The sequence below is a fragment of the Microtus oregoni genome, unplaced genomic scaffold (assembly GCF_018167655.1).
Source record: "Microtus oregoni isolate MIOR12 unplaced genomic scaffold, Mior012 000004F_ref0000308, whole genome shotgun sequence".
In the NCBI taxonomy this organism is placed as follows: domain Eukaryota; kingdom Metazoa; phylum Chordata; class Mammalia; order Rodentia; family Cricetidae; genus Microtus; species Microtus oregoni.
This window is the reverse complement of record NW_024543063.1, coordinates 44,053,493-44,115,614: the sequence shown is the minus strand read 5'-3', so window position 1 is coordinate 44,115,614 and position 62,122 is coordinate 44,053,493. Positions and strand designations below refer to the sequence as shown.

Here is a 62,122-nt window from a genome sequence, read left to right as displayed (position 1 = left end):
ACCAACGCCAAGCAAAGAAGCAGCAGATGGAGGAGGATGGCCATGCACGTGTGGAGAAGGTCAGCACAAGCAAGCCCTCCTGGCACGGTGAGATCAGCAGGTTTGACTGGTCCCAGCTGCCACAGTCATGCACAGGCCTTGTACAGAACATCACCTTTTTGTCGCAGTTACTTTTTTATGGCTGTGATAAAACATCACAACAAAAGCAACTTGTGGAAGGAAGGGTTTGTCTGGGCTCACAGCTCCTGAGGGATACAAGTCCATCACGGCAGGGAGGCGTGACAATAAGCCGCAGGTGTGGCTGCAGGAACAGAGGAAGCTCAGAGCTCACATCCTCATCCACAAACACAAAGCAGAGAAAGCAAACTGGAAGTAGGGGGCATTTTAAGTCTCAAAGCCCACCCCCAAGTGATGTACCTTCCTCCAGCAAGGCTGTACTAACTTAATCCTCCCAGACAGTGCCACCAACTGGAGACCAGGTGTTCAAATGCCCAAGAGTCTGGGGGTTATATCTCGTTCAAATTATACTCACCACCCCATGGGGTTACACACTGCTGAGATCCCAGCCTCAGGACATAGTCAGACCAGCTTCCCTGGAACATTTTATCTAGATTTAGAGTCAAGCACTGTCAAGCAGTCTAATGTTTGTATCTGCAGAATCATTGTGGTTGGCTCTACAGCTGTAACGGATACCAAAGCCCCCTTTATCTAGTGGCAATAGCATTTCATACCGCCCACACATAGCTTTCTACACCTGAGTTGCCTCTAGATCATCACGGACCCGTCGTGGTGAGAGTACCGTGTAAATAAACGTGAGGATGCATTGTCTAGGAAACAGAAAGGCTATTTTCAGTGCAAACCCCACCTTTGCTTCTAAAGCCTTGCAACCCATGATTGGTTGAATCCCAGGTGCAAAACCCATGGTTACAGAGGGCTGGCAGCATACACACTTTCTAACATTTCAAAAAGTTCATGACTACCACCAAAATTACAAATAAAACTAAATCTGACCTAAGATTCTTTCCACTCTGTGGTGTGTGAATATGGTGTCCCCATAGGTTCCTGTGTTTGAACACTCAGATAGTAGTGCATTGGGGAGGCTGTGGAACCATTAGGAGGTACACAGGGAAGGAGGAGGCCACTGGGCTCTCGCTCTCTCTCTTCCTCCCTTCCTCATCCCTCTTCCCTGTCCTCCCTCTCTCCCTCCCCATCTGCCAGCTGGGCCCCATGATCCTGCCGCCTTGCCTTCCTTGTCATGAGAGGCTCTCTCCCTCTGGAATAATTGTAATCCAAAAGCAAACCCATTCTTCTCTTAAGTTGCTTTTTGTTAGGGTATTCCATCACAGTAATAGCAAAGTGACTTACACACCCACCCTGAATAACAGAGGGCCCCCACTTGCTAAACACAGACAGAAATGATCCATTACTATAACTTTGTTATCTGAAATACACAAAGAGGTCATTCTGGGTTTTGTTCTATTTTATTAATTACAAAGTCATATCTCATAAAGACCTGCCAAACAGTTATCAACGAGTGGGGATGTAAAAAAAAAAATACAAAAATAAAAAAAGAAAAGCCCCCAAGCCATATACTCAAAGCCTGGGAGTACAGCCAGCCAACCATAGCTGAAGTAGAGGGAGGCAGGTGTTGGAGATGTCCGGCACTGTGAGGTCACATGGTCTGATCGCTTTGGTTCTTCCCTGGCAGGGCCATAACCCACAACCTTCAATACAAGAGCTGGTATACTGTGGCACTTTCCTTGGAGCCCGTGACCAGGTACTGACTATCCGAGGATATGTCACAGCACAGGATGTCATAGCACTCCTCTGTCTAGAAAAGAAAGGTAAGGACCATGAATGGCTGGGGCTTGAGTCAGACGGGAGGACTTCACGTTTCAAGGTCTTTGTAGACTCAAGGCTTCACTGGGTCATGGACAAAACTCAAAGAGAAGACCATGGGTTCACAGGATCAGTCCTTAATCCCTGCCACTATAAAGTGTCATCTCAGCGGTATCTTCCAGTTCTCTCTGGGACCCATCAAGTAGGGATCTGGGGCCACAAGCGCTGAGTGTTTTGGTCCATACACCTCCACCCCTCACCATCTCCATACCTGGAACAACCTTCGGAGAGAAGGTGCCTCTAAACAATTGATCGTGCTATCCAGCGTGGCCACAAAATGAGTCCCTGGCAAAGGGAAGAACAGAGTGAGAAATCAGAAACTGAGCCTGTGTTCTCATTCCACTGTCTTCAAGTAGACTAGGGAGAGAGCAACTACCTACTCTGCCTCAGTTTCCCTACCTTGTAAAAATCAGGCCCATGTCATCTGCTGCCGCCAGAACCACAGCCAGGACATGGTGATCTATCCCTGAACAAGGGGCCCACGGGATGCGACTACTGCCACTTCTGTCTACCTGGACCTTCAGGCTTCATTCTATATGGAAGTCCTTGTGGTCAAGAGTAGCATAAGGAAAGTGGGGGGGGGGGGAGAAAGTAGGAACTCAGGGGGGCCACCTGGCTTCTAACTCACCACAAGAGGCAAACTTGAGGTTGTGGTGTTGTGAGTATCTCTGGACAACAGCTTTGTACTTCTCCTCCCGGTGCACGTGCAGGATGGCAATGTCACTCATCTTCAAGCCCGCCAGCACCCACTCCTCACTGGGGTCATGGGTAATGCTAAGGATCTGTGGGAAGTTTGCATCTGCGCTCAAAATCGCCAGTGCCCTCATTTAAGCCCTGGCCTCAGATTTACACTCAGCATCCCCCCTGCCCACACCCAAGCCCCCATCCTAGGGTTGAACTTGGTCCTGAAGGCAACCAAGCAGGCACCTCATGGCATAAGTTGTGTTGCTGAATCTTCTGGTAGCTCCTCATGTCCCATGAATACAGGATGGTATCTTCACCACCTGTCCAGAACTTAAAGCCTGTGATGTCCACGCAGCGGGACCCATAGGGAGGAACTTCATGCTTCCTGGTGGGAAAACAACTGAGGTCTTTAGCAAGGTTTGCTCCCCGGCCCAGAATGTAGAAGTGTTAGGAATGTACGGGGTTAGAAAGCACCTAGCATAGCCCTACTGCCAAGAAGGCAAAGTGGGGGTCTCATTCTCAAGTCCTTCCCAAGACACCTGAGTGGTTCTGGAGAGAGGTCCTACCTGATCAAGATTTGGTTCTGCACATCCCAAATCTCCACGAATCCTTTGAAAGAAGCCAAGCAGATGTGCGCATCAGAAGAGAGGGCCAAGGAATAGCATATGGGGCCTGTGGAGGCCATCTGGGCCCTGATTTGGGGTGTGGGAGCCAGGTCCCAGAGAGTAAGAGCCTGGGCTATTCCCCCTGTAATCAGGCTCTGCTCATCAGGGAACAGCTTGCAGGTGAGCACACGGTTCTGAGGGTCCTGGGGAAGAACACACGCTGTCAATACACTTGGCAGTGCTGAGGACAGAGGCCCTGGTTGCCTTCTCAAAACCTCACCTGAAAGTCCAGCTGGGCCTGAGGTGCTCTGTCCGAGGCATGCAACGCGTCTTCATCCCACACCCGGATGTAGCCGGTGCCACAAGTGTACACGTGGAGCGGAGCACGGCTAACAGCGATAGCGTTCACTCGCCTCCCATGTTGGAGAGTGCCAACCCTCCAGGAACCGTATGGGGACTTCCGTGTGACTACGGCCTCATCTGGAATCGGAGGCTGGGGAGATGACAGGACCCGTCAACCATGACAGAGGCCTGCTCTGCCCCTACTCCCCAAATTTCTAAGCTTCTTTCTCATTAGCAGCTTGATTCAGGGGTCCCCAAATCACATCTCTTGTAGAAGTGACACTGTGGTTAAAGGTCCTATTTATCAAAATGGCAGAACAAGGAGAGTAGTCTCATGAAGAAGATGCTATCCCAGGTCACCCCAGAGAAGGGAATAGGGGTGTGCCATTTCTCCATCGAGGGTTTGCAAACACACCGCTTCTCCATTGGAGGGTAGGCGGGAAAGAAAGATGATGTCTAGGTGATAAAAACGTAACCTTAAGCTACTTACAATGGCTTTGAGGAATGACCAGACTTCTTTGTTGAGCAAGGACGAAGAACAGAACTGGCCTGCAGGGAGACAGCCACACCCACCGGTCACGGACCAAGTGTCACCGCATCAGTCACAAGGTCAGAAGGAGAGCTGCTCTCTTACACCAAACCCGGTACCTCACCCACCATCTGGGCTCCAGCTTGGGCTGCCCCCCCTTCCCAACCACACTGTTAGGGCCCTGCACTTACCAGCTGTAGCTCCTGGTTGAGAGCTGTGATGGAGAAGAAAGAGGGAGAAGATGGCATGAAGGGCAGAACTTTGTGTTGAGCCCTCCCTGCCCAGGACAGTCCATCACCCTGCCCAGTTTCACTCATAACAGCCTTACCCTGAGCTGGTTCCTCCTTCTGGTTCTGCTTCTGAGAACTGCATGTGCTGAAGCCCAGATGTGTCCTGGGCCTGGGGATGCCACCGCTGCTGGGTCATACTGTGCATTTCCTGATAAACGGGGTCACGCTGCACTGAGGGACATGGGGGCAGCTGGGTCATTCCCTGTGCACTGTCCATCTGGTGGTGTTCTTGTTGCCATTGATGAGAAAAAATACCAGAGCTTCCTGGCATCTTCTTTATCGCCTCTTCATCATAAATCCTGAGTATCCTGAATGAGTCCTCTTTTTCTTCACTCATGTTCTTGAGTCAATCAAGTGAATGAACCATCTGGCTCTAGGGATGCAGCAACCAGATCCTGGGTTCCCAGTTCATCCTGATCTCCTGTACTATGAAAGAGAGCAGAAAAGGGCTGGGAAGCAGCTCCATTGCAAGTGCTTATTGCACCAGTACGAGACTCTGAGTGCAGATTCCCAGCCTCCATGTACAGAGCCAAGCACGTATTTGCAATCCTAGTGCTAGGCCAGTGGAGGCAGGGGACCCCTGGGGCTTGTTGGCCAGCCATACAACCTGAATTGGTAAACTCCAGGTTTAGTGAGAGACCCTGTCTCAAATAAAAAAATCAATTCATTAAAAATAAGGGGACAGGCCAGAGAGATGGCCCCACAAGCCTGAGAGCTCGACTTCAGTCCTCAAACCTGTGTAAAGGTCCAGATGTGATAGCACACATCTGTAATCTCAGTACTTCTTTCTACAATAAGATGGGAAGCAGAGACAGAATTATCCAGATGTCTGAAGACCAGCTGTCCTGGAGCACACAGTATAGCAACAGACACAGAGAGACCCTGCCTCAAAAAAAAGGTGGAAGCAGAGAAGCAACTCCTGAGACGCTGTCCTCTGGCCTCCACGTGTGCTCCGTGGTGTGTGCACACTTGTATTCATGTGACAGGCACACATGCCTACCCCAAAAAACAACTTCAAAAAAATGTGGAGATTGTTTGAGGAAGACAGCTGACACCAACCTTTGACCCCACATGCACGCACACATGTACACACACTTACACACACAGGAACACACACACACACACACACACACACACACACACACACAGAGGGAACAAAGGCAAAAATCAGGTATACTGTGCAGAGTCTGTTTGTAATGTTCTGGAAACACCTCTTTGGATGTAAGGCCTCAAAAGATCAGCTACCAATTAACTTTGGCGACATGGACTGTGTTTCTGTGTGGATGAAATGAAACCCATCCTTTAATCTGGACATCCCCATATCGAATGTGGCTCATCCCCAAATGTGCCCAGACCCTAAGGCAACAGGAAGTCCACAGAGACCCTGGGGTGTTTCATCCAATGACAACGTGGAGGGGCTTGGGACCATGCACTCTAATGTAAGACGCTCTGTTTGGGGAGAACAGGAGGCAGAGTGAGAAGACTTGGCCTGGCAGTGATTGACGTGTGCTCCACCCTGCGACAATGCTAACATGGGAACAGATTCACGTCTGCACGTTGTGCAGCACTGTAGGAGGCCAGTAGCAAATGATACACGGAGAACAGGGTACTCAGCTGCAGCCTGCGCAGGGGAATGGTGAATTTAAGACAGGCTGGAGCCCTCTTTGGAAAGATTCCACTCCAGTCTATCCAACAGCTAGCCCTAGAAATGTCCCTGGGTAGAAACCCCAGGTTTTTCTATTAAAAGGACCTAAGAGAAACCTCAGAGACATGGATAGCTATGGAGGGAGAATCTTCGTTTCAGAAAATGGTTTTGACAGTCAGGCTCTTTCAATGGCACCCATGAAAGTCTCCAGCAGGACTTCAGCAGAAAACCAGCAGCCTGAAAATGGTTAGTTGTATATTTGGCCCTGAACTAAATCCTTTACATGGAAGGTCTAATTTTTTCCTTGCCACCATATGCTCTATATTTACGGCTGTTGGTTGATTGCTGGTTTGCAGTACAGCAGATCAAGCCCCGGGCCTTCTTTCTACATGCTAGGCAAGTGCTCTATCACTGAGCTGAAGGCCCAGCCTTTCTGGGCGTTCTGTTTTGAGACAATATCTTATTCTGCAGCCCAGCCTAGTTTCAAACTTCTGACTATGGTCCTGCCTCAGCATCCCAAAGGCTAGGGCACATTTCATAGATTAATAAGCCAAGCCCAGAGCAAGTGAGCCCCAGGTCCCAGGTCGAGTGGCTAGAAAGAACAGAGCTGCTCCCACTGGGCTCTCCCTGGCTCACTTCTTACCGCCCACTAGAAGGAAGAAAGCAATACCCACCGTAAGAGCCAAGGCACATACTATGACCTAGCACCCCCACATTCACAAAGCTGTCCTGTAGACACACTCAGAGATAGACAAAACGACATGTGTGCAAGCTGGAGCAAAACCCAAACACCACAGGGGAAGACTGGTGATGTATATAGCACATCCTCACAGAGGAAGAGTGCACAGTAGTTAAAATCATTGACATGGACCGTTTCAGGGCATACTCTTAGAAGAGGGAGTTACAAAGCTCAGAATAATGTTCAAAATATATTAACTTTGTATAAGAAAGAATGGAAATTAGAATTTATTTTCATGTGTGTACAAGAGATTAAGAAGAATAGCTGTGTTTCCAATATAGAAACCAGAAAATGAGAACGAGGAACAGTCACAAGACCTGATACTGCTTTTCTTCTTTGGGGACACTTCAACCTATGTTAGAAACTCTTGAGCCAGGAGCCAAATTTTCATCTCCCCCAAAGCACAGCACAGCCTCCGTGATTCCTAATTAGTTCTGTCATTTGTTCACTTAACACGTTTTCTCTGAGAGGCATCAGGCTTCCTTTAACTAGGGACACCCGGGCTAGTTCAGCCCTGGTGAGAATCAGCAATGGGGCACAGGCCTCTGCACCTAGCAGAATGAGCATTCCAGATAAGTGAGGGCCCTGCTGCAAAGCCCTCCACGTTCCAGATAAGTGAGGGCCCTGCTGTAAAGCCCTCCGCATTCCAGATAAGTGAGGGCCCTGCTGTAAAGCCCTCCGCATTCCAGATAAGTGAGGGCCCTGCTGCAAAGCCCTCCGCATTCCAGATAAGTGAGGGCCCTGCTGCAAAGCCCTCCGCATTCCAGATAAGTGAGGGCCCTCCTACAATGTCCTCCTATGGAGGTCGGGTAAAGCCTAAAGACAATGAAATTACTTAACTGGGGCTTCTGACTTCAAGTTAACCAGATTTTCGCCATCAAGGTAAGACAAGGCTTTTGAAGGTGCAATTCACGGGCTTCCCTCTCTTCTCTCCAAGAGTAGGAAATTCTGCACTCACAAATAATCTCAGGCAGGAAACTCACCTCAGAAGTCAGGTTGAAGCCTAGAGATTAAAAGTGGAGGGTGAAGACCCAGCTAGGCTTGGATCCACCCTTCCACACCCAGGGAGGTGAGGAGGGGGAGAAGGGAAGGAGGAGTCGTCTGAGGTAAACACCGGGCCTAACAAATACTGAAGCCCTGGGTGAGAACCCGGTCAGGTGTTTGAATCCTGAAGGGCTGGTCAACATCAGGGTGTGGCCACACACGTGCTGAGCTCCTGTGTCTCCGAGTGGAGAATAAGGCAGGAATCTCTCCATAGAAGTTCAGCAGATAGAGTGAGAAACTTCAGGGGGATAAACCTGTGGTTTCAGCTGACCTAGAAGAGCCAGTATCTGGTCAAAAGGCATTTGCGGTTAAATTCTCACCTCCAGATGAATTCCCTTTGCACCCAGGGCAGATCTTCAGTAAGCTGAAAACGGGGAGTTAGGGAAAGGGGGTGGCATTCCCTCTCCTTCTCCCTGGTCTGGCTTTGTGCCTTTCATCTTTCTGATTTCTGAAATTAACCGCTCAAGAAGCCTTGCATTTCTGTGGTGTCTTGTCTAGGGATCCTTGAATTTGAACATCCCATGGAGTCCTCCAGAGGGCTTGATGAGAACTCCAGCACCCCCCAGACTTTCTGATTCAAGGGCTCAGATGTTGAGAATCTGTGCTTCTAAGAGGGTGCTTGGCGATGAAGACCGTGGTTAGGAGAAATGGTTGTGGCAGTGGGAATGACAGAGAAAAACTGTCAGGGTGATGTCGGGATGAGAGCAGTGATGGAGATGGTCTTGGGGATGAGGAGGGGAGGGGGATGGGGATACGGCAGAGGTGAGGTGGGTAGTGATATTATAGATGGGGATGATGTTACTGTAGTAGTGGTGGTGGTAATGGTTGTAAAACTGGTTGGTGGTAACGAGAGTGGTAATGCCATTGTAGTTTTGGCGACAACGGTGGCTATGGTGACAACCGTGGAGACAGGGTAGTGAGGGTACTGATGTTAGGTGCTGCTGCTGCTGTTGGTTGGAGCACTGTGTTTGAGAAGCTCTGTACAACTCTTCCGTCCTCTGGTTCCTTCCCATGGGAGGACAGTTGTGGGTGAGTCTGGATACTTCTCCTCTCGTTCCCGATTCTGCTGCCTGCCTGTCCTCTCTCCTCACTAAATTCACTACTCTGGTTCCTTCTTCATCCCTCGGTCTTCTTCTTTTGAAGCAAAAACTCTGAAAAGGCTGCTGCTTAGAAGTCCCTTGCTTCCTGTCCCTAAAATCTCGTCTATTCCTCTTGTCCCCCTTCTCATTGTCCCCAATACTTCTGAAGTTATCTGCCACCTTCATTACCCAGATCCCCTAGCCTGGTATTTAAGACGCATCCACATCTGCTCTCCTCCTGTTTTTCCGTTTCTGCCACACCTGACCCACGGTTTCGTGAGCAGCCTGCTCCCCCCTCGGGCTTTGTCCACGCTTGTCCTTCATCTCAGAATGATGTTTCTGCTCACTTGTGTGTCAAACAGATGCCCCCATACACTCTGAGCCAAGTGTGTGCCGTGAGCCAGAAACCAGGCCAAAGCCAAGCCCACATCCTTGAGGAACTCCTGCATAAAGGGGGGGGACAGTGCCTGTGGTCAGTGCAGCCCTTGGAGGAAAGAACTTCTAGAAAGGGCTGCTGCATTCCCCATAAAGTGGTGCCCTGTTTATCATAGCCTGTTGCGTAGCCACCCAGGTGGGAGCTTCACCCAATCCCTGTTCTGTTCTGACACAATCCACCTTGTGATGAATTATCATGCACTGATTCTCACAGGAAACACACGGTGCAGCAAACAGGGCCTGGGGTTGTCCCCAGTTTGGACCCATAAGAATTAATGGGGGGAGGGGGTCAGAATCCCACAGACTCTTGTCTAAGACCAGAATACAAATCCTAGTCCTGGCGGCATTTTTAATGTTGTAAGAAGTATTTCATATGAGTCTTTTTCTATCAAACACTGTAAAACTTGTGTTTAGGACAAGGAACTCAAATCTTTTTCTGTTTGTTTTGTTTTTAAGACAGGGTCTCACTCTCTAGTCCTGTTTGGCCTGGCGGACCTTGTACTCAAGAGATTCACTTGCCTGTTTCCTTAGTGTATACAGAGGCGTAGGGAGGGAGGAGCCTAGCGAATCTGGTCAGTTTCAGAGGCTTCTGAAACTTTTTGGTCTGTCTGCTTCCTGAGGGTCTTTTGTTTTCATATTTTGTTTGTTTGCGGTTTTTGTTTGTTTTTGTTTTTTTTTTAGTCAGGATTTCTATAGATGTAGCCCTGGCCATCCTGGAACTCTCTCTCTGTGTAGACCAGGCTGTCCTGGAACTTACTCTGTAAACCAGGCTTTCCTGAATTATCTTTTTATTGATTCTCATAGAAAACACACAGTAAACCAAACAGGACCTGGGTTTGTCCCCAGTTTGAAACCTTAAGAATTAATAAGGGGAGGGGATCAGAATTCCAGAGTCTTGTCCAGAACCCTTCAAATATCTTTCAATAAGAAGGGTAATGATAGCCAGGTGTGGTGGCGCATACCTTTAATCCCAGCACTCAGGAAGCAGAGGCAGGCGGATCTCTGAGTTCAAGACCCAAAATTCCCTAAGGAGACCAGGTTGGCCTCTGCCTACTCAGGGCTGGGATTAAAGGTTTATCTCCCTGCCTTCTAAGACAGTTAGGCTGATATTTTAATTCCCCCACCAGGTAAAAAAGTTTTATTTACACGAAGACTCTGCTACAATTTCAGATGAAAGCGAGTTAGTCCCTCCCCATTTCATCTCCTCTGCACTCTTTCAAACTCAGTCTCTGAAGAGCTGAGACCAGAGTCCAGCCCATGGGGGAAGACACAGATGGTCACCACAGCATTAGAATAAAAATCACATGCACTTCCTGGCTTGGGGTTCTTGCTCTTCCAAGCACACCCTCTTGATCACGAGTAAAGTCTTGTCTCGTTGAGGCATTTCTGTTGGAGTGATGATCAAGTTATGCCCCTGGGCTTATTTCTAACAATGTGTGTGGGTGTTTTGCCTGCATGTATGCCTACAAACCCTATGTGTGCAGTGTCCAGAGGCCAAAAGAGGGCGTCAGATCCTCTGGCACTGGTGTTATAGATGGTTGTGAGCATCCATGTGGGTGATGGGAATCAAGACTAAGTCCTCTCTAGAAGAGAGCAGTCAGTGCTCTCAGCCACTGAGCTATCTCTTCACCACCACCCCCCATATGACTTTTTAAAATATTTGAAAGAGCCTTACTGAGCCATAGGAGTTCCTCCTACATTCTTCATACATGGCCGTGTATGTATGTGTGTGTGTGTAAGCGTGCGCGCTTCTCCCCCTCATTGCCCTCTTTTCAAATGTCCCCGTTCAGTATTCAGACCTCCCACTCCGTTCCTAGACTATCTCAGTGACTGCCAGTTCCGTTCTTAGCAATCCAGCATCCTACCCAAGTGCACAGCAGTCACCCTATCCAGTTTGCTGGCGCCAAATGCCCTCACGCATGCTCCTTCCTCCATCTCCCTACAGCTGCGTGAAGACTAACCCTACGTCCAGCCCTTCTGGGTTTGCGATTGCAATCAACTTCAGCTCCTCCTGGAACCTCTGTCTCCTGACACAGAAGCTTCCCTACAGGGTAGCCATGAGAGATGACTGAACAGTTGACAGAGCTTCGTGATCCAGAATCTTTGTCCTCCCTAGAAATCCTGGCCGCAAAGCCACGCTCACTGGACCATAGGGGACCTCCCCGACACCAGCGCTGTCTCTCTGAGCTCCAAGTGAATATGTGTTTATTTGCAATCTAGCATTGCTAAAGCTCTCACTGATCTAGGGCCCTTGCCCTCTTTCCTCGCCTATTCACTCAAAAGCAAGCCAACTCTTTCTCCAGAAGCAGAAGTTTGATTGCACCTCTTCTAGTCTTAGGAAAGCTGTTTATGGTTAGCTCCATTTTCAGATGGGGAAACTGAGGTTCGGGCTAATAGCCTGCAGTGATGAAAAGTTGTAAGACTGGAAAACGATGGTCATTGTTCAATGCTGTGCTGTCGCCGAATTGTATAGAGTTAAAATGGTGGGTTTCGTGTTGATTATGTATTTTACAAGAAAAAAAAAGCAATAAGGAGTTAAAGGCCTGTAAGTCCTCATACCGTGAGCCTTCTTCCTCTCCATCCAGTGAACTCCAGGTAGTTTGGCCTTTGTGGTTTCTTACCTTTGTGACCCTAGGAGGGCCAGTCAGCTGTAGATGGCCCCTGCCCAGGGAACATAGGCAAATGAAGTTTGCGGAGGTGAAGGTGCACCCTGGCTGATGGGTCAGCCACCTGTGTGATATTAGAATCAAAGACATTGGCCTGCAGACCTTCATTGGAGTCTCTGCTCTCTGGTGGACAAGTGCAGCCCAGCTAAAATCTAATTTCCAGCCATAAGGCCCCTGAGGCTGCTGTGCAGTTTACTAGAGGGCTATGCTCAGAGCATTGCCCCCCTCCACTTCCATCCCTGACTCCAGGAGCTTCTCTTTCAACACGGTGCCGCCGAGAGAGTCATCTAGACACTTGCTGATGAAAATGTATAAACAATAATATCCACGGGTACCAAACCCTCCTCTCTTCCTAGTACACTGTGTGAACGCCTGCAGTTCCAAGTCCAGAGGGCAGAGGGCAGTAAAGAGTAAACTGAGATCACAGAATGGGGGGGGGGGCTCAAAGGAGAGGTGACTTTCGCTCTGAGCAGTGTGGAGGAGGAACCTTCTAGAAGGAAGGAATGACATTGGGTCAGGCCACTCCTCACTATTCATCTGGTCCTTTGATGTCACGGGGAACCCCTAACTCTCCCATCCTTCTCGAGTGGCCTGTCAGAGACGCATATGATGATGGTCCCTCTCACACAAGGTCCTTACTCACTCCCTGAGACTGCCCACTTGCATTCCAAATCCTACTGACTGGTTTCGTTCAGAATTCTCCTTTTTCTTCCTAAGGACTTTTGAGCTAAGCTTTGAGCTGTCACAGTCAGGGCCTTGGGGTGACACCCCTCATCACAGCTCTTCCAGTGAGCTCCTTCAACTGAGAGCTGTTTCATTACTGGACTTCTTTAAATCAATGTGGTGGGCTAACGGGTGTGCTCCCTCTCTGCCACCCCCGCAGCCCTCTGGTATCACCATCTTCTCGGTCTCCCGTAGGAGAGAGACCCAGGGAACATTTTGCCACCACCACCTCAGTCCCAACAGCTCCGGGGTCCTGGATCTGAGGCAGCTGTTGAAGGACTTTTCCTCAGGTTCAGAGCAGAGAAAGAGCCTTCGTGTGGCCGAGGGGACCTGGTAGCCACACGCGGATAATTTGGTCACTTGCTCCCCGCCATGCTGGAAGTGCTCAGGCGAGTTGAGCTGCCTCCTTTTGGCAGCAGAAGCGGAAGACAATTCCTATGGGCTGCTGTGCCCTCCCTCCTCCCGGGCAGGGTACCCAAACCCCCACACAGGTTTCATGTCCCTGTCCCCTTGCACCACGACACCAGCAGCAGGCCGGTACAGCCCTGCGCGAGGCACTCCAGGAATGGCGGGAACTGTGCAGCTGGTGCATTCAGCTCCCGCCTGCTCTTGGAAGAGTCCTCGGAGGCTCCCGCCTTGGTGACGAATGGGTGGCCCCAGCCCGGGTGTTGGGGTGGGGAGGTAGAGGCTGGAGGACACGCCAGGGTCGTCGACAGAAGAGTTTCTTACCGTGACTGGCTGCGAGTCTCTGGGGGCATCTGGGGGCCGCCGCAGGAGACACTTGGTGCAGTTGAGGAAGGCTTCCTGGAGGCTGGGCTTGGACGGAGGGTGGGTGGGATTTCCGCGCCCGAAAGGGGGTGGGAGCCGCACCTCAGGAACATGGCAGCCATTTGAAGACCCGCCCTGCTGTGGTGGATGAAACTGGAGCAGGAAGTGGTGCCCTGATCTCCACAAACAAAAGAGTAGGCTGATGATTCCCACCTACCCTTCTGGTTCAGGCCTTTGTGGGGAGCCCCCAGGAGGCCTGGAAGGTGCCCCACCTGTGGGGAGCCACCTCATCTGTAGTGTGTGGGACTAAAGGAAGCAGGGAACTTCCCAACCCTGTGGCTGCATGCTTCTCCCCGAAAAGGCCAAAACCGGCTCATCTCCCGTTGTCCGATTCTTGACTAAGCGGAAGGGGTTGGCAGACATTCTGAAATAGAACGGAATGCTCTCCTCAGTTCCCCGGTCAGGCCAGACAACAACAGACAAAAGTGGAGAGAATTCATTGTTTTCTCAGAAGCCCTTCTCAGACTCATTGTGCCCAGGTGTTTTCTGAGGGTGACAAGTTTGGGCAGGAGGGCACCCTGTACCCCCGAGACAGATGTTCTGATCCAGACTGAAGGGAAAAGATTGTAACAGACGTCCAGCTGGGCCTAGAGCTCCAGATGAGAAATGTTACAGCGTCAGAAGAGTCTCTGGGGCTGAGGCTCCTGCGGTCATTGGAAGGCATCACCCAGACTAGGGCAGATGTGGCTGGGGTACCTTCCTAGTGGTAGCTGATGGAGCAGGGCAGGGACAAGAGAGATCTTGACTAGGTACTGTGGGCAAGGCTTATTGCTGGGAAATTTAACACTCTAGAGAAACTACTGTGTGTGACATATAAACTAGCCCGGGGAATTCCACAGCTTTATCTCTATCTGAAAGCAAGCTGGCTAAGGACCGGATTGGGTTATCCTCTCCTGAGCTGGGCCTTGGACCATAAGAGGTCAATAAGACTTAGTCTCTATCCTGACCAGCTGCCCTGTTTCATAGATCTATCCTGGCCAGTTTTATGACAACTTGGCACAAGCTAGAGTCATCTGAGAGGAGGGAGCCTCAACTGAGAAAATGCTTCCATATGGCCAGGCTGTAGGCAAGCCTGTATGGCATTTTCTTAATTAGTGATTGATGGGGGAGAACCAAGTCTGTTGTGGGTGGGGCCACTCCTGGGGTGGTGGTCCTGAGTCCTATAAGAAAGCAGATGGAGCAAGCCAGTAAGCAGCACCCCTCCATGGCTTCTGCATCAGCTCCCGTCTCTGGGGTCCTGCCCTGTTTGAGTTCCTGTCCCGACTTCCCTCAGTGATAGGCTGTGACCCGCAAGTGTAAATGGAATAAGTCCTTTCCTTCCCCAAATTGTTTTTGGTCATAGTGTTTCATCACGGCAATAGTAACCATAGCTAAGATGAGATCTCAACACAGAAAAACTCTGAAGATATCATGGGGAAGGTCACAGAATCGAGAAAGGGCTGCTGGGGAAAGGAGGTCTCGCTTTTAACAAAGACACCCCCAGGTATCTGGAATAAACACCTGGTCAGTGTCCGGGCTGAGTGGGCCCTAAGAAGCTTCCATTTGTTTTATGGGAGACTTCTTGTCCCATGCCCCTACCCCCCCACCCTTCGACATACAGGACATTCTACCAGCCACCACAGAAAATGGTGTATCATCCACTTAGGACCCTGCATGGCCTCAGGAAGATGAGATGCCTGTCCCTGTCAGCCCCTGACCCCCTGAGAGTCAGCTCTGCACACAGGTCAAACTACTGTGATGGGAGAGAACTCCCAAGAAGGTTTGAGAGGGCAAGGGGGAAGGTCTGTAAAGGAGGAGGAAGGATAGAGGTGGAGAGGTGATACTCACAGAGAAAGAAGGTGGGGGAAGGTGAGGCACATGAGGGTGGCCTGAGCATCAGGACCCTGTAACCTCATGAGAGTCCAGAAGACAACATCTCCAGTTATCTGGTCTCTTCAGAAGGGTTTGTTTGCCTCTTGGGGGATGCTCAGCTACGGATGGGGCAGATGCAGTCTGCTCTCATTAGTGAGCCCTATACGCTTGCTCATTGCTCCCAGGTGCCCTAAAGCCTGGGTCTATTTGATATTTGATTCCAAGATCCTAAATCCAAGTGTCTGTTTCAGTGAAGTGCGGGTGATGACCCTGTCAAGCCTCCATCACGGAGCACTGAAGCACTCAAACAAAGGGCAGACGAGAAAAGCACATCTCTCTTCCCCTACAGAGCCTGGCTGCAAACTCTGGACAGTCGCCCTGCATTGGTACCCTCTAAGGATTCTGCTTTCTCATGGGAAGTCTCCCGGACACATTTACTCTCCATGTGACCTTGGCAGCTCATCCCTGGGCCCTCTGCTCTATCAGGCAGGTGTGTGCCCTACAGCATGTGGTCTAAACTTTCCTGGATATGAGATGATAGGCCACTGGGCCACAGGTATATATTCAAGTTTGAGCTATTTAGGAGAACCTGGCCAGGATTATACATGTGGGAGGAGTGGGGTCATCCCTAAGATCTGCCTCATAGGTACAGTTTTGTGTTTCTCTAGGGGTCATATCACTTACACAAGCTGTAACACTGCTCCCACCAACCCCATCTTCACCTAGATCCTGGGGGTAAGGAAGGGATGAAAGAAGGGTGCGGGGCAGAAGGCCACTGGGCAGCAGAGCCCCAGGGGGAAAAGAGGAGGATGCCTCTGCTGGAAGTGTCCCCTCTGTCCCCTCCTGTGGCCATGTGTGCAAGCATGTTCTGGGCAGGTCCTCCGTCTGTGAGGGTGTTCCGGTTGTTTGTGCACGGGTGTGAGAACAGACTGTGCAGATAGGTGACTATAGGTGAGACAAAAAGCACACCGGACATACCTTCCCTGTTAGCCATGTGTATTTTGTTCCCAGACCTACCCATGGAGATGTTCAAGTGTGAGCCTTCTATGCATGCATTTGAACGTGCTGGAAGCTTCCCCATGGTCAGAACTCTCCCTTTAGATGAGCAGGCAAGGTAACCTACTTGGGGCAGAGGAAGCTAGGGAGACGTACTGCTGCCCTTGGTGGCTCTGGATTGAGGCAGAGAGCGAGCCTTGTACCTAAAGCACACCCACTGCGTCTGCTCAGAATTGCAGAGGACCATTCTCTACACAGTAGGAAGCTAGTCCAGCAAGGCACAAGAGACATTTCCCAGGACCCCCAGTTTTCTCCAGCTGCTGGCAGGAACAGAAATCCAGAGGACAATCCTGGCTGGAGCCTCCAGAACTCTTCACAGTTGTATTTGGCATCATCCCAGGCAGGGGTCGCATGTGGACTCACAAGCCTGCTCCATTCTACAGCGACTGCAACACCAGGCTGTCTTTCTCCAGTATGCCATTTTGTCCCAAGGGCTCTCTACTTCATTTAAATAGGCTACCAAAGACACATGCCATACAATTTCTTAATGCTGGTTATCCTGATTTGAGTGAAAATGAGCCCCATTGGTTGGTATATTTGTAAGCTCAGTCTACAGTTGGTGAACTGTTTGAGAAAGATTAGCTGTGCCCTTGTTATATCAGATGTGACACTGGGGTTGGGCTTTGAGGTTTCAAAGGCTCATTCCAAGTCCAGTGTCTCTCCGTCTGCAATCAGGATATAATCCCCCAAAGCATTACTGAAATTATTTGTCCAGCACCATACCTGCACGCATGCACGCTGCCACTCCCCGCCATAATGTACTAACACAGTAAAACTGTTAGCAAGGATTCTTTAAATGCTAAAGAGAAAATAAAGAATACGTTACCTTCGTCGTGGTGTCTCCTCACAGCAATAGGACAGTAACTAAGACACTGAGTAGAACATGAATTCCCTTGGAAAGATCCACACCCAAACAAGAGACCCTGCTATGAATGCTGTCTGCCCCACTGACTACACAAAGATGTTTTCATGATGTTATACTTACCAACATGAATTTTTTTTTCTTTACACCAATGAGAACAGAGGCTTGGTCTGAAACATTCGTTGCCTAAGACATGAGCTGTTGCATCTCAACTCAGACTTTCAGCTCTCCCCAGAGTAATTTTACAAAGTATATTTTTGTTTATTTTTCAAGACAGGATTTCTCTGTGTAGCCCTGGCCATCCTACAACTCGCTCGTAGACCAGGCTGGCCTTGAACTCACAGAGATCTGCCTGTTACTGCCTCAGCCGTCCAAGTGCTGGAACTAAAGGTGTATGCTATCACCACCCGGTGCAAAGTACATCAAACGCCCATTCCAGTGTGCAGTGTAAGCAAGAAATACTAGGACTAAGTTTCCTCAAAAAATCTCACAAGATCATAGAAAGTCAGGTATTGCTTTTTCCACTGTTCTCTTCCCTGTAGAAAACTGCTCCCAAGAGTCCAAAACCTGCTAAGCTACTTCAGCTTAGTGAAGGTCAGGTCTGCACTGCTATCTAAAATTGTCTGCACTGTTTTACCTAAGTCTTATACTCCTTAAGAGTATTTTGGATGTCATCTTTATTTTCTTATAATCCTATGTCCAAATTAAGGAGTAAGTATCCCACTAGAACCTGATTTTCCTCAAACCCTTTGATATTTAAACCCAGGTAATCCCTCGGGCTAACCATAGTCTCAGAAAAAAAAATTGATATATTCTCTCACATTATAGAAAACAGGCTCAACAACTTTTAAATTTGCTAGATTTATTTGTAAAGACGAATTGCACACTTCAAACAAGCAAAATGCTTAATTTCACTATAGGTATTTCAGTTTTTAAAATTTAATTATTTTTATGCATGCACAGAGACCAGAGAACAACTTGTGTGCGTGAGTTCTGTTCTTCCCACCACATGGGTTCTGGAGATTGAAACTTGGGTCGGGCTTGGCCCTCAGCTGCTGAGTCATCTCTCTAGCTGTTACACAACTTTAAGATGAAGACATTTTGCAAAGAACTACTGTATGGAAGAAAAACACTGACATCCTGCATTGCCTAAAGTTTGTCTGTGTTCACAGAATTGATAGCTTTCATGTTGCTGGGTCTCCATTTTATCCTGCTTACTGCTGAACTAAAGACAAACAACCACCAAAAATCCCCATATGGGCATAGGGGAATATGAATCAAGTAAATGGGTTACTGCTTGTTTGATCTCTCCCAGTTTCTAGCATAAGAGCTTCTAAAACCTTTGGTTTTCTAGTTGGACTGAGGGGCCATCTTCTGTTACTCCTAAGGTAAGTCTCTTGAAGTCATCGCTTTATGCTAAGCTGACTTATTACGAGACTTCTAGCTAGCTCCAGAACTGGGGCTAGTTGTCAAAGGAGCCGACCATGTGCTAAGAGAGTTGGAACTTTCAGCAACCTCTGTTGACTTCTGAAAGGGAAAACTTCCTAACAGTCAAGGACTTCATCAATCACGAGTACATACTGGAATCGCCATAAAAGCCCTAACAATGGGGCCAGCGGGATGAGGCACTCCCAACTCCATGTGGGTGAAAGCACCTGCACGTAAGAACCCTGTGGATCTTGCTCTAAGTATCTCTTCCTGTGGTAGTTCATGTGACGTTCACGTACTCTGTAAACGGTAACTGTAAATTGTCTCTAGGTTCTGTGAGCTACTACAGCAAATTGTGAACCTGGCAGTGTTCAATTTGTAACCAAGTCAGAAATGTAGGACTCATCACCAGTGTCTGAAGATGCAGGAGGGAGTGAGAGGCAGTCCTCTCAGACTGAGCTCATTTCACCAGTAGGAGGTGTATTACGAGTAGTGTGTGAACTGATATAAATTGGAGGCCATCTAGTTGGTGTCTGCAGGCAACCAAACTGGTGTGGAAACCCGGATATTTGGTAGTAAGGGTGTTTTGAGTAGAAAAACATTTCCTTTGCTACCCATTAACAGTTGACAACATGGAGAAATACTGTTTCTTGTCTTCTTGGCAGCTTAAGTGATCTTATTAATGGCTTAGATTTTTTTAATGAGTAAGAGACTTCAAAGAGTACCATGAGAATTCCAACATTTTCATGGAACCCAAGACCACAGAGTTGAAATTCAAAGCAGATACATACCTTCAGGACATAGCCATGTTTATAGAGTTCAGACACTACAAAACTGGAACTCTAACATGCTATTTTGTTAAATATATTTTATGCTTGTGTGGCAGGCATCTATAGCAAATATAGCATCTATAATCACTGAGGGCTGCATAGTATTGGGGGGATATGCATATCATATGCTCAATGTGACATGCAAAAAAATGTCTTCACTAATTTTTACTCCTTGGGGTACTACTAAAGCAGAGCACTTCTTTAGAACATGATTTTGAAGCACAACCTATTAATGCCACTGTTGATTTTTGTTATCTTTTGTTAAAAGCTGAATACTAGATAGTACACTTTATATCACAAATTTTACAAGGCGTTCCCAGTTTTGTGAGTATGCTTTACATTTCAAGCTTATTTGGAATTATTTACAACAAAACACATGGGTTTATTTTTGAATGGGTCATTTGCCAACTTTTTTTTTTTGATCGTTCATCTCTACTTTGGATCTGATTCTTTTAGAAATATTTTTTATTTATATTTTACGTATGAGTGCTCTGCATGTATGCCTGCACGCCAGAAGAGAGCATCAGATCCTACTATAGATGGTTGTGAGCCACCATGTGGTTGCTGGGGATTGAACTAGGACCTTTGGAAGAGCAGCCAGTGCTCTTAACTGCTGACCCATCTCTCCAGTCCCTGAATCTAGTATTTTTTTAAGACTTCTATCAAACAATTTTTAAAAAATGTTTACCCCACCCTTTTTAAGGGAAGTGTTATGCACTCTTATTGTCAAGAGCAGAAATAAATTAATTTCTCTCCACCCCTTTTGCCTGTTTTCTTTGGTTTCCCTCAGTGGAGAATAATTTCCTCTAGTCCTACAAAATAATTATTCCTAGAAATCTACGTTTCCTAATGCTGTTGGATAGGATGTTTTCTTTTATTGTATTTCCTGACTGGTTACTGATATAAAACTAAGTCATTTTAGATATAACTTTCAGCTGCTCATATAAATCTTGATTAAAAATAGAGTAAAACAGAAAAAGTTTCCAAATGAAGACTGTCATATTCATCCCCTCTGATGGTTTCATTCCAAGTAATAACTGATGAGCCATGATCACTTCCTACTAAACACGGGAGTGTTTTGTTTGGTTGGTTGGTGCTGTTTTCTTCATCTATTAGGATTTTTCTTCACTATGAACATCTTGATGCTGACTAAGTTGGAAACTAAACCTGAAAGTTTTCCCACATATATTACACACATAAGGCTTCTTCCAAGTATGCACAGTCTGGTGTATGATGCAGTCAGAACTAAGGCTGAAGCCTTTGCCACACTCGACACATCGGAAAGGCTTTTCCCCAGTATGGCTCCTCTGGTGTCTAATTAAGTGAGCGTTGACATGGAAGGCTTTCCCACACTCACTGCACTGGAAGGGTTTCTCTCCAGTGTGGATTCTCTGGTGCACAATATAGTCAGAACTGCAGCTGAACGCCTTCTCGCATTCCATGCACTTGAAAGGTTTCTCCCTGGTATGTATTTGTTGATGCCTAGTTAACTTGGCATTGATACTGAAAGCTTTGCCACATTCCTTACACTGATATGGCTTTTCTCCAGTATGGGTTCGCTGATGATCAAGCAGGTTTCTTTTAGAAGTAAAGCACTTCCCACATTCATTACACTCAAAAGGTTTCTCCCCTGTGTGAGTTCGCCGATGCTGCATGAGTTTTGCATTAACGTTGAAGGCCTTTCCGCATTCACTGCACTTATATGGCTTCTCCCCAGTATGGATTCTCAGATGCTGCCGAAGCTGGGAGTTACACCGAAAGGACTTCCCACACTCATTACATTCATAAGGTCTCTCGCCTGTGTGGATTCTCTGGTGCTGGATTAACTTCCCTTTAGCACTAAAAGTCTTCCCACATTCGCTGCACTCATAGGGTTTCTCACCTGTGTGGACTCTCTGATGCTGAATGAGTTTTGCGTTTTTAGTGAAGCCTTTTCCACACTCACTGCAGCGATGTGGTTTTTCTCCAGTGTGTATACTCTGATGCTGCCTAAGCTGGGTGCTGCACCTGAAGCCTTTCCCACACACATTACACTCATAAGGCTTCTCTCCAGTATGAATCCTTTGATGCTGAATTAACTTTGCATTAACATTGAAAGCTTTCCCACAGTCGCTACACTCGTAAGGCTTCTCCCCAGTGTGGGTTCTCTGGTGTGTGATGTATGCAGAACTACAGCCGAAGCCAGTTCCACACTCCTGGCACTGATAGGGCTTCTCTCCTGTATGTATCCTCTGGTGTCTAACTAGGCTTCCGTTAACACTGAAGGCTTTTCCACACACCTTACACTGATAAGGCTTTTCTCCACTGTGGATTGTCTGGTGTGTGATATAGTGTGAACTATAGCTGAAGCATTTCCCACACTCCACACACTTGAAAGGTTTCTCTCCATTATGAAGTCTTTGATGCCAAACAAATTTTGCTTTAACAATGAAGCCTTTGCCACATTCTGTACACTGGTAAGGCTTCTCCACAGTGCTGCTTTCTGGATACTCACTAACTTGAGAGCTACCTTGAGAGGTTTCTGCTAATTCTTCGGAATTCAAAGATCTTTCCTCTGTAGGAATTTCTCCATTCTTAATAAGTTTGTTATCAGAATATTGTTCTCCAGTGGAGTTGGTATGATTCTGGGGCACATCTGGAGTCTGGCTACAGAAATACCCTCCCCTGGAGCTGGTCTTAACTCTTCCCTCAGTGGCACTGATATTCTCTGTCACACTACCCCTTAACTGGACTTCCTGTCGCTGGTCTACAACAGAAGTTTTGGAAAGGTTTGTTTTCTGGGAAAAGTCCTTCTGAAGCTCAAATGCTGTATTCTTTTTTTCTTCAGATACTTCTTCTGTCAAATTATTGCCAGTCTGGACAGCAGTATAGTCTACCAAAAGAAGTAGAAAAATAAAAGATGTCATATAGAATTGTGCTTGAAGAAAATACAAAGTTATTTATTATATACGTAGGGTCTCACTATGTTGTCGGGCTGGCTTTGAACTATTGATTGTGCTGCATCCACTTCACAGGTACTAGAATTACATGTGAACATCACCATGCCCTGCTGAGGCGGTCCTTTAAAAATCACTGGACTAAGTCAAATAGCCTAAGGTTCATCCAGAAGGTATAACTGTCATGGATAAAAGAAGGAAATAGATCCAGATTGTAGAGCATGAAAAAAAATGCCCAGATATGTAGAGCAGGAAAAATAATTTAAAATAAAATAAAAATTATAAACAAAAGAGATTCCGATTGTGTAATGAAAATGAGAAGAGTGGACAAGAACATGTATCTCTGTCGGGAAACTTTGGGAAAAGTTCAGCTACATGAGACCATGTCAATCGAAAATCATCCCCAGCTATATTCTCCTAAGGCAAGGCCACTACAAAAGGCAACATCAATAGCAGAAAGGTTAAAAGTGATAGCAAAGGAAGAAAATTCTAGGTCTTGTCTATCAGACAGTATTTTTCCATTGTCTCATGCTTTTCTATATTCTAGAGTTCCTTCTTGGTTGTCCCTATGAACCAAGTTCCTTATTAATAAAAGCAAAATAATCACTGAAGAAAAGGCAGAGGACCTAAATGATGTACCACAGGAAGACCAGGTTTGACAGGCATCAACAGAGAAGGTGCAAGAGCTACGTTTTCTCTGCAGAACTTCACTCGAGCCTGTTCGTTCATGTTTATCTCTGCTTCAGAAAAACTCTAAGACCTACTTGACATCTCCTCCCATCTCTTCTAAAATTCGGCTACACAAACTTTTCCTTCCATCAATCCAAAAACATTCTTTTGTATATAACCACAATTTTTACAATAATGACCTCTCCATTTCTCCCCCACCCAAAAGTTTCCTTTATTTTTTCATTTCTCATTTTTTCCAAACACATAAAATAATGTCCTTCCATCTTCTGTAGCCAGGCAGGGATCCCAGCGGTAGGACTGGGACACCAACCCAGCCACAAAACCTTCTACCCACACCTGTCCTGCCTGCAAGATGTGCTGAAGCAATGATGTCTCAGAATTTAGGGAGTGGACAGTCAAAGACTGGTCTAACTTGAGGCCCAAGCCAAGAGAGGGAGCCCACACCCAACAAGATGGCCAGGAACTGGAAGCTGGATGGCTCAGACACCTGGAGAGAACCACACAAAACTGCCCTACCCCCAGCTCAGAGACCTGGAGAGAACCAAACACTACTGTACTCCCCCAAAAGTCAATGAAATGATTCCTAATGATATTCTGGAACCCCAAGGAAGAGGAGGAGGACGGGTTGTAGAAGCCAGAGGGATCAAGGACACCAGCAGAGCATAGCCCACAGAATCAACTAAGCAGGGCTCGTAGTTGTGGTTTTTGTGGGACTCCTAACAGTGGTGGTAGGGGTGTCTCTGACTCTTTTGTCTGCGTTTGGGACTCTTTCCTCCTGTGTTGCCTCATCTAGCCTTCATATAAGGGTTTGTGTCTAGTTGTATTGCATCTTGTTATGCCATGTTCGCCTGCCTGCTCTTTTCTGAAGAGAAATGGAGGAGCATTGGATCTGGGGTAGAGAGGGGGTTGGAGGAGAGAGGAGTGGAGGGAGGGAAGGCTGTGGTCAGGATGTATCATATGAGATAAGAGTAAATAAAAATAAATAAATTATATCCTTGCCGTAATACTTCATTATAATTATTCTCAACAACACAAAAAACCTGAGTTCCTTTAGAAAGAACTTTAAAACAAAATGAGCCTTTTCAAAATTAAAAACATGTGTATCTGTTGCTACAGATCAAAGTTTGTTGTTGTCCATCCCTAGCATCCACCTGTAAAATCCCTAACTTCAAACAAGTGATTGTTATTAGGAGGGAGCGCCTTCCGCAGAGCCCTCAGATGGGGCCGCTGTGCTGGAGGAGACCTGGTGAATTTCTCCTCCGTCCACCATGTGAAGACACAGCAAGAACAGGCAGATATCTATTAATTAGGAAACAAGTCTTTGTTAGACAGAATCTGCCTGCACCTTGATCTTCTTATATGTCCAACTCCTAAATTAGAAGAATGGATTCATGTTTTTATAAACTGCCCACAGTATTCTGCTATAGCAGCCCAAGCTAAGCCACACAGAAGACACACATTACGTTGTTTATAGATCACCCAATCTATGGTGTTCTGTTCCAATAGTTCAATCCGACAAAGACACCTGTAGTACTAGAAACTTAAAAATTCAGTTAAAGACTGCAAAAATCTAATAGCTAAATTACTAAATACTCTTTCTGCCTGCAGAAGTACCTCAACTTAGTAACGCTCTCTATCCTGAAAACTGAGATTGTTCCCACGGCCGTGATACTCAAGTACATCAAGGTATCTATGAGTATAGTCTGACTACTTTTCAAGTCTACCTCTAGAAAACAATATCCAGGTTATCAAGTGCCAACTTCTCTTCTATAAAGACTCCCAATTCACACTGAATCCACTCCAGCTCCAAATGTCATATCCCTGTTTCACTTCCTCACTGACATTGCTAGAACTAGGTTCCCTGACAGGTGAGTCATCTCTCACTATTATGACTTTCCCACTGTGAAGAGCAAACCCAGTGCCTCAAGCATTCTAAGAATGCTCTGCTGCACTGCGTTCCCAACCTTCTTTCATTATTGTGATGTGTTTGTCTTTGGTTTCTACTGAGGACAAATGCTTTTTAAATGAACAATTTGTACCATTTTTCTTTTTTCTTTTGGTTTTTGTTTGGTTGATTGGTTTGGTTTTTTGTTCTTTTTTTTCTTTGTTTTTCAAGACAGGGTTTCTTTGTGTAGCCCTGAATGTTCTGGAACTTGCTCTGTAGACCAGGCTGGCCTTGAACTAAGAGATCTGCCTCCTAGTTCTGGGATTAAAGATGTGTGTCATCACTGCCCAGCTACATCTGTACATTTTATGTAGATCAACAACTCATTATTCGTTCTTTTCCAACTTTTATTAGTGACCTTTCAAGTGCTACAGTATGGCAGATATTAGTATCCAGTGATTATTTTATCTTTACCAATATACCTTCAATTTAATTTTTTGAAGTACTGATTTGCCCACCAAAATCGCATTTTCCAGCTTCGCTTGCAGAAAAGATCTAAGGTCCAGCAAGTTAAGACTTCTACAAGAATCACTGGGTTGATATGAGAAAAGCTTTGATTTGTGTTTTAAAGTTTAGCCCCCAGCAGAGTCTTCACCCTCCATCTTCTCCCTCTGCCCACCCAGAAACTGTCTCGATGTATAGATAATTATAATTTAACTAAGCTAGACCCTTGATATCTGTTACCACGTTTAGTCCTGAGCCACTGAGTGGCAGACACCACTGCCCTCTTTCACTATCACATTTTCAGAGATGAGGTCACTAGACTGTAGCGACGTCAAACAACCGACCTGCTCAGCCATGGAACTAGAAAGAAAGTTTCCTCACAAACACAGGTGGGATGAGACCTCAGGAAAAGCTCATAGCCACTTCTGCCTCTTTGTAAAACGCTGCAAAGGCTACATCCTTCACTTTTAGTGCTAGATCCCTGTCCCCATCACCAAATCCATAGTCTTGTTTGAAAATGGTGAGGTCAGAGGTAGAATATGGCAACTGAGAAAAAAATGCATTGCCATAATGGATAATGTGGCACACATATATGTTGTTGGGCAATCTGTGCCTTGCTTACCAGTCCAGAGGCCCTGGGAGTCTGCTCCAGTGGCCAGCTGGGACAGGTTCTCCAGTTCCTTTTCCTCTTCTAGCTGTGAGATCACAGCAGGTTTGAATAGTAGAAATCCTGATTTGGGGGTGAAAAAAAACAGAAGAGACATGAAAATTCTCCCATAGGTGCATCCCTAATGTCTCCTGAGATGCCTGAGCAAAGGGGAGGAAGGTGAGATCTCTCAGAAGGGAGGGGGTAGGGGCGAGAAGGGTCAGACTGTGAGCCAGGATCCACATGCAGAGAAAACTGAGAGTCTGCCCAAAGGGGATACCCCTTCTTGATCTTGGCCTTGAGATTCTTTGAAAAGACTCAAGATAAGCAAGGCCAGGGCAATCTGAGGAGGCCTCTGCAGAACAGCAGTTTCTAGTTTTCACAGCATGTCCAGGCACAGGTTCTTTACAGCAATTCAAAAGCATGCACTGGTCTCAGCAAAGTCCCGTAATGGCTTGGGATTTGCTCTTCCAGCAGGTTATACATAAGGAGATTAGGAAAAGCCCACTCATAAAGGATGACCAGGTCCCCACCTGCCACCTGAGGAAGAAAAGAGCCAGGAATCCCAAAATGGCAGTCTGGGTCCCAGAGAGAGAGGCCTTACCCATGGAGGCCAAGTTCCTATAGTTCTCCAGCATCACATCCCTGTAGAGCGCCCTCTGTTGAGGGGACAGACCATCCCATTCAGTCCGGGTGAAGTACACAGCCACATCCTCAAAGGTCACCAACTTCTGAAACAACAGGTTCTTGCTGCCCTAGGGCCATGGCTCAGGCCCTAAGTGAGGGGCAGAGGGCAAAATAAGGGCTTGGGGAGGGGGCTTGTGAAGAGAATAAAATTAGTAACAAAGGAAAGTGGAAGGGAAACACCAGGAAGTAAACTAGGGAATATCCGCCTTCTCTTACAGCAGAGAAACCGCATGCCGTTTTCACACGGGGCTGAAAGAAAAAGAATTCCCATGAGCAAATTCCACCACAGCAATGCTGCTCTCAGGCCGCTCCCTCTCTGGCAGGAGCTGCAGTGCTGCTCTCAGGCCGCCCCCTCTCTGGCAGGCTGCTGGAGGCAGCTGCAGCTCCCACTGCTCCCCTGCGAGGTCCTGGCTCCCCTGTGGCTTACCTCAAGCCCCAACCCCACTCATTATCCTCATCCTCATATGGTAAAGCAGATGTCCCCTGCCCAACAAAGGGCTTCTATCCCATTTGCCACCTGACTCCCAGGAGAGACAACCCCCAGCCAAGGGCCCCCAGGTCCCCTGCCTTTTTCTTCCTTGTTCCCACTTTCCAGCATCTTCCCTATCCTTCCCATTCACCTGCAACTGTTCTTCTTCCACCCCAGCTATTAATTACCCCAAACCTCTGCAACTCCCCCATGCATATTCATGCACAGAGCACCACGTGGTGGTTTCCATGGCCTCTGCCAGGGTGCGCACGCGCAGTGACTCCCATCTGCTAGGTTTACTTTCCTGCACTCTTCCTTGGTCGCTGCCCCAGTCTCTGCCACTTGCCTGTCCACCTTTCCCACAAGATCCAGTCTGGCATGCAGAAGCAGGTTTTATTCCAAGTCTCACCAGCATTCTTCTCAGTTCTCAATCTGAACTGCCCAGAGGAAGGGATGAGGGGCCCACAGCTCACCTGGGGCCAAACTGATGGGATCATGGCTGTCATCACCTGGTCTCCCTCTCAAGGGCTGGACCTGAGGAGAAGCAGAAAGTTGGGGTGGGATGTGAGGCAAACCACCCCAATCAGGAGCACAACTAAGACCTGAGGTACAGGGTGCTGTATCCAGATCCTCTTGCTGGCTCAAGTGCCTAGCATCCTTCCCAGGACACCGATGCTCTGAAGTTGGCTGCCAAGAAGCCTCAGATAAAAGAGGGTTTACAAACTTAGGCAGAATCTGAAGACCAACAGGCCAGGAACTGACAATAAGGCTCAAGAAACAATATTATCAAGTCTAACTCATTTCTCCTTCCGTAACCAACCATCATTCACAATCATGGGTAAGAAAAGGCCAGCTACGTACAGTATGTATGCGGGGTCTGGGAGACAGGCTGCAGGAAGACACCGCCCAGAAGGGGGGACAGCTGCTCCTCTACCTCCCATCAGTGCTCTCATTCTTTAGTGTCAAGAATCCTAACACTTGCCAGAAGCGATGGTGCACACCCATAATCCCAGCACACAGGAGCTAGAGGCAGGGATATCACTTTGAGGCCAGCCTGGGCTAAGGATTTTGTGCAGGCCGGTCTCAGCGGGCTGGCTTCCTGCATGGCATAAGTTACCCTTGAGAAAGCTGGGCTAGAAGTGAGGTAGCCGGCTGCCTCTCAGGTCTCAATCTCAACTGTCTACTTTTGCATCACAGATATGCCAAATGGAGGCTTTCTGCAGTTCTCTAGGGCAGAGACCAGCTTCACAACGCTGTAACCAACCTACACCAGGAGCAGTATCATATATGCCCCCATTCCTGCCCTAGGGTTTCTCCCACATTCTGAGTGAGTCACCTGCTGGGCCCTGAACTGCAGGCAAGGAATCATCAGTGAGGCTGCCCCTGACCGACAGGGGACAGAACTTGATGGGTAAGTGCTTTTCCCATCAGCCCTAGAAGGGCATCCTTGAGATTCCAAGGCTCCTCAGAGACTCTGCAAGACAGAACCTGGTGAGGGCCAAGCCTGATAAGGCAACCTTGTATTGGTTTATTAATTAATAAACTAATTCGGTCTAGGAAAGCCTCCCTACTCAACCAAGAGGGCTCAGTGGTTCTCATGATGCACATTTAAATTTTTATTTTAGAGCTCAGTAACTTAACTCTGATTTGTCTCTGATGTAATAATTATTTAGAATATATTGGTGCTGCTCACACTTTCCCCCCTAATAAGCTCCAGTTTTAATATTGTATGTTTAAATGACCAGATCCATTACCTCATCTTTACAGTTTTTTTTTTTAGAGTTTTGGGGGTTTTTTGTGCATGGTATCAGTGTCTATCTTTTCTTAACATCCTTTTGTATTTAGAAAAAAAAAACGTACTCTACAATAAAAAATACGTAATTCAACTTGAAGATAACAAGTCAACTCTATTAATATATGGTCAATCTCGATAGTATGGTGTTTAAAAAATTCAATATTCACATCTAATTTAAAAAAATGTATGCTACGGGGGTGTCCAGAAGATGGTAAGAGCAGGAGTGAAAATGAACAAAATGCATTGTATACGTGTACGAAATTCTCAAAGAAAAACAACTTAAAATGTATCCCTATGACTATTCTCAGATGTAGGAGATATGGACAAAATATTCACCATGAGTACTCTTTTTCATACATAACCAGTCTGAAAACAACCTCCCTAGCCATTGAAAATTACAAGTTTGTGTGTTGTTTTTATAACTGAAGATTACCCAGCAGGTAATACGCTAGTGAATTTAGAAATTAACCGAGTACCAGGTGACTATACACTAAGATGCTCAAAAACCAAAAAGGTTAAATTGTTTACACATTAGTGAATATTAGCAACAGGCTATGATTAAGTCCTTACCTCTAAGGGTGTGAGGGTCCTGATAGACGCAGCAGTAAAGACCCAAACTCTTTCTTAATTGACTATTCATAGGTGAGCGTTTTATTTTTTCTTAAAACACTCATCCTTTTTCTCTCTCTAACACACACACACACACACACACACACACACACACACACACACACCCTTGGAAAAATAGTGTTTTGACAATGGTAAGGCTACGACCAAAGAGACCTGCATCCATCCAAAGGCCGTCCTGTCTTCTATGAAACTCCTCTGTGTGTATTCTAGCGCTGTCGTAATCGTGTGTGCGTGTGTGGGTCGCGTTACCTTTAGGGCCTGACGTCCATGCAGCACACCAGGCCTCAAACTTTCTGTCAGCAGCGGCTGGGACGGGGTCCTGCTTTCCCTGCCGTGCCCTGAGCCCCTCACCCTGTCCGCAGCCCGTGCACACGACGTACACACCTGAAGCGCCTGCAGGGCCGCAGCGCGTCCGAATACTAGCGATGTCACCTCGAGACGCTACGCCCCCGCAACGCGGTCACCCTCTGGCTGCAGTGACAGCTTCTCCGCCAGGCCACCTGCTAAGCGCTCTGGGCTTGGTGTGCGGCCGCCACACGGGACTCGCCACGGCGGGCGCCGAGAGCTGCTGGGCTGCAAGGCTGGCTGCGGGAGACCCTGCGCGTGGACCGCCAGGACACTGCTCACCGCAGGGACGCCGCACGCACCTGCACAGCACGGTCCGCGGCGCGACCGGAAGTGCGTCACCGGCCAGTCCCGCCCCTCCAGGGTTGCCCTCCCTCTCGGGGGTGCCCCTCCTGGCCTCTGCGGTTCCCCTCTGCTCAGGGTCTGTCGGTGGGGTCTGACGCCCGCGGACGTTGCTCCCGGGGACCTGGACAGCCCCCCCCCCCCCCGCGAGAAAGGCCACCCCAGCTTGTGGTCTTGGTGAAGTTGCAGGTGCCAGCAGGTGGACTGTGCCAGTGCAGCGCGTCACAGGCTGGAGGAACCACGGTCCACTTTAAAAATAAATGTTACGTAATGTCATGCAAGGCTGCTGGGCTTTCGTCGCAGCTGTTCTGGAAGCTGCGGCTGGAGATGTAGCTTTGTGGTACAATGCTTGTCTGTCCCTCTGGGTTCGATCACCAGTGCAAATAATAAAATAACCACTTTGTCCTTAGCATGAAATTCCCAACTACCTACTGTCCTCACAAGAAAACAACTCTCACCTTAAAGGGAAGAGGAGATAGTTTATTCTGGACCCAAACTGGACTGATCATACCCAGGAGCGCAGATTTAGGTTATTTCAATTCCATGTTCCAAAGTGGACGCCGTTTCATAGTTTTACAGAGCAAAGTCCTTAATCAAAGCAAGTTTAAAATACATTGGTGGTCACATCAGAGAGGTGACTACAGCAAGATGGGGGGCCGATAGATGCTATCTGATAATGTTCTGGGCTTTGGGGTTGGTGGGAGCTAGTGACCAAGTGCTAGATACCAAAGGGTGTTGAATCTGTTGCCTCAGGATGTTAGTTCTGACAAAGATGGGCAAGGAATGGTTATTCGGATTCTAAAGCTAGGCCAAAATAAGATAATTAGCCTCTGCACCTGCATCATTCTAGCCTCGCCACATCACTGCCTAGAGAGCCACAAATTATACATTTTTTAAGGAAACATGAATATAATTATAATAGAAATACTACACATTGAATGTCACAACCACACAGAGTTGTTGCCTTTTCCTAGTGTTTTCAAAAATTATAAAAGTGTGACCTAAAATGTTGAACGCTTTTGACAAAAGTTCTGAGTGAAATCCAGGATAGTCTTTCTATCCCGGTTAGATATAATCCTGGAATTACTACATGTTAAAACTGTGTGAACATGCATTGTGTAAGTCCTAGATTCAGGGCAAGGTTTTCCCTTACATGGATGACCAGAAGCCTGTTTGTAAGTCTGAGATCTTCCCCTGTAGGCAAGGCTGTCCTGCATGACATCCTCTGTGGCACTTCTGACCTCCATGCACAACGCAAGCCCACCATCGCCAACAAATGTTAAAAAAAAAAAAACACATAAAGTCCAGGAAGGAATCCTGGGAGAGGGTAGACAGCGCTAAAAGCCCCTGGGCTGGACCCTTATTAGAAATTCTCCTTCCTGTAAATGCTCAAAAAAATCCCACCTCTCATGGAGGAGGTATTGGGGATTGATGGCTGCTGTTGGAAGGGAAGCTTATACTTCTCCTTCTTGCCTATGGTTGTTTATTACCATTGATCAAAGCTGATCATTAGTCATTAAATGACTGTTCCCCAACCAAACATTTGACACTTAGCTTGACACCCAAAGAGTCTACACACGCACGCACACACACACACACACACACACACACACACACACAATAATGTATTGCCACTTCAGATCAAGCCTTCTCATCAGTTTGCCTTCAAGAATGGAGCCTCTTTGATTCTGTAAATGCCATTCTAGTCTTTCACTGTTGTGCTTACAAGGGGACAACCGGCCTGCATCTGATTAGACACCGATCCACAAATGCCATCTCAGCACTCCCCTGCATCCACTTTACTGCTCCAAGTGTTCATCCACCCCCCACAGGCTCACTCTGCCTCATACTCAGCCCACAAGGCACGCTTTTGAGTCAATATTGGTCCTGGTCAGCTTGCACCAGACCCTCCATAGGACACTGAAATAAAGAGCCAGGCTGTCTGTATTTAAGGATGCCCAGCAGAGGGCACTCGCTACCTATGGGACTGGAGGAGCAGTACATTCTGCTTCCTGAGAGTCTTCCTGGAAAAAAAAGATGCTTCTAGAATCTCACAGCTGCTGTTCGATAGGGACTTGGATAGCCTATCTTTATACCTCTAGAAACCAGCTGGCGAGGACACAATGTTGTCAGTGACGTGTACAAGACTAGATGTGTGATGCCCTGTGCCCATTAGCAAGCAGCTCTCGGGTGCAGGTTCATTCCACCCCATAGATTCTGGGAGTCAGACTCAGGTGGTCAGGTTAGGTGGCAAGCACCTTTCCCTACCGAGCCATCTTTCCAGCCACCGAGGATGACTTTATACTTGTTATTTTATTATGTGTGTATGGGATGGGGGTATGTGCCTGTGAATATAGGTGCCTGTTGGGGGCAGAGGCACTGACTGGATCCTCCTGGTTCTGGAGTCACAGGCAGTCGTAAGCCACCTAACACGAGTACTCAGAAATGAGTTCAGGTCTTCTGCGAGAGCAGTCTGTGTCTTAACCGTGGAGCCACCTTTACAGCCCATAGTAGAGGGTTTTAAAAGCATATGCATTAGAGCAAGAAAATAATTCTAGGACTGTCTCACTTCATTTTTTATGTTTAAGCCTTTGATTAACTTCAGAGTTTAGTCAGGTGTTGAAAACACCATTTTAATAAGTTTTTATAAAATTGACAGTTATCCTCTAAAGTTAATTTGTAAATGGATTTTTTTTTCTCAACTCAAAAAGCTTTTGTGATGGTGGGGGGGAGGTTGTCAGGCAGTGGTGGACACCTTTAATCCCAAAATTCAGAAGTCAGCCTGGTCTACAGGGTGCATTCCATGACAAGCCAGGACGACACAGAGAAACCCCGTCCAAATGCCAAACAAAGAAAACCAACAAAACTTTTCTTTCATTGAAAAGTCATCTGAGACAGTGCTTAAGTTCCCATGTAGCCTAGGCTGGCCTGGAACTTGCCATGTGTGGGATGTGGGAAGCATGGAGGTCCTTGTGCTCACAGATAGACAAACCAGGATTGCTAAGCACATAGCGTTGTTTCTTCAAAGAAAGGGTGTAAACTGCTATCTACCCAGAAGGCGGGGAACAGACGAGGTTGACAGCCTTGTGATCTTTGCTTTATCAATGTGGCCAAGCCCACTCTGAATCATCCCCCAAGACCCTTATTATGAGCTTTTCAATCTACAGAGTCCACCTTTATGGAACATGTCATAAGTATTTTACAAAGAGTTTTGATGTAGTCACATCTTAAGCTTTATTGTGTACCTGGAGTTAAGTTAATTATTACCTGGAAAGTTTTCTCCAAATTGTGTTGTGCTTAAATATGATAAAAGCTACTTGGGGTCAGAGTCCTGAAATTTGAACTAACTCCAGCCACTTGGTCATTTTGAATCAAACTACCTTCTCGTTTCCCTCAGATCGTTTCTGTTGGCTGTGGTGGTGCAGAGAACCTCAAAGCCAAGTAACTAAGGAAAACCTTGAACTAATCCTCCTGCCTCTATCTCTGAGGTTCTGAGATTATAGGCATGTTCCCGGTTTTTACAGTGCTGGGGACTGACCCCAGTGCTCATGCATTCTTGGCAAACACTCTGCAAACTGATCCAAATCCCTAGCCTCTGGGCTTTTCGTTTAGTTTAGTTTTGTTTTGTGCCTTATTCATTGTTCTATTTCTGTGAAGACCTACGACATCCAAGGAAACTCTTATAAAAGAAAGCATTTGATTAGGAGCTTGCTTATAGTTTCAGAGGCTTAGCCCATTACCATCATGGTGGGGAACAGGGAAACACACAGGTAGACATGGTATTGGAGAAGTAGCTGAGAATTCTACACCCAGATCCACAGCCAGTAGAAAGAGAGAGTGACACTGGACTTGGATTGGCCTTTTTAAACCTCAAACCCACCCCCACTGAGACACTTCCTCCAGCAAGCCACACCTACTCCAACAAAACCACACCTCCAAACCCTTCTCAAGCCGTGCCATTCCCTGATGACTAAGAATTCAAATATATGTGCCTATGGGAGCCATTCTTTGGTTTGTTTGTTTTTCTAGAATTCTTCCATTAAGAAAATGGTTTATATCATTTCTTCTTTTTCTTTTTCTTTTATTCTTCTCTCATATATTACATCCCCTTCCCACCACCCCTCCCAGTCCTTTCCTCCCCACCTCCCTTATCCCCTGGAGCTACTCCTCTTCCATTTCCCTTCATAAAAAAAAAAGCAGGCCTCCCTGGGACACCAAACAAATATGGCGTAACAAGTTACACTAAGACTAGGCACAAACCCTCATATCAAAGCTGGATGAGGCGACCCAGTAGGAGGAAAAGGGTGCCAAGAGCAGGCAAAAGAGTTAGAGACAGCCCCCCCCCCACTCCAGCTGTTAGAAGTCCCACAAGAACACCAAGCTATACCACCATAACATATATGTAGAGGATCTAGCTCAGACCCATATAAGGTCTGTGGTTGTCACTGCAGTCTCTGTGAACTTCTATGAGCCCTACTTAGTTGATTCTGTGGGTTGTATACTCGTGGTGTCCTTGATCCCTTTGGCTCCTGAAATCCCCTACCCCAACCTCCTCTGGTTCTTCCTGGTATTTGACTGTGGGTGTCTGCACCTGCTCCCGTCAGTTGCTGGATGACACCTCTCTGATGACAATTAGGCTAGGCGCCCATCTATGAGTATAGCAGATATTGTTGGAAATCATTTCATTGATTTTTTTTTTCCTAGTTGTGTTTGGCTCTGTCCTGGGTATCTGGGTTACCGACCCCTGGTTCCCAGCCATCCAGGCAGCACTAGGCATAAGGCCCTTCTCATGGTGTGGGCCTCAAGTTGGACCAGTTCTTGGTAAGCCACTCCACGGAACCATTCTTGTTTAAATGACCACATCTTGAAATCCCTGTCTTGTACATTTCTTACACTTTCCCATCTGCAGCCGTTTGGCCAACTAGCCCTTTTACTCTATCCAACTAGAAATCTCAAATGCTAATTTTTGGCAGCTTTTTGTATTCTGGTAGACCTTGATGGCAGTGAGTGGCGGTCACAGGCAGGAGGGATCAGCAATCAGACAGCACCCTCCAGTGTTAGAGCCATCACAAAAGATGGGTAGCTGAACTCCTTGGTTCTACAGGTGTTAGTGCCCTTGTATAGATAAAAAGTTGATATTGCAGCCGGGCGATGGTAGCGCACGCCTTTAATCCCAGCACTCGGGAGGCAGAGGCAGGCGGATCTCTGTGAGTTCGGGACCAGCCTGGTCTACAAGAGCTAGTTCCAGGACAGGCTCCAAAACCATAGAGAAACCCTGTCTTGAAAAACCAAAAAAAAAAAAAAGTAGATATTGCTTAGCCCTTAGCAGAAGCTAGCACGGCCACTTCCTAGTAGGCCTAGGTGTCTGGATTCCCTAGCTCTTGATAGCAGCCAGATCACAGACCTGAGGCATGAGACCCTTGACCCTCAGGGCTTGGCAGTTCTCTGCAGCTTCTCCAGTGACTGAGCTACAGTTTCTGTTCTCTAGTTCTTTAGAGCCATTAATTAATTAATTAATCTGTGCCTGTGTGAATATGTGTATTGCACACACACCAGCAAGCCCACCACCCTTAGGTGTCATTCCGCAGCAATAATCTACTTGACTTTTTGAGACAGGATGTCTTTACTGGGACCCGGGCTTCCCTGATGCAGCTAGGCTGTCTGAACCCTCAACTCCAGGGATCACCCAGTCTCTGCCTCCACCACTGTGGTGGTTTGATAGAAAATGCCCCCCAAAGGAATAGCACTATGAGGAGGTGTGGGCTTGTTGAAGGAAATGTGTGTCACTGTGGGGGTGAGCTTTGAGGTCTCCTATGCTCAAGTTACACCCAGTGAGACAGTTCACTTCCTGTTGCCTGCGGCTCAAGATGTAGGCCTCTCAGTTCCTTCTCCAGCACTGTGTCTGGCTGCACACCACCCTGTCGCACCATGGTGATAATGGACGAGACCTCTGAAAATGTAAGCCGCCCCAATTAACTGCTTTTCCTTTGTATTGCCGTGGTCATGGTGTCTCTTCACAGCAACAGAAACCCTGATTCACCAGCACTCATATTGCAAGCACACACCACTATATGCAGCATTTTGTGAGTGATCTCGGACCCCTCATGTTCACAGAGCAAGCTCTTTACTGACTGAGCTAATTCCCTCGTCCCTCTTCCAAGTCTTCTGTCCTCCAGCCTCGCCTCACCGCCCTCTCTCTACCCCCACCATCCCTCTTGCTCCCAATTGGGTGCTTCTCGAATTGTTTCGGGTGTCCCATATGGCTACAGCTGTCACGGTCGGTCGCTAAGTCGGTCGCTATCATGCGGGGAGCCGCTGCAGGCCCCTTTGTCAGTGCTGCCACTGATGCCCCTGCCGGCCGTCAATCTTACGACTCTGCACCTTTCACAGAAACCTGCCTGCTGCTCAACGCTGCCCCTTCTTCCCCTGCTCTCTCATTTCTGCAACTGCGTGTACAGGCTACCCTTGTCAGCCCTGCCCTGTTGGTTGTTTCTTGGCACCGACTCCACCACTTGAGAGAAGCCTTCCTTCCATTAGGCCTAATGAAACACTGAGGGGGCGGGGACAGTGTGGCTAGACGTCTTCCAGCTAACTAAGGGAGTGAGCCAAGCACCCAGTTTCTGTAGCCAGAGAAGTGTTCGCAACCAATCACAGCACAGTTCACATGCTAATAAATGGAGGTTTGTGCGTGCTCCAATCCCAGCATCCTCCTTTTGACACCAGGCCCCAAAGCGGGTGATCCCTATTCGATATTAAGCAGAAATGATTGCAGTGCTATCTAGGGTCCACTGGAACTTGGGATAGCAACAAGGGCAGTTCAGACTGAACCAGCTCCGAATGGGACTTCACTTTCCGGAGCCACAACGAGTAGTTCTCTTAGGTCGTTCAACGTGGAGTATTCCAAGCAGCCAGCTCTGGCACATAGTCATCCAGGTGGCTGTTTAACCGAGAGTGTTTCTGTTCAATGCAGCCAGGCCAGCAAGGGGAAACCCAACAGCTTCTGACTCGAGAGTCGAACTATTTCATTTCCCAATGTGTTTGCTTATTGCTTGGGCAAATGAACGTGAGGAGCGTTCAGTAAGCACTCAGCATTGACACAAACAGTGATTTAAAACAACAGGCTTCATAGCACACGAGGAGAGGAGGATCTCCCTTAGCTATCTCAAAAATAAACCAAACTGCAAGTGCGACGTTGGCTTTCTGTATGTCCTGGCAGCATGCATAGCACGGGCGCATGTTCAGTCGGATCTCAGTTTGGGTGGTATGTTTCCTTTTTTAAAGGATTCATTCTGTGTGTTTGCATGTGGCAGTGTATGTATGTGTGTGTGTAGGCAAGAGCCTATGGAGGCCAGAAGGTTTGTTTGTCCTGGAGCATTATAGGTGGTTGTGAGTTGTTCAAGGTGGGAGCAGGGAACTGAGCTCTGACCCTCTGGAAGAGCAGCAAGCACCCTTATCTCTCTAGCCTTCCTGTGGCATGTTTCCTAAATTTCACGTTTCTGGCACTAGGGTTCTGCATGGGTTGCTCCAATCCCATGAGCTCCTTGTGCCTCTGTTCAAACTCTCAGCAACTGGATTCAGATGATCAACATGGCATTTCGATTTCTGTTTTTCCTCCGAGCTTTCTCTTTGAAGTAGTAATGAGTTATCTTCCAGATTTTGCTGGCTGTGTTTGCTGGCCCTCGGTAGGGCTCTAAGCCACCCTTCTTTCTCTGGGTTTGTTCCCTTGACCTTTCCCCTCCATCTTCCCATGAGCAAGTCCCAAAGTTCACATCTAGATTGGGATCTGTAAGTTCATGTTCTACCGCTCTTAAATATTTGATTTTGGATCTTTTGCAATGTAGCTCAAATCTGTGCGTTTGGCAGGAGTCTTTAATAATACGAGCTGGCATGGTTTCCCTTATTGGGCAGAATTATTTTATTTGCTCCCTTGGGCAAATTTCTTCAATCATAATTAGTGTTGTCACTGTCGAATCAGACTGTATTCTGTCAGGGGGGAGGGGACCGCGGGAGAGAAATTAATGGCCTTACAGCACTGAGCAGTGCCTCTGGCAAGTACAGTTGCTTTTATGTTGTACAATGGTGTCATCTAATGTTAGACTGAGTAACTTTCTCTAGTTTTCTATTAACCTGGAATTTCAGATTTCAGAATTCTTACTTCTGCTTCTCTCGGAGACAAGAAAATGTTGTTCTTCTCTGATTTATGATTTACTGCTAACTTTTCATATTATCAAGTAAAAACTAATATCTAGTGAACTGGACACTTCTTAGAATGCAGGAATTGGTGAGTTTGGACCAGCAGAAAACAAAATAAACAAACTTCCGTCTGCACAGGACCTCCTCTCTTTTTATTTTTTGGACTAGGATCTCATGTAGTCCAAGGCTGGCTCTTAACTCCCCAGGTACTGAATCAAGGGCCTCACTATGTAGCTGAGTTAAGGGCTTCCTGCCTCTTTCCGAGAACTGGGGTGACAGACATCTGCGCTGAGCCTCACCGTGAGCTTTGTTTTTAATACAAACTTACTCTTCGTGGCTACTCCAGAGGGGTATAGTCTGTCGTGGTGGTGAAGACAAGGTAGAGAGAGAATGTTGGCAAGGCTGCTGTGAGGCAAATCAGGAAGCAGAGGGTAGCAGGCAGAGAGGCTGGGACAGGAAGCAGGCTAAACTCTCATCCTCAGGAACTCACCTCTAGGACCCACGGTGGCCAGCCAGGCCCTACTTCTCACAGCCACCAGGCCCTACTTCTGACCACCAGCTAGAGGTCAGGTGTCCAAGTACAATGAGCCCCTGGGGTCCATTTCCTGGCTAAATCATAACACAATCCTATATTTAAATTATATTATTATTATTATTATTATTATTATTATTATTATTATTATTATTGACTTCTGTAGCCAGTCTTTCTCTGTCTACGAGCTAGCTTCCAAATCATGGCATAGAGACTTATCTTTGATGAATTAATGAAACCTCGGCCAATAACTTTAGGCTTGTTTTTAACTGGATCTTATAACTAAAGTGAACCCATTTCTATCAGTCTATGAGCTGCCCCATTCTCATTTACCTTGTCTACAAACTGCCCATTCTGCTTTCCTGCTTCCTCCATGGCTCTTCATGTCTCTGCCCTCCTCCTCCTCCTCCTCCTCCTCCTCCTCTTCCTCCTCCTCCTCCTCCTCCTCCTCCTCCTCCTCCTCCTCCGCCTCCGCCGCCGCCGCCGCCGCTTCTTCTTCCCAGCGTCCTCTGTTTCTGGAAATCCTGCCTAGCTATTGGGCCATCCAGCTTTTTATTAAGCCAATCAGAGTGACACATTTTCACAGTGTACAAAAAGACTATTCCACAACAGACTTCAATGTCTGCTAATGGAAACCATATAAAGAGATCCTCATGACACTGCCAGACAAGGCAACATTCTATCAGTTTCATACACCGCGTAGTCAGACAGCTTGCTTAGATCTTTCATTAGCTCAAGTCCCTTGCTCACCACAAACAGACTTGATCTTGGTAAGCGACAGGCTCAGCTGTCTTGCTAGCCTCTGAGGTCGTTCACAGTCTGATTTCCTATTTCCTGTATAGAAAGGAACAAATCACGACTAGGGTTAAGATGAGAAGAAGCGCTCATTCGGCCCAGAACATTCCCCATTCTTCCTGGTCTATTAAATTACAGTCAATAAGAACTCTAAAACTTCTAAGACTTTCCGCAAGATCCAGTTCTCAAAGGAAATGCCCCCAGAGCGTTGGTTCTCAGCCTGGCTGCGTCAGAAGCAGCTGAAAAGATTTTCGAAACGATGATGATTGCATCCAGCAGGGCGAGCACTAACTCTCAACTGGATGACTTACACCCTGACCCCCTGGAAAGCCTTTAAGAATGTCAAGGGCAAGCATTGTGTCGTGTCCAGTGTCTGCGCGACACCTGCGGGTCCCACCGGGTTTATTCGTCCACTCTTAGGGGTGTGACGATTAAGAAAGAATTAGACAAGAGACAGCTGATAGTGCTGGGCGGCCATCCAGTAAACACTGAGATCCACCTCATATCAATTTCTCATAGCCTTTACATACCCCAATCCAAAGAGGAGGAGGAAGGCAAGGGGCTTCTTTACCAGATACAAGGGACAAAGTAATTACCTTCTTAATACCCAAAACATCAAGTAACTACACCCTAGGTCAAAATGTCCTGTTAGCAGCTGCACCTTAAGTCAAACCTCCTGCATAAAATGCTGAAGGAGCAAGAACAGGTCTGAACTCTCTGCCTTTAGTCAAGGTAGAATGGATCCACTTCCGTGGGCTCCCACAAATCTGGAGGGATCTAGAGTCTAAGATGCTGAGCATAGAGCAACTGATTTACACAGCCCCAAATGCCAATAGTTCCCTGGTTAGGAAAATCTGACCAGGGCTGGAGAGATAGCTCAGTTGTTAAAGGCTCACAACCTAAATTACAAGAAAAGTTGGTCCAAGCTCCAGTTCATTAGCTGTGAATCCAGCCTAGGCACAGTGTTTTGAAAAACCTTCCCCAAGTGATCTTAGCATGCAGCCAAGCTTGAGAATCCATGACTAATACCTTTTGCCAGAGAATATTCTAGTATGGAGCTAACTTCCACCCCTGCCTCTGAGTTTGAACTGGAAGTTTTCCACTGGAGATTGGTTTGAGAGTGGGGAGTGTTTGAAAGAAGAGTTCATTGCTTTTTGTGAGCAAGCCAAGGCGTCCCACAACACGTGTGGTATCTCCGCCAATTCAAGTTCTGTGGCTTATCGCTCACCTTGGGAGTCGGCCTCCCTGGCACCGTGCAGGCGGATCATTAACCACAGTCAAACACAACCATCCCGGGGAACCTTGAAAACACGGGAAGTGAGGGGAGCCAGGCACAAATGGTTCCTTCCAGCTTGTGTGCTGTCATCCCATTTAAAAAGGATCTAAAATAAATAAATCCAGAGAGATTAAAAGGGGGAGGAGATGGAGAGATGGCTCAGTTGTTAGGAGCATGTACTGCTCTACTGCTCTCGAAAAGGACCTAAGTTCAGTTCCCAGGCTCAAAACCACCTCTAACTCCAGCTGCAGGAGATCTGACGCCCTCTTCTGGCTGCTGCAGGCACCTGCACTCATGTGGATATATATCTACACAAACATAATCATTTAAAATGTCTTATTTTAATTTAAAAATTAATAATCTAAATTTTTTAAATAATTTAAATAAGTAGGACTCAGCCCGGTTTTTCCACAGCCAGAGGAGCCACATGGGAAAGGGAAAATGTGGAGAAATGACTTAATGGGTACAGAATATCCTATTGGGGTGAGAAAAAAAACACATCTTGGAAATAAATAGAGGTGACAGTTGAACAGCATGGTATATATATGAAGTACCACTGAATAATATTCTTTTAAAAAGTGGCTCATTTCATAGGGTATGAATTTTACTCAATAAAAATTCATTAAAGAAATTTAGCTAATATTTGACTTTAATAAAACTAGTTAAAATAAAAGCGTTCCATTTCTCTTCTAAATACACTCACTCTTAAAGCCCTAGTTAATTATAATTGAACAAATATTTTTTAAAACATATGGCCAGAGAGATAACTCAATGAGTAAAGGCACTTGTCACCGAGCCTGACGACTTGCTTTTCCTTCCATTTTGATAGAAATCGATAATTAGAAGCCTGTAAAATATTCTGGTGTCTACTTATTGAAGTTACTTGATTCCTTGTTCCTAGAAACTAGTGTAGTAAACACTTCAGCCAGGTATAGTGGTCCCTAGTGGTGTTCGGTCCCCTAGGCTCTTGGTGGGTGAGGCAGGAGAACAGAGTACAAAGCTAGCCAGAGTTACAGAGCAAGACCCTGTTGCTCGGGAATTTATAGCCTTTAAAACCAACATTTAGGGAGTCTGAGATTAAGCTCACACTCGGGCAGAAGTTTTAGAGATACGAGAGGGAGCTGTCTAGAGAGTTAGATGCCTGTGATTATATTTTGTCATTTTTCACAATAGTAAGCAAAACCAAGAAAAGGAGTGTGAGATAAACAACAGTAATCCCTGTTTGGGGGTTGTCTTGGCAACAGCTTCCTTTTTAACCATTTCCCTGAGCTGCTCTGTTTTTCTCCCTTCCCTGTCTGGCCCAGGACAGAGACGTTGGAGGGAACTTTTAGACTAACACACTTGGGTCTGGGCAGTCAAATTCCAACTCCAGAGCCAACCTTCTCAGTAGAGAAAACAGTGTGAAGCAATTTTAAATAGTATTCATACCCCAGACATTCGAAACTTCCTGAGACTGAGCCCAGTGATCTACACATCCACAACCACTGTGTGTGTGAGAGAGAGGGAGAGTGTGTGTGTGTGAGAGAGAGAGAGAGGGAGAGTGTGTGTGTGTGTGTGTGTGTGTGTGCGCGCGCGCGCGCGCACGCACGCACAAATGGGGCAGACAACCTGAAATGCTTTTACCTCTTAGCTGTTAAAGCTGCAAGCACACCACACACACACACACACACACACGTCTTAGAGATTTATCTAGTTCCATTCATGGAAAATATCACATATCAGCCTAACTGGTGATTCTGATTCTCATTGTCAATTGAATTAAGGAAGCCAAAGTTAATCTCTGTCTTCATTGAAACAGGTATTTTAAGAGGTGTTTCTGAAGACTTCAATAAAAAAAAAATCAAGAAACTCCCAAAAACAGTGAGACCAATTGGCCATGGGCTAGAAGTTCTGCAATCTTGGGCCAAAATAAATCCCCTTCATTTCCCTCTGATGTCTTTCACAGTGACAAGCCTAACTAGCAAAACATACAATAAAGGATATAGATTTAATGTACATCATTCAAGAAACTTGATACTTGTGTAGAGCTTTGAATCTACCATGATTTTCCAAGAAGCTTTGTGGTTTTTGTTTTATGCTCAGGTCTGTTATTAATATTCTAGGTTTCTGTTTATAGAATAAAATATTAACCAAGAAACAATTTATCAACATATCTTATAAGCTATATTGTTGGGATACGCAATGTTCAAACAGTGCAGCTCATAAATAATTCATTTTTATTTGGAATAATTTATAAAATAATTATTTAATTTATCCTCACTCAATCGTCATACTCTAAAGTACTGTATAGCCAACTCTGTACGTTATTTATAAGACAAGAAACGTGATTGGAGATACACTATCTGTTTGCTCTGTGTGTGTCAGAATAGAGTTGAGCTTTTGAAGACAACTGAACAAAAGGTCTAAAACTCACAGCCTTACTAGACAAGGCTGAACCAGAAATTTTCCTGTGGAAGGAAGAGTCTGTGTTGTACTTACCGGTTCAGCCTGTGCATCATTAGATGTTTTACAAAAGAAAATAAGATGATGACTATCTGGTATTGGAATAGATACCTCAGGATAAGATTCAGAAGAGGGAACAAAAAAACACGAACCATGTTAGCTGCTCTATTTCTTGATGTTCAGAGAGATGAGAAAGAAGCCGTAGAAAACCTTTGTTGGTGAGTTTGTTCCAGGATGATGCGTGCTCTGTTAGACCCAGAACACATTCCAAGTTCTCAAGTTTCCTTGCAAAGAATGGCAGTCTCATTCAGACACGGCGGATCATACCTGTAACCTCAGAGCTCAGGAGGCCGAGGCAGGAGTTGAAGGCCAGCCTGTGCTACATAGTAAGTTCTAGGATAGCCTGGGCTACATAAGAGCCTATCTTAAAATAAAAATCTAAATACCCCCCAAAAGACTTTCCTCATCTTCCTACTTCTCTTTCAGGGGTCTGTTTCTTTTCAAAAGTCTTGGCCTGTGAGAGGAATGTACTGAACACAGCGGTTTATCTCAAATACATAGAGAAAAAGCCTTGTTTGGGGGTTTGCTTTATAGTTGTTTATTTGTTTGTTGAGATTTGATGCTAGCTTTGCATTCTAGGGGCTCTTGCTAGCAGCAAAGGTTTCCGACACAGTCGGAAGGGAATGAGCTCTCCTGCATCGCCCGCTTCACAGAGTCCAACTCCACACACCTTCCTGCTGGCCAGCTCTCCCGAAAGAGCTGTGCATGCACATGAAGTGGACGACACAAGGCCATGCAGTTTCATTCCTTTCTTTTTGTTTCATTATTAAAGGCGCTCTTTTAGAATTCCTGATTTTAAAGTTCCCCCTTTTTTCACATTCAAGAGGACTGAGGGTATCTTCTTCCTGTATTCAAGAGGACTGAGGGTACCTTCTTCCTGTGTGGCAAGAGAAAGGCAGACAACGGGGCTTGGTGTGGCACACGCCATTGGGCACACTCGGAGGCTTGGTGTGGCATGCGCCATTGGGCACACTCTCAGAAGACGGCATACACGAGTGAGAATCTGAAAATTAATTCCCTTAGTTAGAGCTGTCTGAAGTAGGCCAGTGGGACAGCTCAGTGGGTACGGGTGCATGCCACCATGTCTCACCACCTGAGTTCTGTCATTTGAACCCAACTCCTGCAAGGTGTCCTCTGACCTCCCCACGTGTGCCATGGCATGCATACACATGGACACACACAATAAGAATGTAACAAAATCGATAATGATGCTATCGTTAAACAAGAAAGACTTTAAATCTGTGCTGCTATCCTGGCTTAGGAGGCACTCACCTCTAACCTTGAAGGTTTCTTCCTCAGAATGGGATAATGAGGACACAACTACATGAGATCTGGCTCGACCATTGATTTGCTTTGCAACACCGAGAATTTTCCTCAGTCTTACTCACTAAATTAAATGCCATTAAATCAGCAAAAAGTATAAAAACACCATCGTGTGTACATACCTAGTAACTCTGAGTTTGCAATAATATATATATATATATATACATATATATATATTATTTTCGAGACAGGGTTTCTCCATAGCTTTTTTTGGTTCCTGTCCTGGAACTAGCTCTTCTAGACCAGGCTAGCCTCGAACTCACAGAGATCCGCCTGCCTCTGCCTCCTGAGTGCTGGGATTAAAGGCGTGCGCCACCACTGCCCGACAATAATACATATTTTTAAATCATTTTCACATCTTTAAATTTCTTTTCTCTTTTATTTTTCTATATTCTCCGAATTTGCTAGGAAAACGCATTTCCTTTTCATTGTCATCAAAAGAACCTTTCTCTAGGACAAACAAATCACTCCAAGTGCATAGACATCTCTCCACCCAGCCTTCCTTCAACAAATGGCGCTAGTCAAACTGGAAAGCTACATGCTGAAGATGCTCGTGTCTCACCCTGCACAAAACTCAACTCCACATGGACTGAGGACTGCAACTTAAGACCTCTCTGATAGACACTCTGAGTCTGCTAGAGGGAACGTAGGGAATTCAGTTCAACTTGCAGGCTTGGGAAAGGACTTTCTGAGCAGATTCCAGTAAAGCAGGCAGACTGACTGACAAGTGACAAAAAGAGACCTCGTGAAACTAAAATAAAAGGCTTCTGTACCGCCCCAACCACCCTACATCTAGTGACTAGGTAGCCTGCAGAGTAGGGAAAAAGTCTTTATCAGTCCCCATCTGACGGAGGCTTAGTGCCCAAAGACTTCAAAACTCCAAACAAGAAAACAAACAGCTCAACTGAAAACTGAGAGGCGGTACTCAACATAGAGTCCTCAAAAGAAACGCAAATGGCTGGTGTACATTTTAATACTTTTAACCCATTGAACTATGACTTGTGTATTTGAAATCCTCCTAAACTACGCTCCTTTCTCACAGCCCAGTGAGCTAGGACGTGTTTACTTCTCCTGGACTGATCCTGAACAATGGACTTAGTCCGAGAGAAGAACAGCCTGCCGAAGGAAGTTCTCAGAAACAAACACGTCAGGGAAGACTAGGGAGGGAGCAGGGAGTTTCTTTCATTTGTCTCATTTGGAACAACGTTTAATTGTACTTAATTTTTTTTTAATTTTCTGAGACAGGATTTCTGTGTAGCCCTGACTGTCCTGATATTTGCTTTGTAGACCAGGCTGGCCTCAAACTCAGAGATTCACCTGCCCCTGCCTTGGGAGTATTGAGATTAAAGGCATGTGTCACCATGCTGAGTTTTTATTTACTTTTCAATTATTAAGTCTGAAGCTGTTACAAAAGTGTGACCCTCCTTTTGCTGTGACAATGAACTTAATGCATGAAACATCTTAAAGTCCTGTACATGTTTAGGCGATATATAACATGCCCACTAAGGCCAATCCCTTCTCAAGGAAGTATCTGACCACTGTGAAACACTTTGTTTGGTTAACTTCAGCATTAAAAGCTGAGAGAAGTCTACCCAAGTCTGAGGGGAAACAGAAACAGAAACAAGCATAACAAACAAACAAAAACACAGACACATTGCAAAGGCATTAAAGAGAACAAGGAACAAAAGAATGAAATGACGAGTCTTAGAGAGTTGAATCATAACTGAGGATTATGTATCTGCCCAAAACAGGAATAGAAGTTTCCAGAAATCCATAGCAATTATGATCAGAACAAATATAGGCAACCAAGACCAGTCATGGAAACAGATCCTAAGGATGTCATTCATTTCTGAGCTGATTCTGATGGAGAAGTAATCTTCAGCCCCTCTCTCTGCCTTCCAAAATTTGGCATCTGGACCAGACTGCCTAAAGAGCTAAAGTTATAGAGTTGGAAGAAAACAGAAATGTTACCCAAGCCTCGGGCTGGAGGAGGATTCGGGCTTCAGAGCACTGACTGGTCTTGCAGAGGACTTGGGTTCAGATCCTAGGACTCACAACAAACTAGAACTACAATTCCAAGGGGTCCAACACCCACTCTGGCCTCTGTGGGCACCAGGCATGCATGAGGTGCCCACACATACAAGAAGACAGATAAATCTTACACATAAAATAAAAATTAAAAAAAAAACTTTTAAAATAGTACCTAAGACATCTGTTCTCTAGCTCTGGAAGACATTGAGACCCTAAGGAATCTGTGTGTGCACATACATGCACCCATTCATCAGCATTTACCAGAATCAGAATTAAAACTGACCACTTAAAATGTATACTTATCAGTTTATTCAACAGCAATAAGCACATTACATGTCAATATAAATAACATCTTTATGAAAAATATTTTGCACAACAGGAAAAAAATGGGTGAAACAATCGACACCGTCTTATGTTCTTGAAATAAACCACACACAAACACGAGAATGAAAAACTCAAATGCTACTAATGAACATGGCTCTGCAGCACACCCCTCTGCCCAAGAGGGCTGTCGACCCCCAGTGGGTCCTAGACTGCACTCTGAGGTCTGTGAATCCCACAGATGTTAGTGTACTTCCCTGCAGCGCCGTTGCTTAGCAACACAACCAGAGCACATTATCTTCCTCTAGAATCTCGATTTCCTCTGTGCTAAAGTAGGACTAACAATAGAAAGTCCCTTCTTCATGACAATGTAGATTCCTGTAAGAGTAGGGCATTTAAATCTAGAGGTTAAAGGTGAGTGGTCACTAAAAATGTGGTACACTGGAATACGATGTGATTGTAATACAACCGCAAAGAATAATGTAATATTCCAGAACAAGATGGAGCTAGAAAACAGTGTATGAAGTAAGATTACCCAGACTCGGGAAAAACAGGTGCCATGTGCGCTCTCTCTCTCTCTCTCTCTCTCTCTCCCTCTCTCTCAGTCCCAACCCCTAGCTGTTAGATACTTATATCTATCTAGATGGAAGTAAATATGAGTAGGCCAAAAAACTAGGACTGGGCCCATGAGACTTGAATAAAAAGAAAGAGGCTTTTAAGGGTCTCAAATAGCAGTGATTAAGAGTGTTCCTGTGGCGTCAGACAGGGGCAGCACACGCCTTTAATCCCAGGACTCAGGAGGCCGAGACAGGGAGATTTCTGTAAATTTGAGGACAGCCTGGTCTACAGAGTAAGTTCCAGGACAGCCAAGAGTACACAGAAAAACCTTGGTTCAAAAAACTAAAATACAAACAAACAAAAAGAGTGTTCTTGTGGACCAGAGAGATGACTGGGTGGTTAACTAGTATCTAATGATCTCCAGAGGACCTGAGTTTGACTCTCAGAACCCAAGCGGGTATCGTGAAAGGTGAAGTTTCTCTGATTTCCCTCTCTGCTTCCATATCCTTTGTGTATAAGAGGGCGACTGATTTTTTGGAGTTGATCTTGTATCCTGCCACATTACTAAAGGTGTTTATCAGCTGTAAAAGTTCTTTGGTGGAGTTTTGGGGATCGCTTATGTACACTATCATATCATCCGCAAATAACGAAAGTTTCACTTCTTCCTTTCCAATTCGAATCCCCTTGATCCCCTTATGTTGTCTTATTGCTATTGCTAGAACTTCATGCACTATATTGAAGAGGTATGGCGAGAGTGGACAGCCTTGTCGTGTTCCTGAGTTTAGTGGGATGGCTTTGAGTTTCTCTCCGTTTAATTTGATGTTAGCTGTCGGCTTGCTGTATATAGCTTTTATTATATTTAGGTATGACCCTTGTATCCCTAATCTCTCCAATACTTTTATCATAAAGGGATGTTGATTTTTGTCAAATGCTTTTTCAGCATCTAATGAAATGATCATATGGTTTTTTTCTTTCAGTTTATTTATATGATGAATTACATTGATAGAGTTTCATATGTTGAACCAGCCCTGCATCTCTGGGATGAAGCCTACTTGATCATAATGGATAATTTTTCTAATGTGTTCTTGGATTCGGTTTGCCAGTATTTTGTTGAGGATTTTTGCGAGATAGAAACAGAGACCCACACTGGAGCACTGGACTGAGCTCCCAAGGTCCCAATGAGGAGCAGAAGGAGGGAGAACATGAGTAAAGAAGTCGGGACCACGAGGGGTGCACCCACCCACTGAGACAGTGGAGCTGATCTATTGGGAGCTCACCAAGGCCAGCTGGACTGTGACCGAAAAAGCATGGGATAAAACTGGACTCTCTGAACATGGCGAACAATGAGGGCTGATGAGACGCAAAGGACAATGGCACGGGGTTTTGAACCTACGTAATGTGCTGGCTTTGTGGGAGCCTAGCCAGTTTGGATGTTCACCTTCCTAGATATGGACGGAGAGGGGAGGACCTTGGACTTTCCACAGGGCAGGGAACCCTGACTGCTCTTTGGACTGGAGAGGGAGGGGGAGAGGAGTGGGGGGAGGGGGAGAAGGGTGGGAGGAGGGGGAGAAGGGTGGGAGGAGGGGGAGGGAAATGGGAGGCTGGGAGGAGGCGGAAACTTGTTTTTTTTCTTTTTCTCAATAAAAAAAAAAAAAAAAGAACCCAAGTGGGGCAGCTCTCGGACACGCTGGCTCCAGCTTGGCTTCCGCAGGCACCTGTACTCATGCAGACAAACCCACACACATGCATGTAATTTGAAAAAAATAACAAGTACAGCTTTTTATTATTTATTTGTTTGTTTATATTTTAAGACATGATCTATATAATCCCAAAACTCACTTATGTAGACTTACAGATTCCCCTTCCTCTGCCTCCTGAGTACTGAGATTAAAGGAATGTGCCACTATGTCTAGCCAGTTTTTTTAGAAGCGTACATGTATTTTTCTGGGAGAAAAATGTTACCAATAGGTTGTGAGGATGGGGTCTGGTTTTAAAGTGCCAGGGTTTGATCTCCACGTTGACTGCTTCCCAGATGATTATTCTTGGGTAAGAGCAATCCTCCTTGATCCCCAGAGCAAGCTGGCTAGCAAGGCTGGGCATATTGGGGTGCTCTGAGTCTCATAGTGAGACTCTGCCTCATTGAATCAGATGGAAAAGCAATTGGGATAATTCTAGACTTCAACCTTGGGCCTCATGCACACACAGCCATGCATTCACATACCTACACACATGTGCAAGCCATGCATGCAAGCCATGCATGCGCTCACATGCAAAATTGGAAAAAGAAACATAGTATAAAGGAGAGTGTTCCCTCTGACACCTTGCTTTACGCATCTATAACAGGGGAATAAGAAAAATGAAAGCGGGAAGGCAGTGGGGGGAGGAAAAGAGGCAAAGCAGGAAAGACTTAAATGAAGCCTATGTGTGAAAATCCTACATAGGATCTTATTACTATTTAAGGTGCTATTAAAAATAAAATATTAAATTACATATAAATAGTAAATGGGTTGAGCATTCCTAATTTCAAACTCTGACATCTGAAACACTCCAGTGTCTAACTTTCTCTGAGCCTTTGACCTGGAAATTCACAAGTGGAAATTTCCACACCATGAAACTTGGTTGCGGGCCTGGAGAGATGGCTCAGAGGTTAAGAGCATTGCCTGCTCTTCCAAAGGTCCTGAGTTCAATTCCCAGCAACCACATGGTGGCTCACAACCATCTGTAATGGGGTCTGGTGCCCTCTTCTGGACTTCAGGCATATACACAGACAGAATATTGTATACATAATAAATAAATAAATAAATATTTTTTTTTTAAATCTTGGTTGCATATATGAGATTCCAATTTATGTTAAGAGACTTAGAGAGCAATTGAGATAATTTGGCTGTGAAGGCCAGGCTGTTGTTGGACCCCAGAGATATGGGGAGGCCAAATCTGGGAATAATTTCCATTATTAATTTCTTAGCTATCACTTGGACCGTTTCCACTAGGGCTGGAGCAGACTCTACCCACCCCGTGATAGTATCCACAAAGACCAGCATTATTTCAGTCCTACAGTCCTGGCTTGATTTCAGTGAAGTTCAGTTCCCAAAATTCACCAGGTACAATACCTGGCTCCATTGTCCTGAGGGAAGCATGTTCCCCTTTGCTCATTTACGTGGGCACAGGTCAGGCAGTAGTCTGAAATGCTCTGAAGTTTTTCTCAGTGTCCATGAAGCCAGACCTGGGGGGGGGGGGGGGATGCGTTCTGAGATCTGGATGACAGACAAGTGCAGGGCGTGATGCAAGCCCACTTTGGCTCAGTACCTTCGACATGCAGATTCTTGCATCAGGTAAGATCCATCATCTCTTGAGCCTCTCCTGAGCTACCAAATAAGAATATGGCTTGATTTCTTCTGGGTGGTACCAGGACATTTTCAGTGAGGCAGTGTAGGGCCCAGGGACAGCAGAAGGCTCCAGGATGGTCTGGGGTTTGGGTTCCCCGAGAGCAGCCTCTTGTCAAAGCCATATGGCCTCCAGCAACTGGGCAATTTCATGTTGATTTTTTGTAGTCTTTCCGTACGAGGTGAGTTTTTACATAGCTGTCCATGGACATGAGCCAGGATGGAAGGGTATCGGATGTCTGTGTACCTGTTTTTCCTTCAGTCCCTTTTAAAGCCTGTCAGAGCAATTATTTCTGCTCTCTGGGAAGATGTGCCCCCAGGCAAGAGTTGTACTCAAATGAGAGGTCAGTGCCAACTGTCTCAAAGCATACACAGCAAGATTTTCATAGCTGAAAAATTGTCGGAAATACATAAGGAGGTTGTCTGATAGCGTATATATTACAGGACCATGGGCAGAATTTATACAGTTAGTAATAGAACAGGAGGGATCCCATGCAGACCCCAAAAAAACATGTGTTCCTCCTCCAGGAGGCCCCTAAAGTACCCTGTGGGACTGGTCCTGACCCCTTGCATGCTGGGATTGGAGTTTAGAGCAAAGCAACTCCCAGGCCAGGGGACTGGGGCTAGTAATCTTGTCACACGAGAAGGACCCCCACCCTTCTGTGGCCAGTCAATACTGATAGCCTAGGATATCTAACTATCACAAGGATCGGCCAAGAGGCAGTTTCAAACGGGATAAAAAGAGAGGCAGGAGCAGAGCAATTATCTCTCTTTCACGATGGCTCTGGCACGCTGCTGAGCCACGAAGCAAGATCCTCCGAATGCTTTGCCATCCCAAAGCTTCTCTTCCTGACCCAGAGCAGGCCGAATGCCTTATCTCCCGAGAGTAGACCATCGCCAGACCACACAAACTACGGGGTCAAGACTCTGAGCTTTGCAACAGACACCCAGTGCAGTCAGGCATCCAGCCTGAAGAAATCCAAAAAGTCCTTTTTGGACTGAATTAACAGTATGATGCTATTTACTGCGTGCGTAAAATGTTAAGAGTGTGAATAGATGCCTTACTACGTATGTTTGGTGTGTGAAATGTTATATGTGTGTTTAGTGTGTGAAATGTTAAGAGATATTTTATGGATAATTGATAAGATTAGGAAATGTTAATTGATGAGCTGTATTAAGGTTAAGAAGTGTTTTATAGATAATTGATAAGTCAAATGGAAGTTAGAAATTGGTTTTATGTATTAGGATTAGTAGGATTGATAATTGTGATATTGAATTGTTTGTGTATTGCCTATCACGATCCTCACATGCGTACTAAGAGTGTGAGCCCCCTTACTGTATTGGATGTAGAAGCTACTAGTAAAGAATCATTATAAAAGACAATCCTCTTGCTTGGTCTGGTTACTCATTGATCTCTGGGCAGAAGGACACTGAATCCTCATAGCACTACTTGCAAAAGAACCTTGAGCTGAAACCCAACAGCTCACCATGAAAGGGCTACAGATTCCTTTTGCCAGAGATCAGGACTCCTTTTTTTAGCAAGTAGGAACTTTTTCCAAGCCCTTGAGGGAATGGGGGCTTTTGCCAAAATGCCTGACCTTCACAAAAGGACTTTATAGTTATTTTTCTGTAAAGTTTAAAAGAGAGGAACCTTGGCCAAGGGGCCCCAGGACAAACAGGTGCCCCAGTTGGTAGAGTTTTATTGCAGGGAGGGAAGGGAGAGAAGGGGGGGGGTGCAGAGAGCCAGAGAAAGAGGCTGGGAGAGGGGAAGAGGAAGAAGAAGAGAAGAAGGAGGAGGAGGAGGAAGGGAAGAAGGAGGAGCAGGAGGAGGAGGGGGAGGAGGAGGAGGAGGAGAAGGAGAAGGAGAAGGAGAAGGAGAAGGAGAAGGAGAAGAAGAAGAAGAAGAAGAAGAAGAAGAAGAAGAAGAAGAAGAAGAACAGGTGGCTTTGCCCTTTTAAAGGCGGCATAGTTACAGTTACGCAGTTGAAGACACCAGGGTCAGTACCCACCATCCGAGTATCTGAGTACTGGCGAGAGCATGTGTACAGGGTGACACACTCTGCCAGGTCTCCAGGGGAAGGCCAGGTGTGTCCGAATGCTAACAGAAACCCCTTTTAATAGCCAAATAAAACTTTTAACTCATAGCCACAGTCCACAAAGAGACTGGGAAATTTCCTGTCCTCTTAGATCACACCCTTACAGAATATAACAGCTTCTTATAGTACTCGGTTTATCAGAATCGCTTAAGCTTAACAAAGTTAGCAAGGATAAGGAAGCTAGACATGCATTCTTAAGCATGAATAGGCCTTAGGTTAGAAGAGGCATTCTCTAAGTCAATGGTTCTCAACCTTTGCAATGCTGGGATCCTCAGTATGGTTTCCCCGACAGTAAAATCATTCCCATTGCTGTTCCACAGCTGTGGTTTGCCACTCTTTTTATTCATTTATTTATTTATTTATTTATTTAAGATTTCTGTCTCTTCCCCGCCCCCGCCTCCCATATCCCTCCCCCTCCCCCAATCAACTCCCCCTCTCTCATCAGCCTGAAGAGCAGACCCGGTTCCCTGCCCTAGGTTTGCCACTCTTATGAATCACAAACATCCAACATGCAGGTGCTCCTTAAAAGGGCCTAAAAGGTCTTTTGACACCCCCACCCCCCAAAGTGTTGCGACTCACAGACTGAGAAGCCGCTTCAAGCCCTTTGCCAAGCCGGCTTTGGACATTGTCTTGCTGCATCCTAAGATAGGAATACCCTAGTTTCAGGTGTAAACACTCAAGTACTTGGTGCTCAGAGCTGTGGCCTTAATTTTTAACCTTTTTGTTAAGGTTTTTTTTCCCCCCAATAAGCCTTTCTGCCAGTGCAATAATCCAAATCAAACCAAATAAGACTGAATTAGAAGAAGCCCAGGATTAATGGATACCAGTGCTCCCAGGCAGCCCCCAAGAAAACACAGAGAGGGAAAAGGGGAGACCACGTGTTTGTTCTCTGGGGGGCAGTTTAAATAGCCTGTGGGGGTGGTCTTGACCCTCTGTGGGGAGGGGTCACTGTTTGGCCAGCTTTCTTGGAGGTGAAGTCGGGACTGTGGCAACTCCCAGGGGAGGTGGCTTGAAATGGAATTTTCCACCCAACGTTCCAAAATGGATGCCAGGAACTGGGGTGAAGCCCCCAATTGCACATTCCAGACTCTTTGGATAAAGGGGTGCCAGGGAGCTGAGGTGATGCTTCCAACCAAACACTTTTTAAAATTTATTTTTAAATTCAAATAGTAATAATATAAAACATCTTATAAACTTAAAATATCCCATAGCTTTTTAAATGGAAGCATTTTTAAAGCTGATCCTTTAAAATATCCAGGTTTTTAAATGAAATTTTCAGTAAAACTTCAAACTTTCCTCTTAAAGCTTAAAATCTCTCAATTGTGTGCTCCTGAAGTATCAAAATTAAAGTACCAGTTTTTACTTCAAGAGGGAAGATACAGGGCACAACCACAATTCACGTAAGGCAAAACCAAGCTCCAACAGTATAAACAATTCGAAGCTCAGTATCTAGGATTCATTTACAACCATTTTGGTTTTTTTCAAGGGGCTTGGATCACCTTTTCAGCCCCACCCTCAGCGGCATAAATACAGCCTGCCTTCCAGATCCCAGCCTGCTCCATTTCCCTGTGGCTGGGTCTTCTGGTGACTATCACACGGCCCAGGCATTTCCAAAACTGCTAGGGTCCGCCATTGCAACTGGGCGGTCTCTAGAAGTTCTAGCCCTGCCACACATTTGCAAACCTCAGCTTTTCCCTATCATCCCTTCATTTCTTAAAACCAAACCGTCTGGGTGGCTCCCATGCTGCAAAGGTTGGCTACCAGCACAAAGTATGTCCTTGCATATGAACGCATGGAGATGCAGCTTTATTACGTTATTAAACAAACAGTGTTTTAAAATCCTATCTATAATAAATCTTATTTTCAGGGCAGGAAAGGGATAGATTTTTTTTTAACCATCAACTCCCAATGTTACTCATATTAAGTTAACTTTTTTCATAGATTTTATAGATTTTTAACCAGACCCAATAAACTTATAAATCTTGAGGTACAAAATATTCACATAAACAAAGTCTGATTTTTTTTTTGGTTGTTCTACTTTGCTCTCTTTTCCCTGGGAATCTGGGTATGGACCTGGCCAGAGTCCATCCACCTGGTCAGTACTTAAAGCTTGCTTCAAATTTGACTTCAAACTGTGGCCGTGGTCTTCTTCTCTACTGGTGGGATTAACAGTAGGATGGGTTATCTGGCTGAGAAAAGCACAAAAGACCCTACAGCTGGAAAACCAGGTTACCTGGACCACACTTGATTGAATTTAAAATAGCCTGGCCACACCAGGTTACTTTGTGGTTATTGTCACTCAACTCTCTCTCCCCTTCCTGTTCCTGAATGTCACCCACCCAGTGTCTGGGGACTCACTCGTTCCCCAGGTCCAGCTGCCACCCTAATCCTTTGGCACCTGAGGCCTGGCTTGTGGATGAACCCCAGTGTTCTGCTTCAGCTGCACATACCATGTGTTCTCAGCTAAGCCATGGGATCAATGGGTTGTGTAGTCTATAAGGAAATTAGAAGCAACTTGGAGAGGAAGCTTGCCAGGTGGATTTTCTCCTCCACCCTCCTCATGTAGCCATGCTCCGTCCATTCCGTCTTCATCATCAGACCAACCTTGCATGCCTGATTATGAACTCCAAAAGGAGCCTTCTCACCTGTGCTGAAGAAAGCTCAGGAGTGGAGGCCCCATGCCTAGAGGCAACGGGGTGGAGAAGGATGTGGGGAGGAGGATAGATCTTCCAGAAAACAGTGTTCTTAGAGTCAATGCAAGACAACGAGGACAAGAGGAATAGAGGCCTGAGCATCCGGTGGGCAGAGACAGTAAAGCAGGGGGTGGGGGACCATGGTCAAGTGGATGCCAGAGGGACAATGTTAATTCTGCCAATGCTCATGGCAGAGATGTGGGATGCTGCGGGAGCCTCTGAAAGACTGCTGCGAGCCCTCCTGTCCCTAACATTTTGAAGGCAGAAGGGAGCATTTACATACTGCTGGTGGGAGTGTAAACTGTCACAGGCACTATGGAAATCAATGTGGAAAGTCCTCAAAAAAAAATCTATAAATTGAGCTCCCTTGAGACCCTGCTGTAGACTCCTGGGTATTTACCTAAAAGAATCCACACCAACTTACCACAGAGATGCCAGCACATTGATGTTTGCTGTAGCAGTGCTCACAATATTGGAGTTAAGACTCCAACCTAGGACGTCGGAAAAACAGATGAGGAAAATGCAGTCACATAGAATTTTCAGGGAAATATGCAATCAGATTAAGTCTGACTCAAAAAGACAAATGCCTCATTTTCTCTCTCATGTGTGTAGGTACTAGACTTTATATGCATATGCAAAATCATGAATATACAGATGATATGAAAGTAGAAGATGTACATGTCTAGGGGAACAATGACAACTGGGGAACAATGACAACTGGGGAACAATGACAACTGGGGAACAATGACAACTGGGGAACAATGACAACTGGCAAACAGGAGCAAGGAGAGTAACGGGATGCGGATGAAAACATACTCAAAGTGTTATAGTTTAAAAAATGGCAGGAAGTCACCACTCCGCCATCCCCTGCTGCATAGGCAACCACCAGAGCCACAGGCCACACCTACTCCTGGAGGAAGAGATGTCTGGGCTGGACAGCTCTGCTCTCTGAGCCCTAGCCCTGGGAAACAATCTGTGCCCCACCCGCACCTACCGCACCCCTCAGTGACCAGGCAGCAGCATCCTTCCCGCCCACCTCCACCATCCCCTGCAGCATGGATACCTCCAGAGTCACAGCCACACATGCACCTGGAGGAAGAGCAACCACCAGAGCCACAGGTCCAGCTACTATGGTTGGAGGAAGAGATGGGTAGATAACAGAGTAAGAACACACTCAACAACAGAAAGAACAATATGGCATCACCAGAAACTACTGGTTCCACAACAGCAAGACCTGAACATCCCAACACAGATGAAACAGAAGAAAACAATCATAAAAATAACATAAGAAGATGATAGAACCCCTTGGAGAGGAGATGAAAAGTTCCCTTAAAGAAATGAAGGAAAAGACAAACAGAAAACAGGAAGAAATCAATAAATTAAAGGAAGTCAAGAAAACCAAGAAAAAATAATCACACAAGTGAAGGAAACAGTTCAAGATTTGAAAATTGAAATAGAGGTGATAAAAAAAAACACAAACTGAGAGAATTTTGGAAATCAAAAATGAAAATCTGGGTAAATGAACAGGAACTATGGATGCAAGCATAACCAACAGAATGCAAGAGATGGAAGAGAGAATCTCAGACAGTAAAGATACGATAGAGAAAATAGATTCATCAGTCAAAGTAGAAGACTGCAAATAGATCCATATCTATCCCATGCACAAAACTCAAGTCCAAATGGACCGAAGACCTCAATATAAATCCAGTTACAATGAACCTGATAAAAGAGAAAGCAGGAAAGTAGCCTTGAACGCATGGGTACAGAAGACCACTTCCTAAATATAACACCAGTAGCACAGACACTGAGAGCAACGGTTAATAAATGGGGACCTCCTGAAACTGAGAAGCTTCTGTAAGGCAAAGAATATGATCAATAAGACAAAATGGTAGTTTTCAGAATGGAAAAAGATCTTCACCAACCCCACATCAGACAGAGGGCTGATCTCCAAAATATATAAAGAACTTGAGAAACTAGACATCAAAATACCAAATAATCCAATTAAAAAATAGGGTACAGATCTAAACAGGATTCTCAACAGAAGAACCTTGCACCGGCCAAAAGACATTTAAGTAATTGCTCAACATCAGGGAAATGCAATCAAAATGACTCTGAGATATCATCTTACACCCCTCAGAATGGCTAAAATCAAAAACACTAATGACAATTTATGCTGGAGAGGAAGTGGAGTAAGGAGAACACTCCTCCACTGCTGGTGAGAATGCAAACTTGTACAGCCACTTTGGAAATCAGTGTGGATGTTTCTCAGAAAACTGGGAATCAACCTACCTCAAGACCCAGCAATACTACTTCTGGGCATATACCAAAGGACGCACAATCATACCACAAAGACAGGGATGGTTTAATATACGAAAATCCGTCAATGTACTCTATGATATAAATAAACTGAAAGAAAAAACATATGGTCATCTCATTAAGTGCTGAAAAAGCCTTCAACGAAATCCAACCCCCCTTCAAGATAAAGGTCTTGGAGAGATCAGATATACAAGGAACATACCTACACATAATAAAGGCAATATACAGCAAGCCAACAGTCAACATCAGACTAAATGGAAAAAACTCAAAGTATTTCCACTAAAACCAGGAACAAGAAAAGGCTGTCCACTCTCTCCATATCTATTCAATATAGTACTTGAAGTTCTAGCTAGAACAATAAGACAATGAAAGGAGATTAAGGGGGTATAAATTGGAAAGGAAGAAGTCCAACTTTCACTATTTGTAGATGATATGATAGTATACATAAGTGACCCCAAAAACTCTACCAGGGAACTCCTATAGCTGATAAATAGCTTCAGTAATGTGAAGACACACGATTAACTAAAAAAAAAAGTATCCCTTCTATATACAAATGATAAATGTGCTTAGAAATCAGAGAAACATCACCCTTTACAATAGCCACAAATAAAATAAAATATCTTGGGATAACTAACAAAACAAGTGAAAGACATGAAAGACCTGTATGACAAGAACTTTAAGTATTTAAAGAAAGAAATTGAAAAAGGATTCAGAAAATGGCAAGTTCTTCCATGCTCTTGGATAAGTAGAATCAACATAGTAAAAATGGCAATCTTACCAAAAGCAATCTATGGATTCAATGCAATCCCCACCCCCATGAAAATCACATCACAATTCTTTTGTGTTAGTATTCAGGCATCTTAGTCGCTGCAACTGAGGCCAGTACGATGCCTGAATACTAACACAAGTGCATTCTATACATGCAGAATAATGGCCTAGGAACCCAGCGTAATACAATTTTTGCATATTGTTCTTAGCTTTTTTAAAAAGTTTAATGACTTATTTTATTTTATGTGTCTATGCGTGTTTTGTCTGCATGTATGTCTATGTACCAGATATATGCCTAGTTGCCTGAAGAGATCAGAAGAGGGTGTTGGACCTCCAGGACCTGGAGTTATGTTTCGACAGTAAGTGTCTACTGTATACTAGAGCCTTTGTTTGTTGCTAGAGATGTGAAAAGGAAGCAATACAGGCATGTGCTTACAGAAGGTTCTGCACCATTGCTGGTATGGGAGATGGGCAGAGAGGGATGGAGTGGTATATCAGTTAAAGTTTCTATTGTTGTGAGAAAACACCATGACCAAAAGCAACGTGGGGAGGAAACATCTTCCATAAAACAGTTCATCACTGAAAGCAGTTAAAACAGAAACTCAAGCAGGGCAGGAATCTGGAATCAGGAGCTGATGTAGAGGCTGTGGATGGGAGCTGCTTACTGGCTTGTTCCTCATGGCTTGCTCAGCCTGCTTTCTTATAGAACCCAGGACCACCAGCCCAGGGGTGGCTCCATCTGCAATTGGCTGGGCCCTCCCCCATCAATCCCTAACTAAGAAAATGCCCTACAGACTGGCCTACAGTCTGAGCTTTTGGAAGGAATTTTTCAACTGAGTTCCCTTCTTTCAGAAGACTTGTGTCAAGCTGACATAGAACTAGCCAGTGTAGACGGGAAGGCGACAACAGAGTGTGGATAAGGGATGTTTAAACAGGGCTTAGATGTAGACATAAGAGTTTATCAAATGCAATGGGAGAAGGGTAGGGAGAGGCACAGTGTGAAAAAGACTTGGGGCTGAATTGGTGGTTAATTGGTTAAGAGCATTTGTTGCTTTGGCAGAGGACCCAGGTTTGGTTCCCAGCACCCACATGGTGGCTCACACCTGTCCCAGTTCCAGGGGACCCAAAGCCCAGTTCTGATCTCTCTGGGTACCAAGCCATACACATGGTTGCACATGAATTACATCCCCCACTCATACACATAAAAATAAAATTAGTTTTAAAAGGAATAAAAACCAATTGAAAATGTGCTTGTTAAGATGACGTGAGAACTTGGTCAGTTACCTTTCCTGCCTCCAAGCTATTTGTAAATAATGGAAACATGACGCCGATGTGGTAATAGGTACCCAGCGAGAGGGGTATGAAAATGATGCTCTCACATCCAGAAGGTAAATGTTGCCACAACTCAGGTGAGCTATTCTTGGGAAAGGAGCTTGGATAGACTTATTTATCCCCAGTGGCGATTCCAATTTTGGCTACATGGAGTCTCATTCATTCTTACGTCGAATTCATGCTCCTGGCTTGCTCTTCTTAACAGAACTGGACAGGGAAGTTTCAAAGGCAAAACAAAAGAAAACGAGTTCAAATATCAAGAGAAAAGTAATTCCTCTGTAGACTGAAGGCTAGCTGACTTTTGAGAAGACAGCACCCAGCACTAGAATCTCGGGAGAACGCCTTGCTCATCAGCATCTTCCCTAAGAATTTTTAAAGTAAATAAACATAGCATTTATATAGTAGCATTTAGAATTTGTTTATTTGCTAGAATCGTTAAGCATGTTTGACAAAATCCTTCTTATATTACATACCTTGAACCTGACCTCTAAGCTGATCCAGTGGCTCATTCGTTCCTGTTCTTTCAAAGCAAGTACAGGACAGTCTTAAAAACCCCGAGGACACACTTTAACACATCCACGATGTTGGCACACTCACCCCCCCACCACACACACCCCACTAGATAATGTCTTTCCTCTTTCTCTTTTTTTTTTCTATATCAATGCAAATAATGTCTCCCTTTCCAGAAGTTGCAAGCCTCTTGATATTATTTAGGAAATGCCAGCCGTCACAATGACTTGGCAGTGTGTACTAAAGATAAAATGGTAAGGATATTTAGACTGAGTCATATCCACTTGTTTGCACTCTGTTCTTTAAATGGTATTATAGGATTTAGGCTATCTTTAAATTGATCCGCACGATGTAATAAAATGTAAAATGAAGTGCCCACTGTTTGAAACATAACCCCTGTGCTTGCAGTGTGAGGTCCTTTATCTGCGATGGTTGCTTCACATATCTTATTGAACCAGGTTTCCCTTGAGTACATTCATTTGATTACATTGTTTGGTCTTTGGAAATTGCACCTGTTGCACACGAAACGGTGAGTTCCTTTCTTCAGGTGGAACAAAGGTTCACTCATTCATTCTCTTCTCCGCGGGCTTTTGCCTAATGCTCTCTGTAGGGCAGGCGCTCTACTGAGTGCTGAGCGTTTGCAGATGAGAAGAGGTTCTCTCTCCAGATGAGCTGGGCGCACAGGGGTAAGGCTTGTGTCAGAGCGCAGCCTGGGAGACTGTGTCAGTTATCTGAGGCGACAATAATGCTGAGGAACAATCCTTCAAGGATTTCGGTACTGTATAAGAACTGCGATTTCTCATGCATCCGTGGTGGTTGTTGCGGGTCTGCTGAGTTGGGTGGGCTTCTCCAAGTGTCGGGAGGTTGGCTGATCTGGCATGGCCTCAGAGAGGACAACCATGGCCATTGGGAGCTGCCTTTCGTGCCTCTTACACTAGCTGGCAGGTTCTCACGGAAGCAGTTTAGACACAAAAAGCAGGCCTGACTAAACAAGAGATTTGCTTTGTTTTGTTTGAAACAGGCTCTCAC

The 62,122-nt window shown here is 45.7% G+C and overlaps 2 protein-coding genes and 1 long non-coding RNA gene across 7 annotated transcripts in view; 1 reads left to right on the top strand and 2 right to left on the bottom strand.

The window, feature by feature from the left end:
• Positions 1-1,726: 1,726 nt before the first annotated feature.
• Positions 1,727-13,570, bottom strand: Tle7 (TLE family member 7). Its single transcript, XM_041650531.1, is given in 11 exon segments — positions 1,727-1,831; positions 2,111-2,184; positions 2,528-2,681; positions 2,827-2,968; positions 3,150-3,391; positions 3,469-3,681; positions 4,021-4,079; positions 4,251-4,273; positions 4,388-4,497; positions 13,410-13,471; positions 13,474-13,570. Coding segments are annotated over 11 exon segments (1,281 nt in total).
• A 6,528-nt stretch (positions 13,571-20,098) lies between these two features.
• On the bottom strand, positions 20,099-30,496 carry Znf23 (zinc finger protein 23). Of its 5 annotated transcripts, none has more exons than XM_041650728.1 (6): positions 30,162-30,496; positions 27,762-27,886; positions 27,100-27,132; positions 26,801-26,927; positions 26,173-26,280; positions 20,099-22,407 (listed from the first exon to the last, which is right to left on the bottom strand). In XM_041650728.1, the coding sequence occupies exons 2-6, from the start codon at positions 27,765-27,767 to the stop codon at positions 20,648-20,650; spliced, it is 2,034 nt and encodes a 677-aa protein (XP_041506662.1). In that variant the 5' UTR covers positions 27,768-27,886; positions 30,162-30,496; the 3' UTR covers positions 20,099-20,647. The 5 variants fall into 5 exon arrangements, with proteins under 5 accessions (XP_041506662.1, XP_041506661.1, XP_041506665.1 ...); XM_041650727.1 differs by having other exon boundaries at positions 27,826-27,886; XM_041650731.1 differs by lacking the exon at positions 27,100-27,132.
• A 31,051-nt stretch (positions 30,497-61,547) lies between these two features.
• The window catches only part of LOC121446816, a 1,225-nt gene continuing 650 nt past the window's right edge, over positions 61,548-62,122 (top strand). The window contains exon 1 of the long non-coding RNA XR_005974138.1: positions 61,548-61,622. This is a non-coding gene — a long non-coding RNA (uncharacterized LOC121446816). The remainder of the gene's footprint in view (positions 61,623-62,122) is intronic.

Coding starts and splice junctions, on each gene's coding strand:
- Znf23 (XM_041650727.1), bottom strand. CDS start 27,858: ATGACAGCCATGATCCCATCAGTTTGGCCCCAG. Junction 27,133..27,825: donor TCCCATCAGTTTGGCCCCAG/GTGAGCTGTGGG, acceptor TTTTTCTTTCAG/CCCCGTGTGAAAACGGCATG. Junction 22,408..26,172: donor CTCCCAGGGCCTCTGGACTG/GTAAGCAAGGCA, acceptor TTCTTTTGGTAG/ACTATACTGCTGTCCAGACT.